This window comes from Phaseolus vulgaris, chromosome 11, assembly GCF_000499845.2.
Source record: "Phaseolus vulgaris cultivar G19833 chromosome 11, P. vulgaris v2.0, whole genome shotgun sequence".
Lineage (NCBI taxonomy): Eukaryota > Viridiplantae > Streptophyta > Magnoliopsida > Fabales > Fabaceae > Phaseolus > Phaseolus vulgaris.
This window is the reverse complement of record NC_023749.2, coordinates 276216-338115: the sequence shown is the minus strand read 5'-3', so window position 1 is coordinate 338115 and position 61900 is coordinate 276216. Positions and strand designations below refer to the sequence as shown.

The 61900-nt window shown below is 30.3% G+C and overlaps 7 protein-coding genes and 1 long non-coding RNA gene across 10 annotated transcripts; 4 read left to right on the top strand and 4 right to left on the bottom strand.

Annotated features, from left to right (window-relative positions):
* Positions 1–13519: 13519 nt before the first annotated feature.
* Positions 13520–15013, bottom strand: LOC137820502 (protein EXORDIUM-like 3). Its single transcript, XM_068624627.1, has one exon. The coding sequence runs from the start codon at positions 14740–14742 to the stop codon at positions 13696–13698; it is 1047 nt and encodes a 348-aa protein (XP_068480728.1). The 5' UTR covers positions 14743–15013; the 3' UTR covers positions 13520–13695.
* Positions 15014–18965: 3952 nt separating this feature from the next.
* LOC137828295 (chloride conductance regulatory protein ICln) lies at positions 18966–22493 on the bottom strand. Its single transcript, XM_068634797.1, has 8 exons — positions 22365–22493; positions 20824–21003; positions 20611–20734; positions 20425–20536; positions 20285–20344; positions 20146–20205; positions 19980–20065; positions 18966–19246 (listed from the first exon to the last, which is right to left on the bottom strand). Exons 2-8 carry the CDS (start codon positions 20973–20975, stop codon positions 19175–19177), a joined length of 666 nt encoding a protein of 221 aa, XP_068490898.1. The 5' UTR covers positions 20976–21003; positions 22365–22493; the 3' UTR covers positions 18966–19174.
* A 3395-nt stretch (positions 22494–25888) lies between these two features.
* On the top strand, positions 25889–30905 carry LOC137812007 (protein ORANGE, chloroplastic). The gene is made up of 8 exons (XM_068613913.1): positions 25889–26248; positions 26350–26464; positions 27334–27450; positions 27578–27664; positions 28652–28728; positions 28961–29088; positions 29980–30116; positions 30629–30905. Exons 1-8 carry the CDS (start codon positions 26052–26054, stop codon positions 30704–30706), a joined length of 936 nt encoding a protein of 311 aa, XP_068470014.1. The 5' UTR covers positions 25889–26051; the 3' UTR covers positions 30707–30905.
* Positions 30906–32219: 1314 nt separating this feature from the next.
* On the top strand, positions 32220–35907 carry LOC137826261 (monooxygenase 1-like). Its single transcript, XM_068632163.1, has 6 exons — positions 32220–32299; positions 33341–33487; positions 33629–33679; positions 33859–34030; positions 34891–35125; positions 35216–35907. The coding sequence occupies exons 1-6, from the start codon at positions 32220–32222 to the stop codon at positions 35743–35745; spliced, it is 1215 nt and encodes a 404-aa protein (XP_068488264.1). The 3' UTR covers positions 35746–35907.
* Positions 35908–39438: 3531 nt separating this feature from the next.
* Positions 39439–45458, bottom strand: LOC137818212 (uncharacterized). Of its 3 annotated transcripts, none has more exons than XR_011082044.1 (3): positions 45158–45433; positions 42902–43022; positions 39439–40104 (listed from the first exon to the last, which is right to left on the bottom strand). It is a non-coding gene; the product is annotated as an uncharacterized lncRNA (long non-coding RNA). The 3 variants fall into 3 exon arrangements; XR_011082046.1 differs by lacking the exon at positions 39439–40104 and adding an exon at positions 42535–42762 and having other exon boundaries at positions 45158–45458; XR_011082043.1 differs by lacking the exon at positions 39439–40104 and having other exon boundaries at positions 42809–43022.
* On the top strand, positions 39743–42731 carry LOC137818209 (PHD finger protein At1g33420). Its single transcript, XM_068621491.1, has 5 exons — positions 39743–40067; positions 40481–40607; positions 40692–40907; positions 40994–41602; positions 41692–42731. Exons 1-5 carry the CDS (start codon positions 39743–39745, stop codon positions 42536–42538), a joined length of 2124 nt encoding a protein of 707 aa, XP_068477592.1. The 3' UTR covers positions 42539–42731.
* Positions 45459–52698: 7240 nt separating the features above from the next.
* LOC137810236 (protein BEARSKIN2-like) lies at positions 52699–55183 on the top strand. The gene is made up of 3 exons (XM_068611399.1): positions 52699–52965; positions 53046–53323; positions 54264–55183. The coding sequence occupies exons 1-3, from the start codon at positions 52803–52805 to the stop codon at positions 54894–54896; spliced, it is 1074 nt and encodes a 357-aa protein (XP_068467500.1). The 5' UTR covers positions 52699–52802; the 3' UTR covers positions 54897–55183.
* Positions 55184–57218: 2035 nt separating this feature from the next.
* Positions 57219–60059, bottom strand: LOC137821893 (probable beta-1,3-galactosyltransferase 8). Its single transcript, XM_068626690.1, has 8 exons — positions 59803–60059; positions 59478–59542; positions 59059–59240; positions 58451–58708; positions 58271–58358; positions 58045–58170; positions 57838–57947; positions 57219–57563 (listed from the first exon to the last, which is right to left on the bottom strand). The coding sequence occupies exons 1-8, from the start codon at positions 59953–59955 to the stop codon at positions 57415–57417; spliced, it is 1131 nt and encodes a 376-aa protein (XP_068482791.1). The 5' UTR covers positions 59956–60059; the 3' UTR covers positions 57219–57414.
* Positions 60060–61900: the final 1841 nt, after the last annotated feature.

Below are 61900 nucleotides of genomic sequence, written 5' to 3'. Positions count from 1 at the left end.
TTTTTAAAGCATATCCTGAACTCTAAAATAGTTTACTTTATAAATTTTAAATTTATTTACTTGACCTTGATTTGGCAATTTAAAAGTAAAGTATGATAATTGATTCTGTGGTGAAGTTAGAATATTTTATAGTTAAAAGACAAAGATGAACTTTACTTGAATCCAGATAAGAACTTTACCTCTTTCAATAGATTAAAGGGGTAAAGTTATCTCACAATTATGTAAACTCGCACTATTTCTAGCATAATAATTACTTTGGCACTATTGATGGTGAAAATTGAGCTAAGTTTGTTTTTCACTTATCACATCAACTATGGTTGATGACTTGCTTGGAATAAAGCTTTAAATCTAATGAAAAGAAATTATCACATCCGGTTAAAAATCCGCGAATAGTGGTATATAGTTTAGGGTTTAGGATTAATTGTCTAGTTAATTAATTAAATTAATTTAAAATTAGTGAATAACTAAATATCATTAAGAATGATTGGGTTTGGGTTAGCGTGATTAAGTCAAAAGACTCAATAGAAGATTATAAATAAGTCTGGATTCTCATAATAAAGGATAAGGAAAATAATAGTTTCACAATCGTGAAAGTTGTATACAACTCTTGATGTAATGAGTTTAAAAATAAATATATATAACAAAGAATAAGTTTGGAATTAAATGATATGAAAAAATATTAAAATAATAATATTGGTAGTTGTAACATGGTTGTATAAAACATGTGGGTTGTCAATATATCATTACTCTAAAGAGTATTGACTTTTCCGATTCTAAACTCACTAAACACTCATTTATTCAAACTTAACGTCAGAGTGTCTTTACAGATATCTCACATCTCACCTCTCGAATATAGTTAACGAGGAATAGAAGAAGAAAAGAAAGAAAAGACAGAAAACATTTAGTAAGAACAGATACGGTAATTTACGCAACACTGTGTAAAATTTTGTTTGAAATAATAGGACAAGGAAATGCAATGCAATGCATTGGGATGCGATGTGTCGTTGTTGATGAGGTTTTGTAAAGAGGACCACTGAAACTTAGGTAAAGATGGTTTGAGTAGCAGCTGTGATGGCAAAAGAAAACAAAAGAAAAGGCATTAAATTTTGCATTGCGTGTATCCATGAATGAAATTGAAAGAAAGAGGTGTGTTGTGAAGTTTCAGGTGAAGCAGTTCCTCCTCAACTCACGCCAAAATACTCGCACTAAAGTAACTCCTTCTTCATGTCTCTACCTTTAGGTGGGTCACACTTACTAATTACTACAACACACCTTTCACTGCTCCCACATTCTTTTAACCCCCCACTCCTAATATCTACCCTTTCATCACAATCAATCTATAAGAACTTTAGGTTTACAAGTGAAGTTTACATCGACTTATATTATTAAATGTTTTTTTTATTAGTCAATATGAGAGTTTTAATATACATTATTACGTCGAGACCTGACAATTCGTGTGTTAAAAATTTATGATATCGATATGATAGCGAGTGACCTGATAAACTCAACAAACTTTTATTAGGATATGTTTTAAATGACTCTGGTATCATATTAGTTTTATATATCTCATATAGAAAAAGGAACAATAAAGACGATAAAATGAAATATATATTTTATTAAACAAATAAATGTTGCATACTTATTCACATTATTGAGTAATCTATTTATAAAGTGCATAAAAAATAATAGTTTAATTAAAATATTCATGAGTTTATATTTATCATCTAGCAATGTTGATGGAGTATGCATGCATAATATTAATATTATAGATTCAAGATATCTCTGATATTTTTTTATATGCTACTCCAGTACTAGTATGTTGGATTTGGAACATATGGTGAGTGTATTTATGGTGTAATAAGTTGCAGTAGCAGTGGGCTGTTGTCCCCATCAATGAAAAGAAATGGCCCATAATAATATTAGCTTAGAGTGATGGATTTAATTACTTTTACCAACTCCCACACCTTCTAAAACTAAACTCTTCTGACTTTCAACCACTACTTTTACTCTCTTTTTTCTGATTTCTGTTTTTTTTTTCATTTCTGAAAACTACTCTTTAAAAGCTATTTTTGAAGTAATTTTACAAATATAATCAAACACACTTGTACAAAAGTATTTTCCTAACCAAAAACCATTCTTTTTATATATGACTAGGAGAAATAACTAGTGGAAACACAGATGCAACATCGTCTCTCTATCAGCATTTTTTTTCTCAAATTCATGATAATAAAAATTTAACATACATACCTACCTAAATAACTTTGGATGAGTTGAAATTGAAAAAAAAAATAACATGTAAAAGAAAATTGATAAATTGATTAATTAACTTCTTTTTTCTTCTCTTCTGGTTTAAGTTTCTCTACTTCTTCAAGTTTTTCTCTTCTTCCATTAGTGGTTTTGATATCAGAGAGTGTGATGATGTTCACGTAAAATTATGATTCATTTGATGGTAGATAAAAAAGAATGATGATTTTACCAAAAAATAAAGTTGTTTGAAATGAAGTGGAGAAACTGATTGAAAATGAAGGTTATTTTATTTTATGTAAGAATTGGTGTTGGAACGGAATAAAGGTGAATAAATGTGAAGTATGCTCTTCTTTCTTTATTTTTTAAGTAAATTATATAAAATAACAAAAGCATCCATGATACTAATAAAATTATATATATATATATATAAAATAATGGTAGAATCAGAAAAAATTTGTATACACTAAATATTTTTATAAAATAAATCTTTCTTATATAGGTATATATAAGTATAGATGAAAGTCAACAAACTGATTGGTTCTTATAGTGCATTAATTAAAGAATTCGCAAGCAAATAAGGTGTGTTGGAAGTTATAATAAACATGACATTAATAATAAATACTTTTGATTCCTTAACAAAATAGCAAAAAATTTCCCTATGTTTAGTTTGAGAACCTGATGTGTTTACTGAACATATATGGAGGGAAATATTTATGGAAATATGATATTTTAGCAAGATAACAATATTTTACCATACAAATTATAAGGATCAATCATTTGGTTAATAAACGATTACCATTAATAGATATCTTAATAAAGGCACTCATAAGTACACTTGACCCTACAATTTTGATCTAATTAATGCACTGTTGTGTCATTGTAACGTTAACACGAACACCAAATTAAAATCAAAAGTAACTCTAACACCACAATTTATTTATTTTATTCTGTTTTTTATGAAATTTATGTTAGAGTTAGAGGAATTATTAGGTGGACAATATAAGACAAAGTATTAATCAGCTAGAATACATCTTGGTAGTTGTCACTGGTGGCATAGTAAATGTTCATTGATCACGAAGAATAATTAAGGATATTAATTTTAATTATTACTTTTATTGTCATAGAACTACCACATTAAATAATGGGCTTTCGATAAATTTAGGTCTTTATAGAGCATAGGTGATTTTTTATATAAAATAATATAAATAAGACATGATTCAACAGGTAAATGACTTTTGGACCTTCATTTACTTTATCTATATCAATAAAGTTTTTACCTAGGAGAACTTTTTTGGAAAAATTATTCAAGAAAATTTTCACCTAAGCAAATTTCTCTAAAAAAAAGTCTATTCATTTCATCATTGGTAAAGGAAACAACATAGTTGAATTTTTTTTTTTCTTTATCACATGTACACAAAACAAGAATATCCTAAACCAAAATTGTCAGAATATCCTAAATCAAAATGGTTAAAGTACGTTTTCATCTCATGCCACTTTAATAAAAAATTTAAAGTATATATATTGGTAGGTCTGTACGACTAAGTTAGAGACTCGATATTCGTTTGAGACTGACTGACATGATCAACGAAACTAATCAATGAATCAACATTAGTTAATATGTTTTTATTATGTCCAATAAGAACAAAGGTTCTATGATAATTATATAAATAAACACAAATATCAAACGATCAAACACACAATCATTTAATATTAAATACTGAGCGTCGAGTGTCAAAGTTTAACTAACGTCGGAGTGTTTTTTACGGATACTATCCGGATCCAAAATTCAAGAAGAAGAAGAACGAGAGTAACAAAAGTTGTCCAAAATAAAAAAGATGCAGACCAACTGATTGACCGAGAAATTATACAATAATTCTCTTGATTTTAACTAGTTGGTTTGAAAATATTATAAATACCCAAAACTTAAAATCAGTTTTAACTACACTAATTTTGACATGTGAATGTTAGAATATATTAGATGATAAGAGATTAATGATATATTTTATTAAAAACTTTATAATAAAGAGTGATTAAGCATGAAGAAGTGGAGAAGGTTGAATAAAGGAGATTGCATAGGCGTGCAATAATGAATAATTGTAATAATGATAAGAAGTAAGTCACAGGACTCAAAACAGTTTTGCATAAAAAAATCGAAGGTCAAATCAAACCCAAAAATTCAGGCGCCGCTAAAACCACTTTTCAAATGCCATTGCTTTTGTTGCCTTCAATTTCAACAATTCTAAATCATTATCGATTACAATATTTCAACAACATTCAAATTTATATCAACAAAATCAAAGTTTGCAATCTAAGATTTAAAAGAGATACATAGTTAATGTAACATTAAAAAAAAATCATCAAATAAAAATTAAAATAATTAGTTACAATAATAACTAAATTAGATACCATTTTAGAAATTAAAAAAAATAGTTTCTATATTAATTTCTATTATTGTTAAATAGTTTTTAAATTAGTATCTAATTAACAACCAAGGCTTTAGATACGAAATTTAAAAATTAAATAATTGGTAGTTAAAAATTTGGTTGCTAATTAGATACTAATATAGAAATTATTTAACAATAATAGAAACTAATTTAAAAACTAATTTTTTTAGTTTATAAAATGGTCTCTAATTTAGTTACTATTGTAACAAATTATTTTAATATCTAAAAATTAGTTTCTATTTCGTGTTTTTCTTGTAATGATATTTCACAGAAAATTTAACTTCTTCGTTTAATAAAGTCTCATTTAATTTAACATTAAACTAAAATAATAGATTGATATTAACAAATTTTGATAGAGCATGTAAAAGAAAATTTACATTTATTTATATATTATTAGGTGATTTTAGTTTTTGTTGAAATAGAATCTTCAACTTGTTATCTTAAAATATTTAAGTTTTTGTTTAAAGTTTGAGTTAAATATTAATTCTATCCCTACTATAAAATAATTTAAAAAAAAAAACTAAATTTAATAACAAAAATTAATTTGAGTCGATTTTGTGATCACACATGAGGAATTACTTCACCTTCTTTGTAAATATGCGTTTGTTTCCCATAAAACTACAATATAGACCTATAATTACCTCTTGCTCTATCAAATTGTTTACCAAAAGAATTTTATAATGGTTAAAAAATTAAATTAAATTTAACTGGTTTAAAAAATAATTAATTTATCAATATAAGCAAATATAGGAAAAACTATATCTTAAATAGACGTGAAAAACTTTGTATCTATTTTGATTTGAAATTATTACGAAATTAAATAATTTGGATATCTAAAGATATTGAATAATATTTATCATTCTCAACTATTCAAAATTGACTTAAGTGTTAAACTACCATTTACAAATATGACCTCACTCATTTCAAACCTAGAAAGATAACTATAAGATCATAAAAAAAAAACTTGATAGAAATTTAAAACTTCCAACACATAGAAGAATAAAAACATTTTAAGAAAAAGTGAAAATATGAAATGAATAATACCATATAAAAAGGAGTTCGTTTGTTTTATCTTTACACCGAAAACCCTAATTGCGTGATCACCACCAATCATGTTCTTTCCACCCTAATCCTAATAGCTTGAGGCATGATGAATTAATCCTTTATTGTCACTTGAAAATACAACGTAAATATCTTGATTTTAGTTAAAAAAATTATGACTTTTATGCCTTTTGTCTTTCAAATGAATTAGCTTCTATTGCTTTGTTGCAAAATACAAAATTAGGTACTTGAGGTAAAATTTAGGAAAAATAAAAAATTATAAAACCAAATAATAATAAAAAAAATGACTAAAAGGTTCATAGAAAAGGAATGGAAGAAAGATATTTTATATTAGATGGATGATGGTGTGGAATTGGGCAGTGTGAGTGAGTGTGTTGAAATTGTGCATGTTTTCATGGTTTAGGGTGTTTTTTCCAATGATTTTGGAACGCTTCAAGATGCATGTTGGTTTCGCTTATTCTATGCTCCTCAAATTTCATAGTTTATATATTGTTTTATCATCGTAACTATTCCATTAACATCAATTTACTAATAATTAAGGTATTAATCCTCAACTTATTGTCTTTTCCAGATTTAATAATTAGGGATTTCGATAACATCATAGAGGAGTTTATTCGATTTGATTTTTTTTCTCCAAGTGTTCCCATAACCATTGTTATTGATATGAGTATTGGTGATTACAAATTTTAAATTTTTAATGTAATTAAGAATAAGTGTATTTTTAGTCAAATGTGTTTTATGTTTTTTTCTTATGACTTCTTTGGTATATATATTATTTTTCCTCTCTACTTCTACAGTATCCGATCTTATTTTTGACCCTCCTTCGTAATAAACGCTCTCCTTTATTTATATGCTGATTTTTTGGGATTCCCACCATTCATGTTTGGAACGAAGAAAAACCCCTTTAAAACAAGATCGGCACATGATTATTCAACATGCTGCATCGGGCTCGACCCATAACATTACACCTACTTAGCCTCAAGCGTAAACCAATGAGGTTAAAAAACTTTTACCCGCATGACTAACTTCGAACGAGCCATTAGTGTGTCACATCGGCTCGGTCCATGACGCCACAATCATAAACAAGTTATACAAAATGAGTTCGAGAGTGCAATTTCGTGAAAATTAGGTTGTCCTTAGATGTCAAGCTCCAATTGGTCTCCAATGTGAAATGAAAAATCTATCTGAAAATGACTTTCCGATTGTAAAAGCACAAATATAACAAGTTTATCATAAGATGAAAGTTAAAAGGTATGAGATAAGATGAATTGTATTTGCTCGAAAATGAATATCTATAAGTTAATCACGTGATATTTTTTGAGTGAACGAGCGACTAATTTTTTTTCAATAATCCATCCACATGTAAAAATGAATCAAATAGTGTTATGTTTTAAGCAGAAATAAAAAGATAAAATGGTATGAGTTATGAGATGATGAAGGTTTTTGTGTGTGACAAGAAGTGGTTTTGGTGTTGTTTGACTTAAGAGGCATAAGACACATAGACTCTTACACCTACTCTATCTCTCTTCTCTATTCTATAACTGTTGTGTTCTTTGTCTCAGATTGCAGTCAAATGCAGAAGTGAAATCCAGCTTGGCTTCCGGAAATTGCGTCATTTCGTGACCAATGGTCTCTTAATTTCTCACACTTTCGGTCAACCTTTCGTATTTAATGCTCTCATCACCAACTACTCAATCAACTCAAACTTTCCTTTCATTTTTATCTACTCTCTTATTTCATTACATTTTTCACAATCAAATTTTTGTCACATCTTCAAACTTGTCACCTATTTCACATTGTAAATTCAGTTACTAGATAGTCAAATTCTTAGTATGAATAATTAATAAGTTTATTATGGTAAATAAGGTTGGTTCGTTTCACAAATTCTTTTGTAAAATGGAGTTTTTTCAAAACAAAAACGAAAACTGAAATGTAAAGGACATAGTGGTATGGTAAAGATTTGATGTGTGGTGTGTGGAGTCAAGTTTTCATAAGAAAAATAAGATAGGAAAAGAAAAGGGTGTGTTAGAAAAATGTCTTTTTAACAAACTACTATAATTTTATAGATCAATTATTAAAATTGATAAAAAAAATTAAAAATTATCGTAAATCGTGTTATTTTAAAACTAGATTGACACGAATTTACTATTTTCAAAATTTAAATACTATCAAAATTATATTAAAATGTAATGACTTCAATTAAAATTTAATTATACTCAAATTATATAATTTTAATACTAATATACTGAAATTTAATAATAAAATTGTGATAATTTAATATGATTTATCAATTTTAATAAACTTTTAAAATTTTATCCATTTGGATAAATCATCTAATAAAATTATCCTATTTTAATTTAAAAAATAAAAAAGAAATGCAATTGTAATTGGTGATGTGGTAGTGTAAAAAAGAGAGTGTTTAGGTTTTATGGTTGGGTTTGTAAGGAGCAACAGGGTGCTTTTTTGTCTAGTACAGAACAAAACGTGTCCCACTTTTAAGAAAAAGAGATATTGAAGATTGAATTTGAAAAAAAAAAGAAAAAAAAGAAAAAGGAGAACATCATAAGCCTTGGCTCACAAATCCCCATAAAGTTATCTTCAATTTTTTAAGAAAGGGGCCAAGGGTAGTAGGTCCTGTCGTGGGGGCCCTGCCCACGCCTCATCATTTCTTGGTTTTTGTGTTCTCTTATCATCCCATTAATCAAATACCATTTTTTCATACAATATATAAAAAAAATTATTCACTTTACATATCAAAATTTATGAAGGAGACATCATCCATAACATAGATTAGGTCAAAGATTTTAAAGTTGTTTCATTAGTGTCATGGCTAATGAGTCTCATGGTGTGTTAATAGGTTTTCATTTCATCTAGTATTTAAAGTTTTGATTAGTAGAGTATTGGGTCTTGTTCAAAATATAAGGTATAATAATTGTCCGTTGATTTGGGTATTTAAGAGGTTTTATTTCACTAGAGACAAATTAGAAAAAGTTTAGGTATTTAAGAGGTTTTATTTCACTAGAGACAAATTAGAAAAAGTTTAGATTCTCAGCATAATAGTAAAAAGCATTTATAGCATAGCATCATCGGAAATAAATAAAGTCAAATTCAATGAAAAAAAAAAAATAACACACTAGGTCGATAACACACTTGTTCTTTATCATTGAATGTTCTAAATCTCAGGTCGTCTATCGATTTGTCTATAACAGATTTCATGCCAACACGAATTGGAGGAATCCTAGATTACTAGTTTGTAAATAAAGGATAGTATTTATTATGAATGAATGTCAGTAATAAGCTAGATACATGATCGAAAGGAACTAGTATATATGTATCAAGAGGTGCAAGGAAGAAACAAATACACACTAGCTAAATGTAAAGTTACTCTTGACTACATTGAATGTTTTAAATTTGAAATCGTTAATATTCTTGTCTGTAAGCAAAAAAATAATAAATAAATATGAATCACTTCAAAGATGATCTAATTCTTATACAATATATAATAATTAATAAGAAAAATAAAATAATATATAAAACACATTGAATACAAATTTATATATATATATATATATATATATAATACATTGTTACAAATACGCAAACAAAATTACATTCGATGTAAAAGAATGCAATACACAAATACTATACACTTGTGTTACGAATAAAAAAGATAAAAATGAATTTCTCCTTTTATATTATCACCATTTTTATCTTTTATATGTTTTTTTTACGATCTTTACCTTGTTTGATATGTATGATATTTTTAGTTCTTTGTTTTACTCAACATTTATTTTTTCTTTCTTTGATTGAATTTAAATTACATTTACCTTTTATTAATTTATTTTTCCAAATTATTTATCATTTTCAATCATTTATGACCAATTTTAACTTCTTCAATTTTTTAAATTGCTTTTTCCGTTGGTTTGGATTTGTACACGGTATTTACTGTTATTACTCTTTTAATCAAGTTATTTTAATCAATCCCTAATGTTTATTTTGATTTCTCTAGTTTTTAGTTGAAACTTTTTATTCTTCAAATCTTAATTTTTTTTATCATAATGATGGAGTTTTTATAATAATAAATTAACTACTAAATTTGGTTGTTTTTCTTTAATTCTAAACAATCTTAACAAAGAAATATTTATCCAAGTTAATAATTGTAAAATATTGATAACTCATAAAACTTATAAGTATATTTGATTTTTTATTAAGATATTTAAAGTACATTTTGAGAGATGTTGCGTATAAGTGTAGGCAATGGAGAGTAGAAATGTACAAATACGTTAAGTACAAATTCAAGTGTTTGTATTGCAAATTTTCCGTGACAAAAGTTAGGTGTTTCATTATTTAGAATTTACATTGATTCGATCGAACTTTATGAAGATGATAAATATGGGAATCATTTATTTTTTAGGTTCAAATACATTTTAATTTCTTACCTTTCCACATAACTTTTATACGTGGGGAATATTTTCTGAAATTATAGGACATGAAGGAATAGTTGTTAACATAAGTTATAATACTAATGTTATTATCTTATATTTATGATTTTTTTATTAATTAAGTTCAATTTCACACAATAATTATTGAAAGATGTAAAATTTTAAAATTTTATTAAAACTGAGTAAAATTTTATTAAAACTGAGATAACAAGATTTCTATTGAAATCTAATTACACTAAAATCGTATTATATTTATTGAAATCGAATCATTTTAATATGATTTTTTTTAATAAAAATGTATCATGTTGATACACATTACTGATCTTGATAATTTTAACATGTTAACACATTTTACCAATTTCGATAATTTTTTAAAATTATTTCTTCTCATGTTAGAATCAAGAGAACGGTTATATTCCTCCTCGAACGGTCGGTCTGTTATTTATTCCTTCGAATGAACCTCTTGCATTCCTTCCACCTCTCTACTTATCTTTGTAAATTCCGGACTCAGAAAGTACCAGCAAAAGGTACTTGGACGCTCAAGTGAGATTTTGGTATTCGGCATTCAGAATGATGACGCACCTTATTATTAAAATTTGTGTCTATTTATATGATTATAATGTATCATTTGTTATTGGATCGGATTAAAGACGTGATTCCTAATGAATAATATATTATATAGTGTCTGATTATTGATTAGTCTTGTTAATCCTCTTTAGGTTCGATGGTGTCGGTCTATCGTTCAGGTTCGACCGGTACATTATCTATTTTAATAATTAATATGAGAAATGGAATTATCTGAGTGAAAGTGAAATAATGGAACAAGTATTGGATGCAAATGAATTAGCAAACAGTGAAATAGTAATGCATCGATGTCAATAATTGATGCCTTCTTTTCCAAAACGATTAAGCAGTGATGTTTAATTAAAGTAAAGTAGCAAAGCATTATTGATGATTCCAATGTAAGTCCTCCACACACTCGTTTTAGTTTTAAAGATTCCAAAAGTGATTTTAATGATAATTTCCTCAAGACAAAACACCATCGTTGTCACATTTAAGAGGTTATATGATGAGTTACTTAATTATTTTTTACCTAATTTCTTAAAAAGTAATATTCAGTGTAAAAGATAGGGTTTTAAAATATTATTCATGTAAAAGTTTATAAATTTTAAAAGAGCGAATGAGAATATTTTAATATATTAACATATCTTTACCTTTAAATAAATTTATTACCAAGCATCACCTTAACTTTTATTGCTAATGGTTCTAAAATTCTCTTCCCATTATTTATTAATATAAAATATAGATATTCATAATATTTACAGAGGCAAATAATAAAATAAATCTAAATCAGTATTGTAATCGCAAAATTTCTTAACAAGATTAACATTTGTTTTAATACGTATCTAATAACAAACACAAGAAAGAATGATTTTTTTTATAATACTTATTAATATTCTGTAATTCACTTTTTTAATAGATAATCTCTTAAAAAGGTAAGATGTTTGAAATATAGGATTAATATAAAAAAAATTTGAAATAACTTTTGAAGATTTTATACCAGTCCTTTATGTAGTGAATTTGGAAAAAATTTAAGAATTGGCTTAAAATAATTAAAAGGCAAAGAGAGAAACATAAATAGGATAATTGAATGAATGAAGAATTGATAATCATTTTGTTCTAATGTAAAGAGAAGAGAATGGAGAAGAAGTGAGCACTATTTTCTTTTCAAATTTTATAATAAACTATACAAATATATGATTTATTGAAGACATACTGAAGATGAAGAAAGTTATGAGATAATTCTATTTTCTTGAGGAGAAAAATTAGACGAGACGTACGAAAGGGAAAAAAAAATAAGTGTATGATATTTTAAGTGAAATATGAAAAAAAAACATGTGACTCATTTAATTGAGATTTCTTGTTCTACATTATGAAAATATATTTGAATATTGTGATAAATGGAAGAAACCCTAGAAATTTATTACCCATACTATTTAATTATTATTTGTAATTTTATTTTATTAATATTATGTTATATTATACATACGATCATCATCATAATCTATTATCGATTATATATATATATATATATATAATTGATTAGTTAACCTAAATATATAATGTACAATAAATAATCATTTATCGATGATGTTTGATGTTTTTTATTTTTCTTTTTAAAGATGCACCAAGTGGAATTGATAGCAGAAGAATCACATACGATTCTAAAATAATTGATTATAGTGAATCACATAATCGATTAGTTACTCTATCTTTTATCCATGCAGATCATGTGGTTATTTTGTGTTTTTTTTCTTTATTAGTTGTTTTTTTACTAATTTTTTTATATTGTGTTATTTTTTTTTGAAGGTTGTGTTAATTTTCTCACTTTTAATAATGTCAATAATACTCTCCTTTTTTTTCATTTGGATTAACATTATACAAATCGAATATGTATTGATTGGAAGAGATTCAATAGTCAGTTTGTGCTATTAAGCTGAGTAAAAGAATAAAATGTAAACCATGAATAAAATGTTAATTCGATCTAGCTCGATGAGAATCATATAAATAGTTATAATTTAAAAATAAAATTATCATTATTATCATCATTGTACATTAGCCATTATCGAATCTAAACCCTAAACCTAATCACCGAATCTAAACCCTAAATGAGAGTTGAAACCAGAATCTAAACCCTAAATGAGGTAAAAAAAGAAGAAAGAAAGTCGAGTGCTACCTCTACGAGACCAGAATGCAAAAGAGAAAGTTTTTACTCTTCTCTGAACTTCAAATTAAAGTATGAAAAGCTCTGAACTTCTTCAAATTAAAGTATGAAAAGGGCCCTGAGTGGTGCTTCTACTAATAACATTCTAAACTTCAAATAAGACATCCTTGACATGATTTATTCGTTATCCTCTTCCCACCAAGATCAACTCTTTCTCATCTCTTCCTCTTCACTCCACTCAATCAAACCACTCATAACTCTGTAAAAAGATGAACTACAAACCAATTTGAGTTTATCTTATATATATAGCATGGGACCCTACCCTGATAAGGTGTAATAATTGCAATATTCGTATTTCAGTTATTTTGTTCTTGTGTGTAACAAGGGTCAATATAGGTTTCGAAGGACATGAGAATGGGCAAAAAGTGGGGTGCTACACAAACATCAGCAGCTAAACATCCTAGTTTCCATCGCATTCAATCATAGGATCTACCAAATTAAATCTTCATTCATCAATCAAATATTCACCTAATTCTATTTAATTCCATTAATATTGTTAGCGACTACTCCTACTCTCTTCAATTTACCCAAAAAAACACTTTCATAATCCATATACTATCATATAACAATAATAAAATTACATTATTTGCATTAATCAACAAACTTAACTACCTTAACAAAATTAGCAGATTCCCACAAACCCCAGAACGAACGGAGCAAAGAAAAACAGAAAGGAAAAAAAAAAAAACGGTGGTGATCGTAGAAGACAAGTTGATCAGTGATCAAGCGCATTGGGTCCAGTGCAGTAATTCAGAACGTGGCTCCAGAGCCACTGAACAAGGAACCGCCGTCTGATCCCGTTCATGTTATACGTGGCACCATCACGAGCGTCCAGAACCTGACCGGTGTAGGACCCGCCGCCGCCGGTGCCGTAAATGCCCTCGCAGAGATCGGCGATCTCCACCGGGAAAGAGGGGTCCTGACCGGCGTACCAGGCATTGGCCAAGGGGTTGGTGGTCAGCTCCGCCATCTCGTGGCCAATCACGCTTATCATGCCGTCCACCCCAACGTCGCCGTTTGGGGACTTGAACGGTTTCAGGTTAGGGATGTACGCGGGCACGGCGAAGGGATAAGCACACTGCCCGGGGCAGAGCTTGGCGGAGTTACCCACCCAAGCGTACGGAAGAGTGTACCCAACCAACGAGGGAAACGTGAAGTAGTGGAACCCACACACCGAAGTGCAGAAATCCTGAACGTACACGTCATCGGCGGTCAGCAGCAGATACAACCCGCTTCTGGGGTTGATCGGTAACGGCCGAGTCCTCGCCGTGATGGCGCTTTTTATCACGGACTGAATGGATAACCGGGTCAGCGACTTCCCGTGAGAATACAAACGGTCGTTTTTCTCTTCCCCGAGCCGAACCGTTTTCGAAATGTTGGCGCCGGTCTGGTCCGTGTAGAGCTGCACGGTCCTCCACCACCCCGCCACGGAGGGGTGCGGCGAGTTCGCGGCGGAGATTGAGTTTATGAACTCGCGGATTATCTTCTTCTGGGACCGCTCCCACTTGCCGTACCAGATTGTGTGGACGGTGATTTTGGTGGTGAGAACCGGCCCCATGTGGTACCGGAGCTTCACGAACTCCGAGGACCCCTCGTATTTCTTGGAGTCCCCAAAGGCGTAGTCCGTGACGTTCATTTGGGCGGTCTGCGGCCAGGGCCGCCATGCCGCGACGGGCCCCCCGGCGAGGAGGGCGAAAAGGAAGAGGGAGAAAAACAAAACCACCGTGGACGGCGGCGCTGGGGCGGAGAGGCCCAGGCACATTTTGGAAGTAGTGTGTGAGGAGAGAGCTCCGAAGTACGAAACGTGGTGGTTTTTTGAGTGGGTGAAGGTTCTTTATATTATACATTCAAAAAAGGTTTTTTTTTTTTTTTTTTAACATATTGAACTCTGTGAAAGGAAAAGAACAGTGTGAAAGTGATTAACTGAACGGCGTATTTAATTTAAAATAATTTTTATTAGGGAAATTAGAAGGTTGTGATTTGGAAAATGGAAAAGAAAAAAGAAGAAAATTGTTGGTAATTTTGGTGACATTGATTTGCGGGTAATGGAGGACAGTTAGATTCTTAAAGTGAAGAAGGGTGTGGGGCCCAAGGGAGTGAGAGGGAGAGAGGCATCATTTACATTGATGATGATGATGGTGGTGGTTGTCGTCATCTGAATTCGGATTTCCTCATCCTTTGCGCGGGAAAACCAACCCTAGGGGTAGTTTCGGGATTTTTTAGGGAATATTATATGGTCCTTCCCTATATTATCATTACACTTATTTATACATACCAAATACAAGTGCAATACTAGATACCTAGAGTAGAGATATGGGTGCTCCTTTTCTTTGTTTGTTTAGTTGAGTTTTGTAATTGATAGGTTCCTATGATATTGGAAGGTTTAACATTTCATCAATTGAGATAACTAAAATTATTATGTTTAAATAGAAGATCAATAAGTGATAAACATTTTGTAATAAATTTTTAGTCATGATTCAAAATCTTAATCCGATCTAATAATTAAAAGTTCATAATAATCATATAAATAAATTCAAATTTCAAAAATTAAGTATGACATCATCCAATACTTAAATGTTGGAGTGTCTTTTGTAGGTACTTCTAAGCTTAGAGTTCACAGACGAGGAATAATGAAGTAAAAGGAGAGAACGAAGATCATTTATAAAAGAAAGAGAAATAGGCCGAGTGACAAAAAAAGGACAATAGTTCTATTGGTTTTAATACCGTTTAAAAATAAGTTTTAAAAAATTGAAAATTGAGAAGGGGGATCGCCATGAAAGTATGGTTTTCTTTTATTTTCCAATTTGGAACATTAAATTTATATTACTGGAAGAGAAAGGAGATTGACGATGTTTAAATAGAAGATTAATAAAATTAATAAGTGGTTAAACATTATGTAATAGACTTTTAATCATGATTCAAAATCTTAATTCGGTCTAATAATGAAAAGTTCATAATAACCATATAAATAGGTACAGATTTTAAAAATGAAGTACGTCATCATCCAATACTTAAACATCGAATTGTCTTTTGCAGGTACTCTCTAAATTTGGAGTAGTGAAGTAAAAGGAGAACACCGAAATCATTTTTAGAAAGAGAATAGATAGGCCGACTTACCAAGAAGGAAGACAATCGTTCTCATTACCCAATTGAAAACAAGTTTCAAAAAATTGAAAATTGAGAAAGGGGACCACTATGAAGTATGGTTTTCTTTTCATTTCCTATTTGGGACATGAATTTATATTACTGGAAAAGAAAAGAGATTGGGGATGATTAAAGTGAAGATGAGATTTTGGTTTGGTGAACAAGCTTGAGATAGTTGTAATTGGAGGGGAATGTGAGTAGCACCCTTCACATCACTTCCTGCTACTTTGTTTTCATTATGTGTTACAAAAACTGTATTGCTTCCAACATTCACTGAATATCACCAGTCTTTAAACACACCTTATAGTGCTACTTTGTCTCTTCCTCTGTTTTCTCTTACACTTCATTATTCTGCATTTTCAATTTTGTTTCTGCACCTGGTACACATATAATTGACTAAGTTTAAAATAAGCATGGTTTTAAGATTTTGAAGAAAGGGAGGGAAGTGAAAGAGCTTAATGGAAAAGAGCATGAGTTGGGCAGAAGAAGTGAAGGAGCAGCTTTTAGCAGATATGTTTTGTCTTGGACCAATAACACCACCAAACTCAACCACAAATCATGTTCCAGGCAAGTTTCAAACAGTTTCCATAGGCTGTTCCCACCTAACATTATGGATTTCCATTCAACTCTACACTTATTGTCTCATATCTCTCCCACTTCATCTACAACTTCCCAACTATTTACCATTTTATTAAAAAAAAAAAAAAACTACAAACTCTAACTACTCATTTTTGGATAAAAGTAGTTTTATACTATTTTGTAATGGTTTTTTTTCTGACATGTATCGTGTAGCATCTTATTTTTCTCTGGTTTTCTTTACTTATAATTATTCAAGAAATTGGTATGTTGTTTTAATTTAGTTAATGTATTGATTATGTCGAGTGGTTTAATGGTTAAAAGATAAAATAATATAAATAAATAATAAAATAAAATAAAATAGTATTGTGTCAAAAGTTTAATAAATAGTCTTAAAACACTAAACACATATTTAGTAACGGTAATATGTGAAAAGTTAAAGTTCAACAACAACCAATACAAGTGATTTATTTAACAGGTAAGTAAAGTGTAAAGTGTCTTTTATCTAATAATTAAACAAACTGATTATGACTTCATTATCATAGCACCTTTCAGATACACTCACCCACCCACCTGAGAGTAATATTAGACCTAAAAACCAAAAGTTGATCTAAATCGATCCAAACACTGAAAGCATGCCCAAATCCACATAATAAAGAGTCCAAGCTAGCTACTAATCCAATAACCGAAAGCCTAAGCCAAGAAATCGAGAGGAGGAGAAGAAGAAGAAATTAATTGTTTTTAAGGTCGGTAAGAAGAGCTAACTATCATTATTCAATGTTGGTTAAATAGTTTAGTAACAATTACATTAAGCTAAAATAAGCCATGTAATTAGTTTATAAAAGTATTATGAAATTAAATAAAGTATGTGTGGTTGTGTTGAATACAATTTGAAAGTGTTGAACATTAAAAAATTGCAAAGAAAACTTGGGAATTATCGTAGGATGAAAACATATAAGCAAGATTGAATAAAGGATGTGTTAGTTAATTAAGTAGAAGAGTATATAAATAAAATAATTAAACAAGTGTTAGATTTAATAAATTAAGTAATGAGATTAGTATTAGATTAGTTGGTTTAACTTTTTCCTTTAATGGGTTTTTATAAAATATCAGCCCAATATGTTTCTTTAATGGGCTTTCTCTTATCAGCCTGGCCCAAAACGAATCTCAGGATCGGGTTGTGCATGGTTCTTCCTCTCGTGCAAAATCTTATTCATTGTTATGACACTTTTAACGTGAGATTCTCAACTTTCTACATATTTAATCAAGGTTAATATATATGTAAATTAAAAATCCAATGACTTATAAGTATGAAACAAAATAAATTACTCCAAAAGAATAAGAAGGCATTGAGAAAAAAAAAACTAAATTGTGATTGAATAAAGATTTTTAAGAAAACTATAATTTTTTTAAAAAAGAATTTAAAATGTTATAGTAAAATGTGGTAAAAATTAAATTACGTTAGTTTAAAATTTAATACAATTATACAGATTCATCAAAACAAAAGTAATTCAAAATTCTCACATTACAAATGGGATTCATTTGTCATCCTTATTTTATGAGTATTTTTTAAAATAAAATTTAAATTGATGGATGGATATATTAATTAAAACTATTTTTTTAGTTTCTTCATAATTAATATATATTTGTTTCATATTTATAGAATATAATGTAATATTTTTTTAATGAATTTTTACCAAATGAATTAAAATAGTTACTTGTGAAATTGATTTAATTACATGAAACCATTAATATTTCCTCTGTATATTAATAATATATAATTTCTTAAGCGTATAGTATGGAGCCATTATTTTGACGCATACTGTATACTTTTTTCATTTGAATATTGGTTGCAAGTGTGATTTTCAAGTTTCAATTTCTCAAATCGAAAATAAAATTACATGTTCTCGCGAAAGAATCTTTCCCTTTTTTTTTAAAACTCTACATTTTCTGATTAAAATAAACAAATATCTCTTCTCATTTTCTTATATGAACAAATAATAAATATGAGTTGCTGAAGAAAAGGAAATTAGAAATTTGACACAGTAAAAGAAAAAGCTGATTCTACCCAAATATGTCAGCACATGCTCAAGTTACACCTTTAATATACCAACCCAATAGCAGTGACACATCGTCATAGTTCAATTGCTCAATTGTTGGTCACTACTACAATTGTTTCAAATAATAAAATAAAATGACAAGAAAATTCTTTCAGAGAAATTCTCACCTTTCACTAAAATAATTGCCTGCATTTGGGATGTGCAATGATGAAGACCAAACATTAATTATTTGCAAATACATTATCAATAAATTGTCCATACAATACTCAAATTTCTTCTACATGATGCAGCTTTAAACTCAGTATTCAGCTGCTTTCTAAAAAAAGTCTGGAATAAGCACTCTAAACAAGGTCAGATTTTCATAACAGGTTTACATATAGAAAACCAAACTACACAACAGACAGTGACAGAGACTCAATGATGGGTGCCATCTCCATTATCCTCCATCTCTTCTGCATCCTCAAATCTTCGATCATTGATTTGAAGCTGTAATAAATTAAACAGGATAATAGGTAGATGAACACAGAAAAAACAAAATTTAAAGAACGTGACTTCCCCGTTTCACAGATCATTTACATGGGTTCTACAAGCATTGCAAATATTAACGTAGACAAACAAATATAATATTGTTCAAAGATAATATATATTTTTTTAAACATCTCAACTTGCAGAAAATAATATTCCAGCCAGTTTGTTTCTCTTGTTGCCATGGAACTTGAAATTCAAACTGTAACAAACAGATGCGATAAGTAGAAATATGAACATGTTCTGTTATAACATTTTGAATTGAAAATAATGTGACCATTGGATAAAAAAATCATATAAAATATATCAAGTACATAATTTTTCATTCACCAAAAAAACTTCATAATTTTCAAGCAAATAAAAGAGTAATTGATATTTCATTGCACTCTTTCATTTTAAGAACTAATAAGTCATTTAAATTATAAGTAAATGTTAATTATTATATAACATTCCAACAAATATTTATATTGGTATTGTATTGAATGTTACTAAGTGGTATAAGTACAGAAGTTTGACACACAATGGCAATTAAATCTGGTCCGTTAGATTATACTTACAACTTACAATATGCTGTAATTCAGATGCATAATCCAAGTTCCTTATTCTCATTTTAAACGTGTAACGTTAGAAGGGCTATATCCATGTGTCAGAATCAGACTGCACAAACAGAAGTAGATAGAGAATAACACCCAACCTCAAGTATTGTACGAGCTAGGTCATGATTTCCATTTGACTGACCAATAGAGTTGGCTGGATTGTGAGCGATATAACATTCGTCCTCTGAAAGAAAAAAAAAAAACAAGAATATGTTTAAGAATAATATAGTAAGCCTAAACAAAGATTAAGACATGCACACATACCTGCTTCTTCATCTACCATCTGATCAGCACTGAAAATCCAGTCATGTTCTTCTACTTCCTCTGAAAGAACAGAACAACTCAGATAGAAAAAAATGCAAGAGTGAAGAAATGGTATATGTACGTACAAAATAATACTTACCATCATTTGGTTCTGGATTAAGCTCTGCACACTGGCAGAATATAGAAAAGAGAGTGTCCACTGGAAAACAAAGACACACATAAACAACTACAAAAAAACAAGCAAATGTGAAGAGTGGTGAAGACAAGAAAAAAAGATACATTGAGTAGGATCAGAGGGAATGAGCCTCATTTCTGTAACATTGGACAAATCTTGTTGGATATGATTGGATTCCGAATCAGAGTGGTCGTCATCAGCTTCTTCAATGTCAATCTAGAGGAATAGGAGGAAGAATGAGAAAGATGAAAGGGGAGACGTGTGAAAAATAATAGAATTACAACTTGTACCTGGGTATATAAACAAGGAAGAGGGTAGGCTTCAGGGTCTGTAGAGACAGCATGGAGAGATATTGATAAAAAATCAACAGCATACCCTTTAGTCTTGTCTACATCACTCACCCATATTACTTGCCTGTATGTAAAACAAATTATGAAGAATACTGGATAGAGCACACAAAAATACAAGAGAGTTTATGAATGAGAGAGGAGAGGAGAGAATACTTAGTAGTGATGTAGAGCGTGCCAGGGGATTCTCGAGGAAGGTTGCCAAGGACTATGTCCGTGCCAGGTTGTACCCGCATCAGCTCCTCCCCATTCTCATTGTCAAGGACAGGCTCTCCACTACAATGTATCTCTCTCACTCCTAACACCATTTCTTTTCTCTGTTCTGCTTCTAAATATCTGGTCAAAACCAACTCCAGTCACACTCCAGGATGCATTTGGATAGAGAAATTTAAAACTTTGTAAAGAATTTAAAAAGCGTGGAAATGTTAAAATATAAATTCAAGGACTCGTGGGAAGCACCAGTTTCACTATAGTTAAAGGCTACAACATAACTACATCTCAGTGTAAAATGAGAAAGTTCTAATCACTCACACCACAACTACTCCGTCTATTTTATACATATGAAAACAATCATATACGAAAATGCAAATAGTATATGAACTTTGATTGGTTAAGAAACATGCTGTTAGCCCAAAAATTTCAGCAAAAATTAACTATTTGTTGGGTTGGAAACTAGAGACAAGGGAAAAGTGAAGAGTCACATATATTAGACATGATCTGCTTGATAACAAAGAATGTAGAAATCTAAAACCATCAATATTTCAATTATAATGAAGACAATATATTGATATTTACATATATCATGTTTTGACTGCTTACACTTGAGTTAAGCTATAGTTCTGCCCCTATGACAGTATGTTTACCGATATAACTACCTCCAACTATTGGTAAGATGTTGAGTATTTACCTATAGCATATCTAAGAAGGGCATTCATCACTAATTTACACCATTATTTAAAGAATGGAATCCATATAACTAAGAGCTTGCTCAAAAATAATTCAGTCAGAGACCAATTTTTGTATTTTATGGGGATGTGTATTTACAGTGAAATAACAACTGACAAGACAAACAATTGCACGGTACAGTGTATAAATAAAAAGTGTTACGGATTCTGTATGGTCCAAGAAAATCCAGTAATCCAATGTCATATAGCAGATAACATTGTGGGCAAACATTGGAAGCCACGTAACAGTTAAATTATACAATATTTATCAATTATGTTACATACTTAAATCCCAAAATCCTCAACCCAGTACAAGGAATCAACTACCATTCAACATGATGTAGGGAGTCTCAGCCACTGATACAATATTAAGCCTCGTTTCTCAGATTAGAAGCAACAAAAATAAGTGAGAAGCACAAGTCACAGACCAATATTACCAACACTAATTGAAATTTGAAACGGGATCACGTACTCAGACTTTCCTTCAAACATATTATGAACATGATTTTAGTAGTGGCGAGACAATAGAACAAGACCAGTTAGTAAAATAAAATTCAAGCACCACAGCAAGGTTCGTGTTGATATGATGGAAAATAAACTTGACCGAAAAAACTAACAAATAGAAGCGGTAATTGCAGAGGCAAAAACATTAAAAATTCTTTGAACACAAGCTAGAAAACTAGAGTGAGAAAATCATACGAAAACAGTAAATAAAAGGAATGAGAAAATCTTCAATGTGAGAATGAGATGAACCTGAGACGAAGATGAGTGAAGAGAAAGAGCTGCAGTAATGTGAAGAAATTTGAAAATGTTAGGGTTTTAAGGGGGGTTTGGTTTGGGTCAACATTATATCCAAAATTTAGATAACCCAAGGCCACTCCCAAACATGTTTCTATCCATGTTATTGGGTATATATAAATTCAATATAAAAAAGTAAATTCAATTTAAACAAGAAATTAATATGAAATTAATTAAGTACTATCAATAGAATATTTATACAAAATAAATAAAATTATTATACTATATGGCACAATTTTATTATTTAATTAAAATTTCGTAAAACTTAGTTTATAAAACATATTTTAGGACAGAAAACTCAAATATATATATACACACATTATATAAAATATTTAATACTATAATCTTTTTGTTTTACAGAAATATATAAATAAATATATTGTTATATACAGTATCACAGAATTTCTTCTATTTAATTCAAGCTTTGTAAAATATATCTTATAAATAATTTTTTTATAAAAAAATACTTATATATATACTCATGTAATTATATATATGTTATCAAAGTATATGATTGATATAATATAAAAGTTAATATATATACATAAATTAAGCTTGTATTGTTAATAAAATATTTAATATTAGATTTATATGTTTCACTTAAATCGTTGTTAGTTTATTTTATGTTAACGTCCTTTTTATGTTACTTTATCATTATTTACGTGTTTTTATATAAAAATACAAAAATTAATTGAGTCTTTATTTTTTTTAAAAATTGTGTGTTTTTAATCAATTTTTTATTAAATTTTTTGTTTTATTGAATATTCACAAAAAAAAAAATCATTTTAGTGGTTTGATGTTTGATTTTACGGTTAAACTACAGTTTAATTTTGTGTTTGTGTGTATAATACTAAGAACTTATAAACTATGTAGCAGTGATACTACACAAACACGGAGATACATATAATTTCAAAAATGTATGACATGAGGACACACATCTATATATTATATAATTGACAATAAAATTTTATGTGCACTAAGTATGTTTTAGTTTTTTGTTAGTTTGTTCAAAATGATTTGTTCCTTCTTTTTATAATCATAATAAAAATTTATATATTAAATTTGAGTTTTTAGAAAATTAATATATTTCTCTTCTTTAAAATTATGTCAAAATTATGTCAGATCCGTGCTTGAATTATTAGAAATTCAACAAATATTTTTTGAATTTGACATTTCACCTTATACGTATCCTACAAGTGTCAGACGAGTGTCGGTAATTGATACGTGTATCCGATACAGATACGTTATTTAAGATGAGTGTTTGAAGTTCATTATTTATAAAACAATAATATTGAAAATACTTAAATTTACCATAAACTTATAACTTAACTAAACTAATTTTAATTTTTTAGAATAAACAAATAGTGAAGGATGGTCACGTCACTCAACTAACAACAAATACTTAATTAAATAAAAAAATAATCGAAAATATATGAATTTATAGTATAAACAAATAATTAGGCCTTAATATTGTTAATACAAGTATTTTGTATTTAAGATACATGATTTGGTTGAAAATATATTTTTAACACGAGAGTGTGGTTTGGTTAAATGTATTGTGTTAATAAAAATAATAACTTTTAAAAAATTGTTGACTAATAAATTTTAAAAGTAATTTCAAGTGTAAACAAATAAAAAAACTAAATATATTAGTTTTTAAATGTAGGTAGAAAAAAATAACTCTGATAAAAATACTTTACAATTTTTTTCAATAACTCATTTAAAATTGAATCACTATCAAAATATTTTGTCCTTTTTTCCATTTATCTATTTTCCCATTCCTCCCATTTCTAGCTCAGATGAGTCTGAACTAAGTTTTGAGCATGCAAATTATGAATTTTGGATGATAAAATTGGGATGATTTGTGAATTGTTGTATCTTTATTACATTGAGTAAAAATATTATGTTGTAATAGAGACTCATAATTTTACTCATGATTTAAATCACATATACTAATATTTTAAGTGTTGAGAAGTCGAACAAAATTTAATGTTTCACAAGAATATATACTTCGAGTTATGAGTGAATATACTTTAAATTTGTCATAATTTAGACAGTTGAGATTTGTATGTGCGACACGTCAAATGAGTAAGGTGTTAATATCTAACAGAAAATGCTTAATATGAGTATTTCATAAGGTGTTTGTAAATATTTTTTAGTGAATATCTTTAGACATATAAATTTATGTTTAGTTTATATGGTTATGTATGCTTATATTTGATGAAATGAAATGAATAGGAATTGATTTATAAATTTGTTAATTAAAATGCTTCTTTTATATACACTTATATCATTTTTTTTCCAATATATTATTTTTGCATCTGTTATTTGTATAATAATAATATAACTACGTACACAAAAATATTAATAAACATATTAGTATTTACATAAGTAACATCGAAAAGAAACTTAGCTAAAAAAACATTTTAAACCTTATTTTGTGAAATATATATATTATTTTTAAAATATTGATAGTTTATACATGATCTCTCTAATATAATTATCTTTTGGTTTATGTGTGCTTTATTTAGTATTTTTTAACCTTAGTATCTTGAATGTTCTACTGTATGTCATCCTTGTACAACACTATATATAACTTTAGAGTTAAACAAATTAATATATAATTAAATTATACTCCGAAAAATAATATCAGTATGGTCTTTAATGCTATTAATATGATTGTAAAAGATAAAAAAAAAACAGTTTATAAAATACTTTAAATATTTTTCATTTTTTTCTCCAGAAATATATTTACAAAAGTTTATCCAAATAAACCTTTAGTGGAAGAAGATAAAAGACATTTTTGTGTGAGATCCTTAATTTTAAAGGAATAAAGTTGTTACATATGCAAAACTTAGGAGTAATCTAAATTGTTTATGCAAAAGAATTGATTACAAGTATAGAAATATTAGCTTTATATGTTTAAAGTTTTAAGATGGTAATTCAATAATTGAGAAGCACAATAAGTTATTTTTTACTTTTTAAAAGAAGTATTTAAGATATTAATTAACATTTATTTTATTTTAATGTAATAATTATTATTATCTACACAATTAATAACAATTTTAATGCAAACACATGTTTTTTTTTGCATCTGACACGCAGACGCAATTATGCATAATTTTGATTATATTTAATTAAGTAACATACTTATATTAATATCATTTATATTTTACAGGTCTTTATTTAATGAAAATGAAATAATAATTAATTACATTATTACGTACATTATTATTTTAAAACTAATTAACACCACTTTAAAGTATATTTATGAATCATAATTAAAAATAAAATTAAATATATATTTTTTTCTATATTATGAAAACAATTTTTTTTTCAGTTCAAATTTTAGATCATTAAAAAATTATAGGATAAAAATAATTAGAATAAATCATGATGAATGGGAAATGATGAAGTCCCTCCACTAATAAAAAAAAAACTGTGTTTTATTTTTTATAGAGATATCTGATTAAATAAATATATATAGTAAATACCAAAGTGGAAGCTATTTGCCGACTCCACTCACCCACCACTCCTACAAATTCCGGTGGTAGCTCTCACCAACTCCACACCCAAACCCTAAATTCTCCTCAATTTTCAATCTTTCAATCCATGTTCTTCATGTTTGCGTGAATTGGGAACATGCTGTGTCTGGGTCGATTCGCCGGGGTCTCTTACCCAAACAAATTCTACTCTTCCTCTTGGAGGGACAACGCCAACAACAGGTTTCTGCCTCTGAATGCAAGCAGGCTCAGATGGCGCTTCATGGCTCAAGAATCCGACTCTTCTTTTGCCCCTTCTCTTGACGCTGATGCTTCAGATAAAACCGCTGCTGCAGGGTTCATTTTTTGTTTTTTCTAAGCCTCTTATGTTTAATTTGGAAAATCCGAAGTTGTTCCTTCTGTTTTACTGATTTACGTTTTTTTTTCTCTTTCTACAGATTCTGCATCATAGAAGGCCCCGAAACGGTGCAGGATTTCGTCAAGATGGAGCTCCAAGAGATTCAGGACAACATTCGAAGTCGGAGGAACAAGATTTTTTTGCAAATGGAAGAGGTCTCATACCACATGTTGCTATGCTAATACTAAATATTTCTTGCACGTCTTGTTTTCTTGATGTAACTTTTGGCACTAACTAGTAGATAGTGTTGACGGAGAAGTCAAAGCACTGATGATTTAAGTAAGCATATAAACTTATATTAGGTTCACCTGAGAAACTATTCAAGCTCAACTTCAGGTTGTTCTGTTACATAGTTTCCCAGATAACTGGCCTTTAGTCTTGATTACTGTCTTACTGAGGCATTTGCATCGTTGACCCTGTTTTAAGTGACTTGACGAGTGGATGATGGTGCTCTGTATGAGGTTTGATTTATTAAATTGCTGTAACTATTTAGTAGAAGATGAAGATCAGATAGAAATCCTTCGATAACATATTTAATATTGAATGAAAGATTGTTGGAATTTTGAACATGGAAGTATAAGATGTCTTTCCTTTAATTTTATGTAACATTTCTGAATCTTGACATCTCATGTTTGGTGATTTCATGGATGTAGCTTATATTTAAATAATAGAGCGAGATGTTGTATGATACTGGTTTTTGTGAGAACATTTCATTTCAAATTGAAGGCCACACAGAGAAAAAGATTCTTCATTTGGATATTTTATTACTTGTAGTTTCGCTGTACTTCTGTAAAATAGTTGGATATTTCATTACCTATAATTTCCGTGCTTTCTGTATTACAGATATTGAGGTGATCTTGTTGGCTATGGCTCTAGTCTTCTGTATAAAAATTATATTGATCTAATATTTTCCTTCATCGTTTCCAAATTTAATACAAATAACCTGTTGAAAAATCAAATTGTCATACATACATTATACTCGCTGGCAAGCCCTTTTCTCAAACAACATCCTCTTATTTTGTAGGTTCGGAGGCTTAGGATACAACAAAGAATTAAAAATGCTGAGCTTGGAATTATAAAAGAAGAACAAGAGAATGAACTTCCTAACTTCCCATCATTCATTCCATTCTTGCCTCCTTTGGTGAGTTTCTTTGAGTTAGACTTTGCTCTGAATCCTCTCAATTTTTTCATTTAATAACAAGTCACGTTGAGTTTGTCATTTTTGTGATGACCATGGAGAATTTACTTTATACATATATTATTTGCAGACCTCAACAAACCTGAAGCAATATTATGCAACCTGTTTTTCTCTTATTGCTGGGATAATTCTTTTTGGTGGTCTCCTTGCACCCAGTGTAAGATTTTCCTGCATCTAGTTATGTGTTTACAATATTGAATATGCTATCAAATATGAAATTAGGGAGGATATTTCTTTTTTGGGTTGCTCCCTTTGAATTTTTCTTTGGATTAAATAACTTTGAAGGGATTTAGTATTATTAATTTTATTTTTATAAAACATTATCATCAATGTGAACCCAACTCTTTGTACTGGTGCAAGAAAAGTACATATTCTACTTCACTTTTTTGCTTCTCATTGATAAGAAAAAAACATGAATGTCAATCACTGTTGAGAAGGGGAAGACCTGAGCAAAAAATTGCTATATTTCATCAATTATTCAGAATATTTCAATAAATTAGCTGTCCCTCTACCTCTTTTTAAGCTAATATTGGAAGTGCTTAATCTAAGCTCTATCAATGCATTAGGTTAGGAGTAACTAACTAATTACTTCTGCATAGCGCTGTCCTTAATTATGTTTTTGCTGTGATGATACTATGCCTAGGAGGTACTGCAAATTGATTGTTAGTTACTGCTTTATTTGTTTATTTGTCTATTCATGTTTATTACCATACGAGCTATTAGAAAATGACGAGCTTAGATAACAAAGAAAACAGAAGAGAATAGATCACTAATCTGAGTGAAATACAATACAACTTATTCTGAAAATTAGAAGATTACAAACGTATTCTTTGCATTGAAGAGACTGAACTTTATATAGAGCATCTGAAGCACCAAACTGAATTTGTAAGTCTGTATAGTGGTAATAGGCTGTGATAACTGATAACAAATTATAGGAAAGTTATTATATAGCTATAGTAACAAATAATGAGAGACTGCAAGGCACACTAACATACGCGGATGAAGGCTAAACTTAATAATAGAAAGAACTGAGATTTGATTTATACATTTCATTTTTTTATCTATATTTCATGGTGCTTTTAGTAAACATGAATCCATTAGTTTAGCAACATTCAGTCATTGCAACTCCTTTTTTTTTTCTCAGCTGGAGCTTAAGCTTGGACTAGGGGGCACATCTTATGCAGATTTCATTGAAAGTGTACATCTGCCTATGCAGCTGAGGTAGTACCCTTTTTCTAATCTGCTGTTGTCTTGTATACTTTCTTTCAGGAGCAGCCATGGAAATTAGTGTTATATTCCCAGAACCGGATAATATTGAAGTTTTATAAATAAAGCTGCATGTTATTTGTCTGTATACGGATATATGATCAGTGCTAGTTCATTGCTGCTAAAATGATTCCCATTGCATTCTCCTTATTATATCCTAACAACTAAATTCTGTTGAATATTCTAGTCAGGTTGATCCCATAGTGGCATCATTCTCTGGAGGAGCGGTTGGAGTAATCTCGGCATTAATGGTTGTTGAGATAAATAATGTAAAACTGCAGGAGCAGAAAAGATGCAAATACTGTCTTGGTACTGGTAAGATTTCTAAACCCCTTCTGATATCTGCATTTTAGGGTCAAATGTCTTCATGATGGAACTGAAGGATTCTGTCATTCTTCTTCCGTTTGCAACCTTTCATCTTCTTACTGCAATATGGTTTCTAGTTTCTAGTTTCAAAGGAAGAGGTGGTGAAGCAAAGTCTTTAACTATTGCAATTAAGAAGGAACATATAAATGATGAAACAAATGAAGCTTGGGGCATTTCCTATTTATATGATTCCAAGCTGTATTCACAATAATCCTCTTTATTCTCAGTTTAGAGAATTCCCCTGATATTGTCGTACTCTGATCCATTGTCCACAATGTCAGTGTAAAAAAATAACATCTTTACTTATTGTAAGGCTATCTTCAATGTAAGGGTTATATGTCATGGAGTCTTATTTTATTTGTGAATCTCAGCATGCCACATCTTTTTTAGACCGTATAAGTTTTTGCTCCAACACAAGGGTTTTATAAGACCCACACTTTTATATATATTTTTTTATTTATAATGTAGGTACAACTTTGCAAGATAAAAAAATCTTTTATTCTTATGATGCAGGGTCTTAAATTTAAGACCCTCCCATGCCACTTCAGCATGCTCCAATAATGGTTTCTTGTATGAACTAAGTTTAAAGCTTAAAACCCTGATTATGATCCCTGCATTGAAGATGCCTGAATAATAACATAATTGCACAAAACTGTGGCATTGAGTTCATATCTTACACCCTTGTGAAACAAAGTGCACAGAGGTCTGGAATTATTTATTGCTTATCACTCAGCTTGCATGGTGTGAGTTTCATTTGTCAGCCAACTGGAGATTTTATTAATCTATCTGTCCATGCTAACTGCAAGAAAGTTGACACATGTATTGTACTTTTGCTGTCAGGATATCTTGCATGTGCTCGCTGTTCAAGCACAGGAGCGCTTGTTCTGATTGAACCAGTATCCACAATCAAAGGTGGACACAAGCCTCTTTTACCACCCAAAACTGAGAGATGTTCAAATTGCTCTGGATCTGGCAAGGTTGGTCACTTACAAGTATTTCATTGCCTGGTAGCTTTACACTAGTTAATGTAGAGAACAGCCATAATCTACTTAACTAAAGCTCAACGCCTTTCATTTCAAACATATTGAAATTGTTGCCAACAACAGTATTAAAGTTTCAAATCATTACATTAGATGTTTTTCAAGATTTTTGGTTCATTGTATGCTTCCTGTCTTAAGCAGGATTTTAGCTATACTTCTAAGCCTTTCTTCAGGAGCTTTTGTTTTGAGTTGAAGATTTTCATACCAAGTTTTACCTATAAGCTTCTAAAATAAACATTTTTAAAAAATTGTTTACTTGGCTTCAAATTCGCCTTTAACCAAAATCAATTTTGCAAATAAAAAATAATTTGAAATCAAGTTTACAAATGGCCACCTAAACTTTTGCACACCTAGGTAAATTGGGTACAAGTTGTTTAAATGCTATAGGTCCACAGCAACAGTGGTTTTGTTGAGAATTATTTTTTTACTGTCTTGCACTCTGATTGCAGGTTATGTGTCCAACATGCCTTTGCACTGGAATGGCCATGGCAAGCGAACATGATCCCCGAATTGATCCATTCGATTAGAGGTTAAACAATGATAGTATTCCTAGCAGGCAATTTGAATTGTTTAATTTGGGTGTTATTTGTTTCCCTGGTGGAGAAGTGAAATTTCTGTAAATATTTATAAACTCCAAATAATAAAAAGTGGTTAAGAATGTATAGACAGCTTCACATTTTTATGAGGATTAAAAATGGTGCAACGAGAGATATCATATTTACTTTTTGTGGATGGCTGCATTCCCTTCTCTGCTTTCTAATTTGTAGGTGTGTTTTACTTGTTTATGGTTGTTGGGACGCAACAATCCCTTATGGACTGTTTCTTCCTGCACCTCCATATATTATTGTGCTACTCCATAGATTTATTAAATCCTTAAGCAATTTTTAAAAATTATATGTATTTTGAAAGCTAATTTAGTTTACTCCAGAATATATTTTTAAAATATGATATTTTGGATTTTAGATTACATACTACGATAATACGGAAACTACGATGTAATTTTGTAATTTAGAAATTTATCAGGTATATAAGATAAGACTTTAAATTATCTTAGAAAAGACTTTTTTGAACTATGAATTATTTGAATTATTCTAGAAGTTAATTACGAATTTAGAAAAAAAAAATATGTAATCTAAAATATTAGATAAAGATATTTTTGGAATAAAAAATTTATGGAAGTTTTTGGAATACAAAAAATTATGAAAGTGAGAAATTGGAAAGTAAAGGGCTGGGCTGTTAGGAGAAGTATCAAAGTCTTTTCCTGATAATAATGCTTTAATGATTTTGACATAAACAAATAATATAATATAACGTCATTTGCTGATAATGTAAATTTTTAATATGTAATTTATTCTAAAACTGAAAAAAAGGACTTAAAATCAGTTTTAGTCCTATAACTTCTGTTAATTTATAATTTTTGATCCTCATAAAAATTTAGTTTCATATTTAATTTTTCAATTTTTTAAAAATTACACATTATGATCTATTGCTAAAAGCTTTTTCATTTGTAAAAAGAAAACGTTGAAGTATTTTGACGAAACCTTTGAATCTAAAGTGAATTTACATAAAAAGGAAATTAGAATGTTGACTTTTCAAACTAATTAAATATTGATAAATTAAAAGATGAAATAATTGTTTATTTTCTTTTATTTCCAAGATCACGCAAAGAACACTGCTGCTTAGTCTTCAGATCAATTTAATAATTTAGTTAAATTATATCGCAATTATAGAGATCACGCAAAGAACAGTGCTGTAGAGACTTGAGAATAATTTAAGAATTTAGTTAAATTGTGTTGGAATTTAAAAGATAATTAGTTAAACTATATTTTAGTTTGCAAAAATGATTGGGTTGTGACATCCTTGAATGAATTTGGTATAAAAATATATTTACAGTAATATTAAAAAAAAAAGTGGGTTTTATTGTTAATTTATGCAAAGTAGAATGGTTGAGAAATGAGGCTATAAAAAGAAAGTGGAAAAAGAGATAAGTGTGTTGAAAATGTATTTGAATGTGTTAAATAGAAAGGAAAGAGGAAGAAGATGGATAGAAATGTTGATGCGGAGATTGTGATCGTTGGAGCTGGTATTTGTGGCCTTGCAACAGCCCTTGCCCTTCACAGGTTTTCTCTTTTCTTCTTCATTTTCATCATTTTCCATTCACCAATCACAATTGCATAAGCTTGGATAATTGCAGAAGCATTGTTGAAGAAAATGATAATGACGTATAATCCTTTTTTTCCAACATAATTTTTTTTATATTTCTACTTGTACAAAATATATATGGGAGAAAGTCTCTTCTGAATTATGGGAAAAAGTTTCTTCTGAATTCGTTTTCACTTTGTCCTTTCGATTTCTTCGTTCTTTCGCTCACGTCTTCTCTCTTGATCATTCGTGTTTATGAGAATTTCTCTCTTTCTTGGCATGTGATGTGATACCTATAAGAGCACCCGGAAGATTAAGTCAATGGACCTATTGGACCTGTCACATCACTTTAATCTTTCTATTTATCTCACACTAATTGATTTTTGTGTTTAATTAATTTTATTCATGTATTTATGCATGTCGTTTATTAACATTGACACTTGTGTGCTTTTCTATGTAATATTTTCAACCTTCACTCTCTGTCTTACTCGTATTTATGGGAATTCTTCTCTGTCTCTTGGCATGTGATGTGGTACCTGCAGGAACACTCAAAAGATTAAGTCAGTGTTTTGTCTGGATTAACACACAAAAAAAACTAAAAAATCTAACTAAACATTCTATCCATTTACACTACTAGCTAACGGACCTATTGGACCTGTCACATCACTTTGATCTTTCCATTTATCTCACATTAATTGATTTTTTACTTAATTAATTTTATTAATGTATTTATGCATGTTTTTGTGTTTTTCTCCGTAATATTTTCAATCTTCACACTCATTCATATCTTCTTACGACCTTTCGATCTCTCGGCATGCACACTTTCTACCTGACCGGTTTAATATTTAATAGGAAATTCATTTTTGTATTATATAAACTCATTTAAAATTTTGATTTCTAATGCAAATAAACATTAAAATTACTTACAGATAATTTTTGCAGATGAAAAATGTAATATCCACATTTTCATTGGTTTATTGTATATACTGTATTTGCAGTAAGTAATTGATTAGTTTCAGGAAGAGGATTAAAAGTGTGGTGTTAGAAAGATCAGAGACGGTAAGAGCAACAGGAGCAGCTATAATAGTGCAGGCAAATGGGTGGCATGCACTTCATCAGCTTGGCATTGCTTCAACACTTAGACAAACTGCTATTCCAATACAAAGGTAAACAACATTATCCTTATTCTTACATATATTTCAAAGGAAAATGTTTTTTATTTTCAAATTAAAATTATTTTAAAACAGAAAAATATACCTTTACAACTCATGAAATAATACATCTTAATCTCAAATGAATGTTTTCAGGGGAAGATTCATATCTCTTAATGAGGCTGAGCCAATGGAATTTCCATTTGGGTGAGTGGTAGGGTAATAGAAGTAGAAATAGTGTGAAATAAAGATTGATATTTATGTATAAGGGTTGGACCACTGCTGAATTGGTTCCTATTTAATTATTTTTTATCGTTGATAATTTTTATTTTTTGAAATAAAGATGTTATAGTTAACTTGTGTTTTGGTAATAAATGGAAGAACAGGGTTAATCAGGAATTTCGTTGTTTAAAGCGTAGTGATTTGGTGAAAGTGATGGCCGATAATTTACCCAAAGGGACTATACGAACCAACTGTCAAGTGCTTTCTATTGATTTAGATCCTGTAACAAACTTTCCTCACCTTATGCTTAGCAATGGAACTGTCATTCATGCCAAGGTATATTTATGTCTATTTCTTTTTAAAACATTTCGTATTAATAATTAGAACATTTCATAATGTATAAGTGGTTGTTTATAAACTGGTTTTATAAGATTGAATTAGACTTGTTTTAGACAAAAGGATTAGCCAATCTTAAGTTTTAGAAATCCAAGATAGTCGAGAGTGAGTGTACTCTCAACTGGTATGTGAGAGATGATCTTTCTTGTTGACGCCCTCTCTGGTATATATTGATAAAATTCATCCTAATCTTTTCGATTCTGGTCCTGATTCTGTCTTGATTGAGTCATTAAGACTAGTTAATTTAGAATCCCTTAGCTTACACCAAAGTAACATTATGTTCGGCCTTATAGTTTGAAAATCGACTTACTTATTACATAATCAAGTTCATACCCATCACCCTACATGTTTCACGGTCTCGGGCAGAGACTATTAAAGCTATTTTAAGATTATGGTGAATTTTATCAATATATACCATGTGAGAGATGATCTTTCTTGTTGGTGCCCTCTCTAGTATATATTGATAGAATTCATCCTAATCTTTTCAATTCTGATCCTGATTATGTCTTGATTGAGTCATTAAGACTAGTTAATTTAGAATCCCTTAACGTACATCAAACTAACATTATGTTCGACCTATAGTTTGAAAATTGACTTATTACATAATCGGTCCCATACCCATCACCCTACATACTCCCGAGTCTCAAGCATACGCTATTGAAGCTATTGGGAGATCATAATCGGGTCTAGGCTCATCACCCTCCAAGACTCAAGTTTAATTCTTAATAAAAGAAATTATGGTGAAAATGTTTGTGTTTATCAAATACTCAATGTTAACATGTTTATGTATACTGGTATAGGTTGTTATTGGATGTGATGGTGTGAATTCTGCCATTGGAAGCATGTTTGGGTTATACAGAACCACACTCTCCCTCTTCTCCACATGTGTTGCACGAGGCTTCACAAATTATCCAAATGGTCATCAATTTGCCAGTGAATTTGTTATGATGAGCAGAGGCCAAGTTCAACTTGGAAGAATTCCAGTCACAGACAAACTCGTTTACTGGTTTGTCACAAGGCTAAGAACTTCTAGAGGTCACCAACTTCTCTTATCTCATACATGCATGTTAAAGGTTCTTGATCTCATTCTAATTAAACTTTTCATAACTATTTAAAAAATTGCAGATTCAACAATTTGGAAAGACCCAGTTCTCATTAGACAATCCTTGATGGAATCAATGAAAGGTTTCCCAGAAGGGCCTACGGAGATGATTAAAAACTGCAACTTGAGCTTCTTGCACCTCACTGAGTTGAAGTATAGGGCACCATGGGAGTTGCTCTTTAACAGCTTCAGGAAAGGAACAGTGACAATTGCTGGTGATGCAATGCATGCCACTGGGCCATTCGTTGCACAGGGTGGCTCAGCCTCCATAGAAGATGGCATTGTTCTTGCTAGATGCCTGGCACAAAAGAAGTTCAACAATGCAAAGAAAACAGAAGAAACTGAAATAAACATTGCAGTGGCAGAGGAAGCATTTGATGAGTATGTGAGAGAGAGGAAGATGAGAAACTTTTGGCTCTCTTTTCATTCCTTCCTTGTTGGGAAGAAGCTTGACACAAAATCTTCCATAATCAGATTCATTATCCTTGCAATCATGTCAACTCTGTTCAGAGACCCAGATTGGCATTCCCGCTACCATTGTGGAAATCTATAGGAATGAATATTAAGCTTTAAATATTCATAATTTCAAATACTATTCTATTGTATATCATGATACTTTAAATTTTTATTTCATATTTCATATTGCATTGGACTTCCAAATATCACCTTCACACCATGTTAGTTGTGTTAATAAAGTAGTAGCTTTTAGGTGTTATTACTTTTGTCATCAAATTTAGTGTTTTCTAAGTGATGTAACATATAGTTGGTATATCTTTTATTACATTATATTTTGTAAAGCATTATTAGTGTAAATAATATATTTTACATTGATATTAGAAGATTTATTACATTAATTTTATTGTCGATGTAGATATCAATTATGTAACAAATTTATCACATTTTACATCAGTTTTATAACTGATGCAAAGTATAAAAAAACTAGTTTGTGTTTAAATGCATATGTGTGGAGACAACAAAAAAATCTTAATTAACCTAATTCTTTCCAGACACAAAGGCACGTCTACAAGCAAGGACGGAACCAAACCTAGCAACACAATCCAACACGAAAGACTTTTGTGATCTAAAAATGTAAACACACAACTTGAAAAACGAGACAATAGTGCGGTGCGATGAGAGAGAACACCAGAAGGAGAAGATCAAACCCCAACCAGTGGCGACGAAACTCTCGCACCACGACCAATGTCACTGGTGCTCCAAATAACTCAACCCAAAAACGAAATGAGAATGAAAAATGTGGCAACCATGAACTGTACGCGATACAACAAGGAGAATAAATGGTGAATGGCTCACACCACGGTGGCCAACGTTATCGAAAATCCAAAAAATCAAACTAAACACGAAAATGTAAAAGAACACTGAGTGCGCGACGCAATGAGGGAGAAGGGAAAGCATAAAGAAATATATATTCTATATAATTTATTATTATTTTTTAACAATAAAATAAATAAATAAAGTAAACATATTAAAATAACTTAATAAATTAAAAATAACTAAAAATTGTTTTAAAATTTTATTTTATAAATATATTGATATAAAAATTGTTATATTATATTAATCAAATCATTTATATTTTTTCAGTTCAAATCTACTATCTTTCTATTAAGTCAAAGAACTTCACTTTCTATTTTTTTTTCAATTCTATTATTCTCATCTCATTCAAGTAAGAATGAATAAAGACATCTTAACAAGTGAGAGAAATATTTGGTGAAAGAAACAACTATGTGCAACTTGTCACATTCATATTTGACTTGACTATTGGTTATAATGGCCATCTACCTATGCTTATGAATATTTTTTTTCCATCAAAGAAGTATTGACATTTGGTAGAAACAAGAACTCACACAATAGATATGGGTGGAGCCCACAAAAGCATAAAGAAAAATCATAGAAGAATAGTGAATAAAAGATGAAAGATTAAAAACATACTTTTCCAAGCTATTGGTCGAACCACCATGCTAGTAGAAGAAGAAGGGTAAAGGCAAGTGATTTACTAACCTTTAAACCTAATCCCTTGATAAAGATAAAAGGGTAAGGACAATCACTATTGTAGAATGTTATGAGTAGCATGAGATAAGACACTTCCAAGTGTTTGAAGTATAAACTATTTTTTTTTTCTAATTAGGGATGGTCAAAATTATTAATTAAAAATAGACATAATTTTTTTTTGTTAATATATTTTTCTCAATCATTTCTATATTTAAATACAATAATGTGTTTATTGTGTTTAATTAATAAACAAGAACATGAGTTTTTTCATAAATTTATTTTATGATTTAATTATTGTTTTAACTTAAGTTTATTAAAATAATAATAGTATGATCCATTCTTAAAATATTATTTTTTTTATCTTTAAAAGTCATCTGATATATTATTATTGTGGATACTAAATAATGCAAAACTTAACAATTACTTTGTATTTGTGATATATTTTTTTATACTTATTAAAATATGATAACAAAGTAGTAATTATAAAACATGAAATTATCAAATAAGAGCATATTTTTAATAACAAAAAATTAATCCCAATTAAACGACAAATATGTGACTATTTTGATATAAAGAATTGATTTGTTAGGTTGTGAGTACTAATATCTTATGTCTGTCCCAATTCAATGCAAAAGGTCTCTAAGAAAATATTACATGTAATATATGAAAGTTAAATATGATATATTTAATCAAATTATATGTTAAATTAAATCTATCATTTTCAATTTATTGAACTCTAGCTTAAATCTTAATTAGTTTAAATCTTCAATAATTAAAAATACTGGATCACTGTATAAATTATTTATTGTAATTTAAAATATAAATTATAATTTAAAGTACTAACTTGTTCACATAAAAATACTACTTTATTAAACTATTTCGTTATAATATGATTTATATATACATATGTATTCATTAAAACTTTTAGTTATATGAACTTAGCATTTTATTCAGTGCAATACAAACTTATAAATTCTCAATATAAATTACACATTTTAAAATATTTATGATAGTAATTCTAAATATAATATGATTAAAAAAATTTAAATTTTTATTTCATAAAAATATTTATTTTGTGCAGTGTGTAATTTTATTTAAAACATTGTTTCAAATTATAAATAAAACTGACAAAAAAAAAGTGTGGGTTTTCCTAGGAAATGAAAGACGCGGGGTTTAACGTTTTATTTGAGTGGGAGAATGAAAATTCAAAAAATTGTTGAAAAGACGCCAATTCCCAAATATAAAGGTTTTAATCAGAACCGCCTAATTCAGATTTTATCGTCACCCGCTATGGTTTCTCATTCTTTATTTCACCCGTGACACGTAAGCGTATTATAACAGTGCATTGATAGATTTTTCATCACAGCAGGTTCATATAAATATTACTCCCATCAACTTTTCAAATACATATTATTACTAAATCCAAAGGATTCCACTTTCTTGTTGAATTAATATTTATGTCAGTTGATGTATAAAAGTAAAATTTACCAACCAAATTTATAATAAGTAATAATTTTTAAATACATAAATAAAGTTTATTGTAATTCATCATTTTCATACATAAATAAATTTAAATATAACTATAATTTAGATTTATAATGACTATTTTAAATTATAATATAAAATTAATTTTAAATTCTATTAATAGATAATTAAGAAAATCAACTATATAAATATAAACAACAGATTACCTAAGATATTTGAGTCAACTAAATAAATATAAACAACAAAGAGAAAAATGTTTTTATTAAAAAGATCAAAATTTAAAGCATCTATTTTATTATTTCATAATATTTTAACATAATTAGAAAAATAGCTGTATAGAATTCAGGATATATCTTGAATTGAATTTCTATTAAAAAATTAGATTAATAAATAATGTGGATAAATATATAGTTGACAGTAAAAAAAATATTATAGAATGTAACAGATATAGGATAAGCTTTTGTTTGTAAAATATTAAAAAAGGAAAAATAGTGAAATTGTCTGAATTAAAAAAAGTAATTGAAAATGAAAAAAGTGGAAAGTTAATAAATTGTTATTATGCATTATATTTAAAATGCTAAAAAATAAAAATAAATACATTTGTATTTATTAAATGCTTGAGATATTGAAAATGAAAAACTGAATGAAATAATTATAAGAAAATTACTAATTAGTGGGAGAAATAATTATATTCAAATATATAAATTAAATAGATTTTTTATAGAAAAGAGAAATATAGGAGTAATAATAGAAATAGAGAATGAAAAGATGTGGAAATTGAAAAGGCAGTTGAGAGAGAAAGGGAAAGTGAACCGCCATGAAAAAAGGGAAAATGACAAATATGCCATCAAGAAAAGTGGATATATGCAAAAATAAATCAACCATCTAACCCTAGCGACTAGCGCCTTCTTCTTCTTCTACCCTCACTCTGCAGCCTTTTCTGTTTCACTGTTTCAGCGTTTCAGCTTCCATAGCCTCTCAATCATACTCTCCTCCATCACCCTCTCATCTTTCAGATCTCTTCTCCCTAATCTTCTCTCAAACCTCCACACTCAATCATGGTGGTCAACGAGAGACCTTCCAAGAGGATGAAGAGGAGGGTCACGGCTGATCTCTACGATTTCCTCACTTTTCCGGCCACCGCCGACTCCCCCTCCGGCCAACCCTTCCGGACCTGTGTCCAACGCTTCCTCTCAGACCACGCGCGCATCACCTTTCCTCCCTCCCTTTTTCCGTCCCTTATGACGTGGCAGATCTTGTTCCGTGTCGGAGACCTCGTCGACGGACCCGATCTCTCGCCGGCGGTCGTTACTCTTGACATTGTCGAGGAGGATGTTACCCGTTCTCGCACTTCTGTTTATTGTGACCAGTGCCGAGTCGTTGGTGAGCCCCCACTCGCCGAGTCTGTGACTCACTGATTCTGAACCCATGTATTTCTCATTAGCTTAAAATAAAATTAAACAGGCAGATAATTTTAATTTTTACTAATTAATCCACCTAATATTTCTCCCTTCCAGAATTTGGCTGAAAATTAAACCAAAACTTTATAGTATTTTCTTTTTCCTACTTCCTCGTAGGCCAAATACAGTAAATATATTTTGCCCATGTTTTTTTTTATGTATGTATTATTATTATTATTTATATATTTATAATAATGTAGTATTAATAATTTAATAATTGATAACAATATTTAGTGTGGGAAAACAGACAAATATTAGTGATATAGATTTTTATATGGGGCATATGGGAAATGTATGGTTGTGCTCTAATGCTGACTTTATGTTGAAAAAACAAAGGGTGGAGTGGGCATCCGGTGTGTCGAAAGCGATACCATTTCATAATAAGGGCTGCGAGTAATGCGGTCGAACCATATCAAAGACCTTGTTCAAGATGTGGGAACCTGCTCCAATTATCTGAAACAAGGTATGCATATTTTTATGGTTTTCATTGAAACATTTTCTTTGGGATATTTGAATGCAGAGTAACTAATCTTCTGCATGGCTGTAGGTGTAAATCGTGTAACTTTGCCATCACTGTGGATGACCTTGAGGACTGGGTGTATCTTCAGATTGAAGATAACACGCATCTTCTTCATGGTGTGGTCCATTCCAATGGTTATGGTCACCTGCTTACACTTAGTGGAAGAGAAGGTGGCTCGAAGCTTCTATCTGGATTTGATATTATGGATTTCTGGGATAGGCTGTGTACATCAATTTCTGTGAGGTTCGAATAATTTGTTTTCTTACATTTGGCATCTGGATGGGCACCACCCCTTTGTTTTGAGTTAACTGTGTTGTGTTCTTGAGCAGGAAGGTTAGCGTGATGGACTTGTCCAAGAAATTTGGGCTGGAATACCGTTTGCTTCATGCAATCACCAAAGGACATTCCTGGTATGGCAATTGGGCTTATGAGTTTGGAACTGGCAGCTATGCTCTTACCCAAGATGCGTACAAAAACGCTGTGAATACACTGTCGAATATGCCCTTGTCGTCATTTTCGTTCCACGGTCGGGGACCACGAAGCCGCTTGGAGTGTGTCATTTCTCTTTACCAGTCTTTGGCAGAAACAGAACTTCTGAACATTCAAGATCTGTTCTCCTTTTTGTTGGTATTGATTCATGAATGTCGTAAGCCAATAGCCACGACAAGTTTTAAGCAGACCAGTAATCTGTTGTGTACGTGGACGGGAAATGATGTTGAAGAGGTGCAACATGCTCTTGTCAAGGTGTTGCTTGCATCGGGGGCGTGTACTGAGTCCAAATGGGTGACAAGGCGTGCTCTCAAGGGTGCAGTATGCAGGGGTGTTTCATCTCCAGAGCTTCTTGACTACTGTCTTAAGCACTTGCCTGGGAAATTAGCTGCCAATGGGATGGTGGTTTGTTCACGATGTAATCCAATTTCCAGTGCAATCGAGTTCAGGTGAGGTTGAAGATGACATGGCTTTTGTCAATTACATCTTAATTAATGTATCTAAAGCTTGTGTTATATATATATATACTTAATAACAGGTTGGGACCAAGGAGTAATGGATTAAGTACAGATTTAAGCTATCCTACAGAAGGGCAACTGATCTCTGACTTGAAATTTTTATTTGATTCGATAATACATCCTGAGAAAATGATGTCCTACAGACCTAGGATTATGAGGAAAAGGGTTGCTGATTCAGCCAGGAAGCTCCTTGACTGTAAACAATTTATGAAGGATTACAAGCCATATGAAATGGCCATAGAACTGCCTTCTGTGATTAGGTTGTGGTGCCATGTGGAGCTTTCTGATCAGCCTAAGGAAGATCCATGCCCACCGCCAGAGCTTATTGTGTTGCCTTTGAATGCCACCGTTGCTGAGCTCAAGAGCGAAGCCACTAGTGCTTTTCAAGAGGTGTATGCAATGTATAAGAGGTTTCAAGCTGAAGAACTCCTGGGATATGGGTCAATCAGTGATTCGCTCACCGTAAAGTTATTGCTCGGAACAAGTGGATCAGTCCGAATTCAAGGTAAATGCCCAGCCAAACATGGGCTAAGCAGATTCCGAATGGAACGAGGAACTGAGGCGTGGAAGGTTGATTGCACCTGTGGGGCTAAGGATGATGATGGAGAGAAAATGTTAGCATGTGATACATGTGGCGTTTGGCAGCATACCAGATGCGCTGGAATTGATAATTCTGATGGCATGCCTTCTAAGTTTGTATGCATGAGATGTGTCAGCTTGTACCGTGAGGAAACTAAAAATTCGCCAGCATCTGGTGAGGAACCTAACGCGACCTGTAAATTCAACTCATCTTGCAGAGATGAGGCAGTAGGAAGGGAATGTCCAACAGTTTCATGTAACATAACTGTGAATTTTGGTGTACGTTGAGTGTATAGCTTTTGTATATGTATCTGTATAGTTTTTAGTTGTCTTCAGCTAGGATTTTATGTGAATGGGGCCAGTCCAATGTTTTGTAGCCTCTTTTTTTTGAGAGCTTAGGCCCTGCCCTGCAGTCAGTCCAGCTTGGCTTTATCGAGTTCAACGTATATGAATCGACAATGACAACTTTGTTTTATGTTTATTTTATTATCTTGCAATCATTTACGTCATCCCTAAGGAAAAAATGAAAAATATAACAAATAAGATTAGTCTATAGGGTTATCTTCTAAAAAAATCGTTTTTAATATGGTTCTTTAGTGGCATTTCAAGTTCAAATATTACACAAACTTAGGAATTACGTTGCCTACTTACTTGAATTGAATATAAGATGGGAATTTTTTTAATTGATGGCGCACAAAAGAGATTTCTATCCCTTGGATTTTATGATGACGGAGTGGCTTTCCATATGAAAACTTTAACAGCTTCTCTCTGGCTGGAACAAGTGCATAACAGTGGTTAGGTTCAGCAAGTAATAAATCAAACATTCAACAATTCAGAGAAATGTTAAACTAGCTTCCAGTTTCAAGATTCTTATTAGTGAACTTAATCCATTGAAAGAGATGTTACATTTAAGTCAATCATAAATGCAATAGCTGACAAGATTTGTGAAATAATATGCGGCTTCTGAGGTGAGTTTAGCTTTGCCATCAGTTTGTACTTAATGTTAGACTGAAAGGGGGAGAATTGGCCTGAAGATGACAACCCACAAGGCTTATAAGAATTTATCTTACGACATGGCAAATCAACAGAAGAAACTGACTGATCCATACAAAAAAACTAACGAGGAAAACCGTAAAGAGAAATGCATGCTCTCTTTTCAAACAAAGTAGGCCATTTATTGGCTGCACTGATATACACAATAGTGAAAAGGGTAGCCTACAGTAGTCTAAATATTTTAAATTCAAGGCAAAGTTTAAACATACATTGTCCAAAAAAATTAAGCACCTATACATCCTAATAAGGAATACCAAGCCATGAAGCTAATACAAAGAAATGGTATAAGCATCTGAAAGACAAGCAAAACCCTCCCTTAAAACCTACCCGCTAAAGGAGGAGAATCAAACCATTTAACTACTCCATCTACTTGATACGAAACTTAAGCACTCTATAATACCCAAATCTCTATTATTATCAATCTCAGCGTCAAGGAGAACTATCTAGTCATTTTATATTTCTGTAGACCTTGTAGATATAACACATATGTGGGCAAATGTTTGACTAAAAGAGAAAAGGAAATCGGCCATTGTGAACTGGAAGCAAATAGCTCTCCCTTCCACTAACATAAACGGAAAGACCGTAGGTTCAAAACATGGAAGTATCGACATCGACAGTATTATCATAACAACTTTCCTTAAAACAGCCATATAAATTACAAGTTTAATTTTTCATTTGGTTCCTATAGTTAAAAACACTCATTTTAGTCCCTATTACCTATAAATATTTCCTTCTAGTGCCTACACATATAATCTTCAATCACTTTTAATTCTCATTGAAGGGATTAAAAACGGTTGTCTAGGATTTAAAATATGATGTTTTAAAATAGAAATTAAAAGAACAAGGGCTTTTAGTTATAAGAACCGAATAAGCCATTAAACATAAATTATATTGCTAAATGCAATTAGGTTCTACAGCAGTCATTCCAAAAAAGATATCATCACTGTTTTTTAGATTTAAATGGCATAATGTTGGGTTCAACTTTTGGGTGCTTCATTATGGATAGAGAAAGTCTCACGTTTAGTCCTTTCATACAAGTAGAGACATAAATGACATGAAATGGGTTAGAAAAGACATATTATTGTACTTAATGTAATTTATTTCCCTTGTACCAATAGCCAAGACAATTTCCCTAAAACCTTATAAACAGAATGAAAACATGAAATTATGCCATATGCAGTGATGTAGTTCCACTTTCTGTTGTAATCACATTTCCAGATTTCGTTTCTCATTACTTTCAGGATTGGATGGGTAAAGTAGAATTGATGCAATGAAGCTAAATAACTAATAATTTAGATTAAGGTATACGATATGCAATCAAAGAGCAAGTAGTGTTCAGAGGAAGCATCCTTAAAAAGCAATAAGAAATCATAAAACAATCAGCTAAGCACGGCTTTTCCATGTATGCCTGCAAAGCAACTCTTGGCAGAGCGATTTTCAACTTAACCATCATCATGTGTGACAAAATAGAACAAACTACTATCCTTATCAAGCAAATAAAATAATAGCAAAAATATTAAATGTCTACACAATCAAGGATGTAGAACAAGCTCTTCACGGTGGCGAGGGAGTATTGAAAGATTAGTAAAAAATTGTGAGTCTCTTACTGACGGAATAATGCCGCGGTGACGAGATTTAGATCTAAATATAAACTAACCGAATTAATCTAAGTAAAAATTTTGTATGATCTGGCAACAATGAAGCAGGTAAATGTAATTGCAGTTCGAACAAGAATTGAGATATACATCTGGTGACTCATAAGAACCTCGTCACGGCATTGCATTGAAATTGAAGTAATGCAAATCGATCAAATCCAGAAAAAAAAAAAAAAACGGTTACGGTGTAGTGGCTCACCTCTAATTTAACGGATGCGAGGAGAGTGACGGAAAACCGATTGCTGATTCCTCCAAGTAGAAGAAACGAAGGTACTCCACGGTTTGTGATCGAATTCAGAGATTGTGTTGACGAGGAATCACTGAGAATCTCGCAGAGTGCAGAGACGTTGGGATTAACGTAGCTCGTGATTTCTATTATAGTTACAACTTAGAAGCCCTAATCCCAATGCTTAGGGTAGCGCTGCGGAACAAGTTGAAGTGGACTTCAACAATGAGAATGTTCTTGAATGCATTCAAGCAAGAGAGAGACTAGGGAACATGTTTTTAACCGATTAGTAATAAGTTTTAATCTTTTTTACGATATTCTTCGGCCCATTGGGTCTCTTATAGTGTTCTCATTACCACAAACCCATCTACCACGTCACATTTTAGGTAATCATATAGTAATAATTAATAAATTTTATATAATTTTATTACAAATTTTAATATTATTATTTTAATATTTTTTATATCATTTAATTATAAATTTATCTTTTATTATATATATTACATAAAAAATTATATACAAATCTTTGTTAGAGATCCCACGTCAACTAGAGATTAAAGTCTTTCATTGTATATAAGTGAGTGCAAACCTCAATCTCATGAGCCGGTTTTATGGGGTTAAGTTAGGCTTAAAGTCCACTTCGTAGCATGGTATCAGAGCCATTTTCAAGCCTATCCTAGCGAGTATTTGTTGGGCTTATCAGGCCACCCGCTATCAGGCCGCTATCGGACCACCCATAATATATAGTCCCACGCACGAGTTGACAGTCTCGGTGTGAGGGGTGTGTTGGAGATTCCACGTCAACTAGAGATTAGAATCTTTCATTGTATATAAGTGTGTGCAAACCTCAACCTCATGAGCCGGTTTTATGGGGTTGAGTTTGGCTTAAAATTCACTTCGTAACAGTCTTGGAGTTCTCAAACCATATTTTTATCTAATCAATGAGGTATTTAAAATGGTTATGGAGTTTATGTGAGACATAGTAAAATAGTTTTTTCATTAGATTGTACATTTTATGAAAATCTACTACAATGTATTTTATGAAAATATTATAAACTTTTTTTAATCTCTCTAAAATTAATTTTAGATCATTCAATTTAATTGTTTTTACATAGTTTATTGAAATATTTTGTACTCTTGCTTTTTCCCCCAACAACTAATTGAATTTTATGAACAACTAATTTGTAAGTTTATACAACGCACAATCCCTAATTGTTTTTAATATTTTTTTTGTTAATTAAAATAATTTTGAGAATGTATGATAATTTTAAAAAATACTTACCAATGTTATTTTAATGTAATTTTAAAGAGGCAAATTATAATTTAACGAGGTTACACCTTGTTTTAATTAATTCTCAAATTTTATCCCTTTTACATATAAATACTTTAAGTTATAATTTAGTTTTAAATTAATGTTAATTGATTATTGAACTTTGTTGTTTTCATAAATAGACATCTAGAATTTAATTCCAGTCTAATTAACTCTTTCAAACTTGTCGTGCTTTTCATAAATATGTTTTATAGCAAGTTTGAGTTAAATCATTTGGATCAAACGTCATCAATTCATTAATTTTTCTTCTTTTTGTTATAATTCATTTTTATAAATCAAAACAAAAATATAGAAAATAAAAATTCAAAAGGTTTATTTTTTTAATTTCTTAAATTCTTTAATTGTTTATATATAAATCTACAGATTTTAAATATATAGGACTTTGATTCAGCTTGTTGATGATGCAATACTTTATTTTAAACAGTTTAATGAGTTTTAATGGTGAGATTAGATGATTTTTTTTTTCATAAAAATAGTTAATAAAATTTGAATAATTAATTAGAAATTTTAGGTGTCTATTAAAATAAAAATGCAAAATTTAATAAGTAATAGAAAGAATATTAAAACTTAAGGTGTCTACTAACAAATAATATAAATTGAAATCAATTGTAATAACATTAAGGTTTAAGTGTCTATTTAAAAAAAAGAAAAAATTTAGGGGACCTAAATACTGTCTTTTTTAAATATGCTCATTTTCCCTTATTTAATTTAAGATATTGTCGTGCATTATTCTTCCACAAGCAAAACCATATATAAGTGCACAATCATTCTTTAGGAAATTTTATTAAATAGTTGTAAAATGTTTTAAAAATAATTTTATTCAGTTTTAATAAATGTGTAAATATTTTGGTGCTACTGAAAAAAATATAAACCTCAATATTTACTTTTTCATGTTATAAATACACTGTTTAGACACCTAAAAATTTATACATAATGTATATTGCTACAAATTCTTTTCTACAATGTTATAAAATTATTAGCAAGCTAGAAGAATATAAAATATTTAAAAAAAACAATAATTTAAATGTTAGTGAAATGTATTATAATCATTGCTTAAGTAATGTAATTTTTTTTATCCCAATACGTTTTCTCTCTATTCACTAAGTATAAATTAATTACGTTTGTCGTAATGAGAGTTAGTAAAAAAAAAATTCTCAGACAAATAATGTAGTTGATTTAATTAAAATAGGCCAAATAAATAGTGATATTTTTTTATAAAAAAAATAGTTATTTAATCAACAAAAAGTCTAAATTTATATCAATAAAGAAATCATGTCAATTGAAATTTCTACATAAAAAATCATGTAGATTTTAAAAGAGATAATGTTAAAAGTTACCAAAATTTTTTTTACTTATTGTAATTTGTCTCACAATTAAGAAAGAAAATGATTTAATATGTACATAATATGTGAGTGGATCTAATTCGTATTCTGACTAGTGTCTTGAATTACTAATTTGTATGAAATCTATTGAAAAACATTAACAAGTTGTGCGATTTGTTGGTAGACTTCTGCTGATGATTTTGTAAGAGGTTTTCTGCTCGTTGTTTTTTCTATGTAAGAAGTCTTAGGACGTCAAGTTTGTAATAGTTTGGTACAGTTTGATTCTAATTCGACTAGATGTGTTTGTACTTGTAAAGAATTCAAGTTGTTCTATTTGTATAAAGGGTTGATGTATTTCTCAAACATCTCTATTTATTATTTATTTATTGCTTGCTGATAAAAAAATATATGAGTGAATAGGTAACTTATGAGATAAAAAAAATAAATTAAAATAATATCTAAAGTTCTTTAATTTTAATAAAGAGTGTATTATTAATTGAAACAATGAGGCATAATCTCATTTAACACCCATCATTGTTCTGATAAAGGTTTGGAAGTTATTTTTGAGTTTTTTTCTAGTGTAAGGTGAGAGTTTGAAATCATATGCCAAATTTAACAAATTTTCCAACATATTCAATGAATTCTTACTTTAAATTTCTCACAATAACACACAGAATATTATATCACATATTAACAATTATAATATCCAACAATGAGACACAATACTTATATGATATTAACAATTATAATTTTCCATTGATACCATCCCATACTTACATTATTTAAGCATATAATCAATTTTTTCTTATGTATAGTTATTAATTTATTTTGTCTTGAGATAGGTGATTATTGGCAAAATTTATCTTCTACACTTTCAGATATCTAAAATTTCTGGTAAATTTCTTAAAAAAAATCAAACTTCAAATTAATAATCTAATTAACTACATCTGATTCTCACCTTTTACCGCAATAAAACTATCAGAGTATAATGCTGTTTTGGTTTTTCTTTAAATTTAAAGAGATTTTAAAAAATTAAAATTTTAAAGACATGAAATTCCAACAAAAATAACAAAAATCTACAATTTACTTATAATTCTTTTTTATCCATTAAATACTTCTAAAAAACTAGGTTCTTGTCTTTTAAATATGCCATACTTAGACTGGTTTCGTATTCTGTCGGCAATTAAAAAAACATAATGCGTTTTTATAAAAAGAAAACTGATTCATATGTGGTTTTTGGGACTTTAAAAATTGCACAGCATATCTATCATTAGGCAAAATTGTGATGTACGATCGGCAAAGTAGACAATACCTTAGATACATTAATTATGTTATCTTTCAAACTTGAATGTCGAAATATTAGTGTCGTCTGTGGGGATCGTAAATTCTTTTTTGAGGATCGTAAACTCTTTCTCTTAGTCCTCAACTGGGTTATTATTTCGGTAAGACCAAAATATAGTCTCACGTTATTTAGAGTCGAGGTCAATGACAGTTTAAATTAATCTTTGTCCCTTAACCCATCGAAGTACCTTTTAAGGACAAAACCGTGACGAAACACTGACTTTCAAAACAGATAATACATCAAATGCAGTAATTGAATATAGAGATGTTATCTTTTGGACTTGAGATCAGAAACGAAATAAAAAATAAATGAGAAAGGCTTTTTTTCGTCCATTTTCTATGTTTCTAAAATCACCGTGAAATAGTTCAAAAAAATTCCACGAGATTTGAGTTAAGATATCATGGGGAACAGCTGTGATAAATAATATAAATATCCGGTCTACAGGAGAAATATATGCATGCATGAAGGAATGCAGATACACGAACTTTGAGATTTCATGTTTCCATGAATTAACCAATCATTTCTCCGAAGAATACCATCAACTCAAAACAAGTTACTCTACAAAACTCTGCATCTTTATAAACCCTACTAATGTAGAAGTCGAAGGTTAATAAAATTTATATACTTTTTACTCTTTTAAGTGATATTTTTTTTTGGGTAAAATCGTGACATATAACATCAATTTTTAAAACAAATATCTTAAATACAATAATTGAAACCTATGTACCACAAACACTGGCACTTACACGGATACTGATATGACACGGATATGAAAATACGTAAAATCTCTAAAATATAAGACACAAGAACACAGATCTATATATTATATAATTATGAATTATATAAATTGATAATAAAGATTTATGTGCACAAGTATGTTCTGGATTATTTTTTGGAGCAGAAAGATGTTTTTCATAACTGGTTCACAAAGATTTGTTTCTTATTTTTATAATCATAATAACAATTTATACAATAAAGTTTGAAATTTTAGAAAATTAATGTATTTTTCCTTTTCAAAATTGTGTTAGAACCGTACTAGAATTATAAAAAATCTAACAAATACTTTTTGAATTGAACACTTCACGGATACGTATCCTACAAATGTCATACGAGTGTCGGTGTGTCCCATACAAGTATCGGACACCGACACGCCATTTAAAAGAAGTGTCTGAGAAACTAAATTATATTATCTCTATACTATCTTTAGAATTTGAAATTAGAACATAAATTTTGTACATATCTTGATATTCAAAATCGAAAACCCCATTGGAAAAGATAAGAAATGAGAAAAAGTAGAAAAAGAAAGCGTGCAATTGAATGAAGCAAAGCAATCTGAATGCGCTTGAGGTCATACCCACATGTGCTTGCCCCAGCTATGGCGACTGCGTCTCTAACTCTCTCTATCAACATTTAAGGCTAAACCCTAAATTTGTTATAACTTTATATGATTCTCAATAATTTACATAAAAAATTCTCTACCAACAACATTTTTATTAGTATAAACTTCGGCCGTCCAATGAAATACGAAAATCCCAAGAACCTTTAGTACCATTTTTTCCTAACATTGCTTTAAGAACAATCAAATATAACCTATAAATTATCTTAGTTTTTAATTCTCGGGATCATTTACCGATTTAAATATTTCCACAAAATTAGTAAACCAATATTTATTGCAGCTTAGTCCACAGTGTTTTCAGAAGCGCGTGGAATACATTTTTAACAATTCATAGGCTCATTGTATTCACATAAACACTATCTTCGTTTTTTAAAGCATCATGATGCGTACGCCCCACTTTTCGAGATATGTTAATACTTTGAATTCAAAATCTTCACATTTTCTTTAATTAAATGTGACACCTAATTACGTATTAGAAAAATGAAATTAATTTCGTATGTGTGCTATATCCTTTAGGGTACCACCACACCCACTTCAAATTCTTCTGATTGAGCTTGTGGTGATTTTTTATAAGGGTAAATTCCACCACCTTCTATAAGGAAAACTCATACGTTAGAATATCGCGAATTTAATAGAAAAGAATGATTGGAGTGTTGGAAACTTGGAGGGTTATGTATCTCATAGTTCTAGTTCTATTACACCTGAGAATTATGGCCTATATAAGATTCTATTAGGTAACTACATGTACTATGCATAATAGGTGATTTATGATTTTGGTTGAGTTACTTCACATTTAAATCCTAAAATTCTTTGTATTTCATTTAAGTCTAACTTTAGTTGATGATTCATCCTCTGTGGATCAACCCATTTAGAATATTCTATGATCCAAGTTTGATCATGGATCATTGTTCAAGTTATGACAATATACAACCCTCAAATTCGAGACGAGTAAACAAAAAGGTTTATCTAGTGAAATAGTTAATATCATGCTTACATCCTTAAATTGCATTATTTTTAAGAAAAATAAACCTTGAGATAAAAAAGAAAAAAAATCAATTGAAAACATAAGCCTTCTTTATTAGATGACTCTCTACTTCTTCACGTAATCGATCTTATTCTGCATGAGCATCCTATACTCTTCTTCTAGCCTTTACATTGTCTCACTACAACTCTCGCATGGTATCTAGGATTTATTGTAGGCATTGGAGTATGGTCATTTTCTTCGGGTTAAATGATCAGTCTTTAGTTTGATTTTGTATTATATTATCTTGTGAAGGAATAATTTTGTTTACCTATTTCACGATGGACGCCAATTCATTACGGTTCAAAGTAATGACTTTAAACCTGTAAATTCAATTCCCTCTTGTTGAAGTTGAGTTGTAGTGATTTCTATAGAGATATAGATTTCAACACCTTCTATAAAAAAAACCCATATACCATAATTTTGTGATTTTAACATAAATTAATGACTGGATTATTGGAAGGTTAGAAGGTTATGTCTCCCTGGATTATTGGAAGGTTATTACAAACTAGGGTTTTGACTACATTATCATTCCCTAACCACAAATTAAGCATGCCCATTTTGCATACCTAGTTAAGTCGGGTTTCGGTCAACACAATAATGAAGTTCGAACACCTTCCAATGTAAGATGTTTAAGTTACAGTAAATAGTGGGAAAGAAGACCACAAGTTAGGGCAAATAATAATTAATATGACACACCCCTCTATTTACATTTGGCAAATTTCAAAGCTTCTTCCATTAACTAAGTCTCTTTACTAAACCTTTTTTTTTTCTCTTAAATCGAAACGAATGGGATATACTTACTTTTGGGTGTGAATTTGTGAACGTAGGTTAATTACTAGGGTTAGGAAAGTGTACCTTACGCTCCCCATACGGTTGTAGGGCAACCCTATGAAAAATATGAAGAAAATGATCGAAAATAATAAACAATAACAATCATAGTGGTCACATTCATTCCGTAAACTTGCTTTTTACGATAGCTAGCTTTAACCACTCCCGTCGGCGTAGTCACCGGCCGTCAACCCTTTCTATATGGTCACAGTGTGTGATGGTGGCGTTGACAACCAACAAGGTATATAACTGCCATGCTTGCAACACCACCCACGAATCGATTGCTTAGTTCTTCAAACTAATCGAGTTCAAAGAGAGAGAGAGAGAGATAAGTGCATAGAAGCAGCTACCTGTGAAGTAATTTTCGAGAGCTTAGATGGGTTCCTCCAATGGTGGTGTGCCGCCGGGATTCAGGTTTCACCCGACGGATGAAGAGCTTCTTCATTACTACTTGAAGAAGAAGGTCTCCTTCCAGAAGTTTGACATGGATGTTATCAGAGAGGTCGATTTGAACAAGATGGAACCGTGGGACTTGCAAGGTAAATTCAAACATTTTCATCAGTTCGTTACGTAGTTTTGAGTTTGAGTTTGATTGTGTTGGATTTTTTATGAGAAACAGAAAGATGTAGAATTGGATCAACTCCGCAAAACGAGTGGTATTTCTTCAGTCACAAGGATAGAAAGTACCCTACAGGTTCAAGGACTAATAGAGCGACGAATGCAGGGTTTTGGAAAGCAACGGGAAGAGACAAATGCATTAGGAACAGCTACAAGAAGATTGGAATGAGAAAAACCCTTGTGTTTTACAAAGGAAGAGCTCCTCATGGACAAAAGACTGATTGGATCATGCATGAGTACCGTCTAGAAGATGCCAATGACCCTCAAGGAACCTCCAATGTACGTCTCTTCCTCTCTCACTGCTAATATCAAATTTCTTCATAATCATTTTTTACCTTTTCTCATAATAAAAAATATTAGAGACAAAAAATAATTAGTTGTTATATTGAAAAAATTAGATACTATTTTAGATATTTCATTATAAGAAAATCATGAAATAGAAACAAATTTTTAAAAACCAAGGTTTTTGCTACCAAATTTAGAGACTAAATAATTGGTAGTTAAAATCTTAGTTGCTAATTAGATACGAATTTATAAACTATTTAACTATAATAGAAACTAATTTAGAAACCAATTTTTTTGTTAGTTTCTAAAATGGTTTCTAATTTAGTTACTATTGCAACTAATTATTTTAGTCTTTAAAAATTGGTTTCTATTTCATGATTTTCTTGTAGTGCTTAAAAAAATTATTAGTATATAAATTAGTGTCTATTATTGATAAATCATTTATAAATTGGTATCCAATTACATACTAACTTTAGAATCTAAATAATTGGTAGTTGAAACGTAGATAGCTAATTAGATACCAATTTAAAAACTATTTATCAATAATAAAAATTAATTAGATACCAATTTAGAAATTATTTATCAATGATCAAAACTAATTTGATACCAATAATTTTTTTAATCTCTAAAATAGTATTTAATTTAGTCAATATAAAAACTAATAAGTCTGTAAAATTGATTTTTGTTTAATGATTTTCTAGTAATGTCTCTCTTATTTATACAAATCATTTTATCTCTTTAAATAATAAAAAATATACATCGAAGTATACATTCCTTTTTTTCTAAAATTTTAATTTTTTCTTTTATGAAATGATAAAAATATTTTTTTTTTTATATCATCCATAATAGAGTAGGTTGTGAATATATCTTCTCTTGAGTAATCTCTTTAGATTTATTTTTGTTTTCAAAGTAATATATATGAATGTATTTGTAGGAAGATGGGTGGGTGGTATGCAGAGTGTTCAAGAAGAAGAATTTATTCAAGATTGGAAATGAAGGTGGCATTACACATAATCCAGATCAACAAATGAACAATTCCTCAAGCTCTAATGGACGCTCCTTCATGCATAGAGAAAACCATTACCTGCTACACCAACAGCAGAATCCCAGGGAGCTTGATAAGCCTGAGCTCGGTCTCCATTACCCACACTTGCAAAATCCCCAATACTCACTGTTTCAATCCCAAACTCTTGTTCAAACCCAAAAACCTATGGTTTATGACTACTCATATGCTTCGTCTCTACCTTCAGACACTCCAATAATGGCAAAGCAACTTATGACAAACCCTAGGGAGTGCGAGAGCGGCAGCGAGGGACTGAGGTATCAAGTTTCGGAGTCTGGAATTGAAGTTGGATCGTGTGAGCCAAACCAAGAAATGGGTGGCGGAAGAGGCGAAGGGATAAACGAATGGGGTGTTCTTGATCGGTTAGTTACTTCCCATCTTGGACACGAAGAGTCAAACAAAGGAGTGAGGTTTGAGGAGGCGAATCCTCACTCTGTGCATCAGATCAACCAACTTTCGTTACGGGGAGAGATGGATTTCTGGGCCTATGGGCCCAAACAATGACTTCTCTCTCTTACACTCTCATCAATCAAACAAATTAAGTCCTTAGATCCCTCTAACCATTCTAAAATGGATCAAAAGGACACTGTTTTTATATATATTTTCATATTCATTTCGATTGTTTCTCATGTTTCAAGACTTCATTAATTGTATTATTAATCCATTTGTTTCTCAATTAGAAAACAAATGCAATTATGATGGTGTTAGTTGATTGTATGCCTAAGATTTTATTATATTTTTGGATTGCAAGGTACATAAATCATCTTATGATACGTGATGAATTTCTCCCATGTGATGTGATGTCAAACAAAGTCTTAACACTCTTTTCATTGTTTAAAATTAGCTGAAAATTACACAAATTTGATGAATCTCACATTTTATTTAACAAAATTCTCCTTTTTAATTTTATATTTTCACTAATTTTAATAGTTAAAATGTTTATAGAAAATTAGGTTGGAAATAGTTACTATGAGGTTATGGGTCGATCCCGTTTGAGGTTATGGGCTGATCCAGCTGTTTAGGCTTTCTAGTCTCATTGGCCTATGTCTGAGGCTGAGGGGTTGTGAGATTATAGCCCGATCCCGCTTATTTAGTGAAACAACTTGGTGGTCGATCTAGAGTATTAATGATAGATGTCTCTTTTATGACTTTTTAAGAAAGAAAAACGTTAACGATGATAATTAGCTGCATACCCGAGATATGTAATAATAATGGAAGAAAAAAAAAAAAAATCAAATTACTAAAAGAAAGAAGAAAAATTACTAGAAAAACACGAATAATTAAAATTAGGAACCACTGTTTCTAGTTAAACTTGATGCTCTAAACTAAGAGGCTTGTCTCTTGTATATAAAGAATTACAGATTGTCATCTATGAAACTCATTTTCATCCACCCATTCAAATAATATGATAATGTCATTTTCCGTTCCCTAACATATAACAAAGATAAAGGTAAACAAGTAAAATAAACTTATGATCTATTTAAGTAGAAGAAAAAGTAATACCCAGCCCAAATCCTATGACAAATTCCAAAAATATGAACTTGCCCATGTGAATCCACGAAATATTTACCCAGGTACTAAAAAAGTAAAATTAAATGTTTTTAAGAATAATAAATGAAGTACATTTATAAAATAATAAAAATATAACTATAAAATAATAATAAAAACATTAAATTATAATAAAATAATAATAATAATAATAATAATAATAATTACAATAAAATTAGAATAAATAATATTATTAATCATAAATTTATAAAATAATAAAATTGTAAATAATAAAATTAAAAAGTCAATGATACTAATAATAGCATTAAATATATAAAATAATGATAAAATTATAATTTAATATATAATTAAAAGTAATTTATAACAATAAGGATGATTTAATTATTTTATAAATATATCATTTTGTAATTTTTTAAAATCTATTATAACAATTAAATTATTTAATCTTTTTATTTCTCTTAAATCTTTACTTTTTTTTCCCTTAATCCAAATAATCTCAATTTCCATTCTCTTTCTCTTTATTTTTTTTTCTTTTTTTCTTCATTCTCCCAAATCAACTCTCGAAACACACCCTAGTATACCTTTTGCAATAACTTTTTTTATTTCAAATTCAATCTCAGAGTTCATTTTGTGTGATTTATCTTTTTTGCCAAAAAAAATCAAACAATATGACAAAGTATGTTTTCCATGCAATCTTATATCCAGTAAAATCCTCATTAGTAGCTCTATTTTGGGATTGAGAGGTAGGTTCATTTTGTTATTGGTGATTTTGGCGTATATTTTTTGACATTGTCATAGAATTTTGATTAGGATTGTGGTGTTGTTATGCGTATGAGATAACACTATTTTAATTAATTCTTGTTATTGTATTAAGAATGATTAAGTTGATAACTCTTTTATGATAGTTTTTATTAACAAGTTTCCAATAAATGTGTCACTTTGTCTGATAAAGCTATATGATATATTAGATTGGGGCAAAACTTGATTTCACATAAAATTTGAATGTTCCTCAATTTATTTTAATTTACTCTCCGTTGGTAAATTAATTAAATTAAATAATCTATAACTTTGTTTTCTTATCCACCAGACGCCTCAGAATAATGACAAATAGAAAGTCAATGTATAAAATAGTAAACAAAAATTAAATTTAAACCACAATTAGAAAATTTAGAATTTTGTGAAAATTTTCCTTTAGTTTTTTTATAAAATTTGAAAAATAAAAACAAATTTCCTGTAGATTTTTTTTGTAAATTATGTTAAGTTCCCAGAATATTTATAAAAAAACATTACTGAATATAAAATTTCCACATGGGCCGAAACATAAAAGAAATTTGTGTAATTGGTCATAGAATGAAAGGGAAAACCAGATTATAGATTGAAAAAACTAAAGAAAAGGAAGGTGACTATCCTCAACAAAACCAGCAATTTTGATTACAGAAAAGAAAAATGCATTTAATTGGTCTTGATGCAAAAGTAGTAAAGGTATGAGATTTTTTGAGTTTGAATTTGAGGATCAGAGTTCAATGTTCCAAACAACTCCATCACCCTCTCCACAAGCTCTGTGTATATCTTTCATTCTCTCCACAGACTTACAGATACCACTGCATGACCAATCAAAAGATGCCACACACACATTTCCTGTTCTTGCCTTCCAATCACAATCTGTGTACAACATCAAAATCAAATTCTTAATTTAATATTATAAAATAAAATGTTACTTTCAAAAACTAAAAATTGAAATGTATTAGTTTATATCTATAATTTCATCAATATAATTTTAAAATTATTTCTCCTTCTAGTTTTTCTAGTTATAATATAGTGTAGATTGTCAATATATCATCAGTCGATCGAGAAACTTTTTGAACATGTGAATCCGTATATTCAGCAGTAGTTCGAAAGGTTGACCTATATCGAGAATCTCCGGATCTACATATACCTGGAGGGGTTCCGCAACACATGGAGCGTTCATCCACATGCTCAACTTCTAGACCCAATAACCATGAACCTAAAGATACGTCTTCATTTGCGTATTTGTGCAATATGGGCCTGGAATATATGTTTGAATGTGATACCAGAAGTTAACATAATTAACATGATTCTACTCAAAAAATGATTGAAGAATGGGAAAGAATGATGAAATCACCAATTGATGGATATGTAAGTGGCGAGATCCTTGGAGATGGCATATATTTGGCCCGTGGCATGCCTAAAGTACTTGTTTCCTTCTTCTCCAAACTTCCAGTGCTCAGCCTCGTGATACTTTACTCCTCTGCCATACATGTTCAAATAATGCAGAGTTTTAGAACAGAACAACCACTTTGGCTATGAATCACAAATTAATGTATGTGGGAATAAAAAAGGAACCTCACTTTTGATATAGAACAGGACCAGATTTCATGCAACCAATATAAACCCTTGGTCTTGATCTGTACTTGACAAGTGTGCTCACTAGCATACCTGTAGAACAAATATCAGAAAGAAATAGAAGCAAATTGTTGAATTGGTATTAAAAAAATTGCATGCATGGTAGCTAAATTTGAAAGACATACCTAGATTTAAGTGGACATCATCGTCTACCTTGACGTAGAAATCAGCATCCCACAAAGAAGTGATGGTGGAAAAGTAGAGGCGAGTCTTGGTGGATAGCTCATGATAGCCCTCAACGTGGTCTAACCTGAGGAAGTCCTTGTGTTCTGCCTCTTCTGTATCAATTTCTTTGTCCAAAACTCCTCCTGGTGTGGTGCTGTGCCCGATCACGAACCTTACAACAATCCCCTTCTCTTTCTCTAGTTCCTTCACCTCATTCCCTGCATTCTTTTCACACATCATATATTGTTCTAGATAAGAATCTCAGCAATCTCAAACCTATAACATTCAGTGTAACAAAAAATAAGTGTATTCTTAACTAGTGTGTGATCTGTCTTTTCTCTGATGTATTTCCTGTTATATATTGAAGATACTCATCTTGTTTTTGTCTTGATAGTGGTCTAATTCAATAATAAAGATCATTTATTCGAGATCCTTCGATTTGTGCTAGTACATTATTGTCTAGGATATAAACATCGGTAAGTGACCTAATTATAAGTAGTATCAGACTCGACCCATGATGCTAATTAGAGTCATATTACATCACATGCATGAAGTAGTAGTATTACACCTTTAGGTAACCATGTTTCGCGTATAGAGTCTCTTCGCCTTTTGCTGCTAAAAGCTGTGTTAATACCAATCACCACAAAAGCCTTTTGTACATTATTCTTTCGCATGTGCTGCCCACCACTCTGGCTTCTCCTACCTGCTGTCAGTTCCATTTCCAACGTCGACACTGCCTTATCCAGAGACCTTCATTTCACACATATCAATACAAATATCAAAACAGATTCAAACCAACTTAATGCATTTTTAGTTCCTTCCTTTTCATTCACCATTTCTTCACAAATTCCATCTCTCACTGTTAATACTACGCTTCATATAACTAATATGCAACAAGAATACTCTAATACATTGTCACAATATATGTTAAGTAAAAAGACAGATCAAAGTTAGAGGTTCAAATTAAGTGAGAGATTTCTATCTTACTTGATAGCTTGATGAGTCCTCACGACTTCCTCCATTACATCACCAGATCTTCCTTCAATCAGTTTCTGTCATAAAAATATGAAATTAGTTTCTTGGTGTATACATATATATGTATGTCTACATAGTTTACGTTGAGAAAATCAGAACTAATTCAATCTTTTTTGTGTAAATACAAAATGACCACTTGCAGAAGCAACAAATAGATGATAATAACGTGAAAAGACTTCCTCAAGTGCCAATTTTGTATCTATACCAAAGAATTGAGAATTAGTTATGATTTTTCCAACGGTTTAAAATAACGAAAGAGAAGAAGTTATATACTGACACGTTTGTGGTCACAGTCAGGTTTGGATGGTAGCAGTGCATTTTCATGGTTGGAGGGTCGTGTCCATATCTGGCCACTAAAGAGTGTTCCTGCAAGAAAGCATGCAATGCATACAAACAAAATTGTCTTTCCTGAAGCTGCCTTGCCTCTCATATCTTCTATCTCAACAAGAACACTGTGAGTGCGTCACGATCCACTGATCTTTCTAAAGACACCAACTTCAACTTAAATTCGACCTTAAGGAATGTTTGGTACTTAAATTAGACGAGGTTGAAACGTTGGATTATTATATGGCAAACAACTAATGATGGGCATGCATTAATATGTGGCATTTCCCATGTTAATTAGGTCCCAGGAATCAAGTAAATGCAAAATTTGAAAGCAATGTGTGTGGGTTACCGTTATAAGAAAAAGGCTTGTGATCTACGTTTGTTGCTGTAACTGTTAGTATTGTATTGGAACAATTTGATTAAGGCAACTTTCTACACATCTTAGCCATGAAATTTGGGTGGGTCTTGGGCATATCACGTGAGCATGAGTGGGATGTTCATCGCAAAAGGCAATGAATGTGTGAAGCAAAATGTTTAACTTGCTTACAATCAGTGAACAGAGCTAACTTTGATGCTATTTGGCCATCACACACTGAAGAACAGTTTGAAAATCATTAGCAAGTCACAAAATTGCTATTAATTCTTGAATATTATAAACGAGTATCATCACTACACTACCTAGCTTTGTTTCGTTATTTATTCATCATTTTCTAGGATAAATTATTAAGAAATAAACTTTAAGTCTAATTCTAGTTGATGTGAGATCTCTAACACATTTCCCACATCGAAAGGACAGTTCGTGCGTGAAACAATATATTATGAGTGATCCGATAACAGTCATATAACGGATGGTTTGATAAACCCAACAAACATTTTTTAGAATAGATTCAAAAATGACTATGATATCATAGTAAAAACTGGACTTTAAATTGATTTTATGAGATTGAGTTCACTCCTTAGTATGAATAGAATAGAATCAATTAACTTTAGTTTTTACAATTTAGGTAGATGGAACATGTGAAAAATATAAAGTTGAAAGAAGAAATTGAAGAGAGTGGTATAGATGAGTGAATTTACCTAACAAGGATGTGCTTTGGTGAGTGGAGGATCATGACACTTTTGACTGAAAATCCTTAAAAATAAAAGAATAATAAAGAGATGTCTGAGAATATGATGTTCCATCCTAGGTCTCTATAAATGGTATTATAGTTACATGGTATGTTTTGATTGCCAGAATGTTGGTAGTTTGATCATGTGGGTTTGATGATGCAACAAATTGAGGTAATAACAAGAAAATAACTACATTCCTCTGTTTGTGTGGGCAATCTTTCTAACACCATTTAAGTGTGTACTAAAGTTTTGTTGGCTGCCTAAACTAACTTTATGCGTGTTAAAATGGAGATGAGATTAGAGACCAACAAATTCTGCTTTAATTCACTCATTTCATCAACATTTCACGGTTGGATGCAGACATAAACCACAAATCGCGCTGCTTACAATTCTTGTTGCTTTTAAATATTTAAATTCATAACTTCAATTCCAACCAATGTTTTTTAAAGGATCAATTAGGTATAGTATTAAACTGTCGAAGTTTGACTTGAGTGTCAGAGTGTTTTTTACCGGTATCATCTAAGTCTAGATTTCACAGAAAGAAAAAGTGGAAGAACGAGAATTACAAGAATTCATTTGAGAGAAAGAAATGAAAGATAGGTTAACTGACCGACTGAAAGAATAATCAATAGTTTTATTAGTTCATACCCATTTGAGAAAAGAGTTTAAAAAAAACAAAAAATAAAATTAAATCTTAAAACTAATTACTTAGCTCATTAAATTAATTATTAGTCATATGGTCATTGCAAATTATAAAAAATATTTATAATTTATTATAGCAGTTGATAACTCACACTAACAGTGACAGAGTAAACCCGTCCAAATTATTTTTTCACAGCTTGTTTTATCACCTTTTTTCGAGCAGATTTAATATTGATTTTACAGTAAGTGTAAACTTTCTTATTATAGAAGTGCAATGGTGGCAAAATTAGACGTAT

Coding starts and splice junctions, on each gene's coding strand:
- LOC137820502 (XM_068624627.1), bottom strand. CDS start 14,742: ATGTGCCTGGGCCTCTCCGCCCCAGCGCCGCCGTCCACGGTGGTTTTG.
- LOC137828295 (XM_068634797.1), bottom strand. CDS start 20,975: ATGGTGTTAGGAGTGAGAGAGATACATTGTAGTGGAGAGCCTGTCCTT. Junction 20,537..20,610: donor TTCCTTGTTTATATACCCAG/GTACAAGTTGTA, acceptor CTATTCCTCTAG/ATTGACATTGAAGAAGCTGA. Junction 19,247..19,979: donor TAGCTCGTACAATACTTGAG/GTTGGGTGTTAT, acceptor AATTTATTACAG/CTTCAAATCAATGATCGAAG.
- LOC137812007 (XM_068613913.1), top strand. CDS start 26,052: ATGCTGTGTCTGGGTCGATTCGCCGGGGTCTCTTACCCAAACAAATTC. Junction 26,465..27,333: donor TTTTTTTGCAAATGGAAGAG/GTCTCATACCAC, acceptor CTTATTTTGTAG/GTTCGGAGGCTTAGGATACA. Junction 27,451..27,577: donor TTCCATTCTTGCCTCCTTTG/GTGAGTTTCTTT, acceptor TATTATTTGCAG/ACCTCAACAAACCTGAAGCA.
- LOC137826261 (XM_068632163.1), top strand. CDS start 32,220: ATGGATAGAAATGTTGATGCGGAGATTGTGATCGTTGGAGCTGGTATT. Junction 33,680..33,858: donor CCAATGGAATTTCCATTTGG/GTGAGTGGTAGG, acceptor ATGGAAGAACAG/GGTTAATCAGGAATTTCGTT. Junction 35,126..35,215: donor AAGGCTAAGAACTTCTAGAG/GTCACCAACTTC, acceptor AAAAAATTGCAG/ATTCAACAATTTGGAAAGAC.
- LOC137818209 (XM_068621491.1), top strand. CDS start 39,743: ATGGTGGTCAACGAGAGACCTTCCAAGAGGATGAAGAGGAGGGTCACG. Junction 40,908..40,993: donor TGTACATCAATTTCTGTGAG/GTTCGAATAATT, acceptor GTTCTTGAGCAG/GAAGGTTAGCGTGATGGACT. Junction 41,603..41,691: donor TCCAGTGCAATCGAGTTCAG/GTGAGGTTGAAG, acceptor ACTTAATAACAG/GTTGGGACCAAGGAGTAATG.
- LOC137810236 (XM_068611399.1), top strand. CDS start 52,803: ATGGGTTCCTCCAATGGTGGTGTGCCGCCGGGATTCAGGTTTCACCCG. Junction 52,966..53,045: donor GGAACCGTGGGACTTGCAAG/GTAAATTCAAAC, acceptor TATGAGAAACAG/AAAGATGTAGAATTGGATCA. Junction 53,324..54,263: donor ACCCTCAAGGAACCTCCAAT/GTACGTCTCTTC, acceptor ATGTATTTGTAG/GAAGATGGGTGGGTGGTATG.
- LOC137821893 (XM_068626690.1), bottom strand. CDS start 59,955: ATGAGAGGCAAGGCAGCTTCAGGAAAGACAATTTTGTTTGTATGCATT. Junction 59,241..59,477: donor AGGACTCATCAAGCTATCAA/GTAAGATAGAAA, acceptor TGTGAAATGAAG/GTCTCTGGATAAGGCAGTGT. Junction 58,709..59,058: donor CGAAACATGGTTACCTAAAG/GTGTAATACTAC, acceptor AAAAGAATGCAG/GGAATGAGGTGAAGGAACTA.